Source organism: Balaenoptera acutorostrata, chromosome 2, assembly GCF_949987535.1.
Source record: "Balaenoptera acutorostrata chromosome 2, mBalAcu1.1, whole genome shotgun sequence".
Classification (NCBI taxonomy): domain Eukaryota; kingdom Metazoa; phylum Chordata; class Mammalia; order Artiodactyla; family Balaenopteridae; genus Balaenoptera; species Balaenoptera acutorostrata.
In genome coordinates, this window is record NC_080065.1 from 4948637 (window position 1) to 5019434 (window position 70798).

The 70798-nt window shown below is 49.7% G+C and overlaps 2 protein-coding genes across 6 annotated transcripts; one reads left to right on the forward strand and one right to left on the reverse strand.

Moving 5' to 3' along the window:
• Window positions 1-17704: 17704 nt before the first annotated feature.
• Window positions 17705-54002, reverse strand: IRX2 (iroquois homeobox 2). Of its 5 annotated transcripts, none has more exons than XM_057540863.1 (5): window positions 52213-52511; window positions 50431-50836; window positions 49403-50125; window positions 48510-48585; window positions 17705-18038 (listed from the first exon to the last, which is right to left on the reverse strand). In XM_057540863.1, the coding sequence occupies exons 1-4, from the start codon at window positions 52459-52461 to the stop codon at window positions 48533-48535; spliced, it is 1431 nt and encodes a 476-aa protein (XP_057396846.1). In that variant the 5' UTR covers window positions 52462-52511; the 3' UTR covers window positions 17705-18038; window positions 48510-48532. The 5 variants fall into 5 exon arrangements, with proteins under 5 accessions (XP_057396846.1, XP_057396848.1, XP_057396844.1 ...); XM_057540865.1 differs by lacking the exons at window positions 17705-18038; window positions 52213-52511 and adding exons at window positions 47259-47794; window positions 53960-54002; XM_057540861.1 differs by lacking the exon at window positions 17705-18038 and adding an exon at window positions 47259-47794.
• LOC130707068 (uncharacterized) lies at window positions 52460-56528 on the forward strand. Its single transcript, XM_057539756.1, has 5 exons — window positions 52460-52586; window positions 53076-53541; window positions 53755-53857; window positions 55628-55955; window positions 56122-56528. Exons 1-5 carry the CDS (start codon window positions 52460-52462, stop codon window positions 56508-56510), a joined length of 1413 nt encoding a protein of 470 aa, XP_057395739.1. The 3' UTR covers window positions 56511-56528.
• The last annotated feature ends 14270 nt before the right edge of the window (window positions 56529-70798 follow it).

Here is a 70798-nt window from a genome sequence, read left to right on the forward strand (position 1 = left end):
CTCAGCCAGGCGTGCTTGGGCCCATGATGCTCCCACAAGGTCCTACCTGGGGCCCTGCTTCCAGACGCCCAGAAGGGCTTGGCAGAGACTCTGGCTCGGGTGGAAACAGGTGCCCTCGGGCAGGCCCACGACAGGTCTTTTCACACCTCAGGCCAGAGAGCCCACTAACACTTCCCCTCTCTTGGCCCATCTGTCTGTCAAAATCAACTGTGAGTTGGGAAAAGAAAACGTATGCATATATATGCGGCCATCTGGAAAACTGTCCCCTCTCCGGATGCAGAAGTAGGAGGAGATGTCGGGACCACAGCCGTGGAACCATGGAGGGCGCCTGGTGCCTATTAAGGGCCAGCCCCTGTTCTCACACCATCGCCTGATTGGGCTCATACACCAAACCGGTGTCCTGCATTCCTGGGCCACAGATATGTGGAGGGACTTAGGATACATCCATGGCGAGCGACTGCGAATAAGCTCACGTTCTCTTCCCTTGACATTGACCCAACAGGTTTGAATTCCCACTGGTCTTGCCTCGGCCATGCCGCAGCCACCCTCTGGCTCCCTCCCTCGGAGCCTGACGCCCACTGATCCCGAAATGTCAACCAGTGAACTAAAAAGAACTTCTGTCTCGCACGGGCAGGATGCGGGACAGAACTGGGCTTCACAGCATTGCTGCAAGGATGCTCAGCAACCCCGCTGTCCCCGCCACTCTGGGGCAGACGTCCCCCTCCCGGTGTCTGACATCATGTCTTAACGTTGCTGGGCAGGGAAGCAACATGAACTCCTCCCACCCGGCTCAGGCCCCAACCTGCACGGAAGTGACCACAGTCATCTGAAGAGACAGTTCCTGAAACAATTCAACCAATGCTCACTACTATCCTAGGCGCGGGGCATTGTGCTAGGTGCCAACATCACGATGCTGAGCGAGACACACTAGTCCTGCCCTCCTGGAGTCCAGCTATGGCCACAGACACTGAGACAAGCACAGAGAACCTCTGGATGGGGGCCCGTGGACGCAGCAGCAAGCCAGCCCTGGGCGTCAGGAAAGGCTGGAACGCCGAGAAGGAATTACTTGTCAAAGGGAAAAGCAGAGAAGGCTCCACGCAGAGTTACCAAGGCCAAGGAGAGAGAGAGAAAGGGAGAGACTGAGAGTGAAATAGAGACAGAGCCTTCAAGCGTCCGGGTAGAGCTCTGTGTTTGAGGCTCGAGTCCATCAGGAGAGCAACAAAGGAAGGAGGGGGCTGAGACGCCAAGACTGGACAGAAGGGCGGGCCCAAGTCCCCGGGGCCTCAGATAACACTCCAGGGTACCTGGCTTTGTCATAGAAGCAGCTGGAGCCCCTGAAAGTTGTGAGCAAGAAATAATACAATCCACCTTGCATTGTAGAGAGAACTTTCTAATGGCTGGGGGGGCAGTGGACGAGAGAGGGGCGTGGAGGAGGCAGGGGGCCCTTGGGATGCTTGACAGCCTCCCCCCAGAGTGGGAGGGGTCCTCTGAGACAGAACAGAGCCAGTGAGGGTGGAGAAGGGTGAGCACAGCTCTGCAGAGCCTGTCATGCGAGCTACGTCGTGGGAATATGTGTGTAAACACATGGATGGGTAGATGGATTCCATTAATGAATGAGTAGAAAATCGTTTGCCCTCAGCTACCTGGCAGTTTCATGATTTGGAATCGGTTTAGTTAATTTAGTTTGGCATAATGCATGAGGTGATTTAAGGAAAAAAAAAAAAACAGCCACAAAAGTCTTCCTCGCTCCCCCCACGGAGCCGTGGGCCACAAGCCCCCTCCTCTTCAATCCTCAGTGGCCAGCATCCCTGCAACCCACACAGCACAGCATTGGCGACACATCTCACACATCTGAGGCTAGTTTAAAACACATAACACGGCTTCCATCTTGCTCTTTTGAGCCCTGGAGTTGAAGAGTCCATCGGGTTGAAGAACTTCAGCCACATGGAAGCATTCTGGCTGACAGTTCCAGCACCAGAAAGTTTTGCTGAATTTTTCTTCAAATCATTCCCCCCCCCACCACCGCCCCATCCTATGGGTCAGGACAAACTTGGTGTGTTTCTGTCCAGACGCTGCAAATCAGAGACACACCATCTCCTCAGTGGCCTGTTTAAATCCTTAGCTCCCTGAATATATTAGCAAATTTAAATGGCTGTTTATGCCACTAAGTTCTGGGTGATTTTTCTTGCATCAGTAGGAACGGGGACAGGATCTGACAGCTGGAAGTGAGACGCCGCCATCATGAAAACCTAAAATACACTGGTTTTAGGGTCTTAAGGAGACTGTTGAAAGAAGCCAGAGCTGTGTCATAAGAGGTGTCAGTGAAAACTCAATAAAAAGTGAGGAAAACGTTATCAGAGGAAAGATGACCCTTGCTATTCAGTGGTGGAAATGTTAGCAAAATTATTGCCTGAAATAATGGAGAAAATAGCAAATGCATGCAAGGAAATGATGGACTTGTCTATGGAAATATTTAGGCAGAATGCTGAAAGTGTCAACTATTTTCTTTTTAGATGAACATCATAAGGTAAGGAGAAAGAAGGATGAGTTGCAGAAGGAATTATTCGGTTTTCAAGAAGGATTCGGAGGAAATATAAACAGGCAGGACTTGCTGGCTTTGAAAATAAACTGTTTCACATCTTCAGTTTCTCCAGAGAAAGATTTAAGGCAGTCCTTCACAGACTCTTTCAAACTAACTTATCTTCTAAGAATCTCAAGGCACAAACCTTGCTTATTAAACAATAGGGCTTCTATGAATTTTAAAGGTGTTTCCCACTCTGTGCTCAAAGGGAGCTCAAGTTAGAGAAGGACTTACCTTGAAAATGTTGTGGATGTGACTTTTGACTATATGATTATAAAGTGATACAAACGAAATCCACAACATTTTTAAAGAAATTGTATCAAGTTGAACTGAAACAGTACAAAAACAGTAACAACAAAAAAAAGAGTGTTTTGGAACTAAAACATTTAACATCAGGCAGTAAGCTGAGTAGGCTATTCAGTTACAAACTCAGGTCATTTCTTGTAGAAAACGACAAATGACTCTTTTGCACACAGGTCTTTTTTTTTTTCTTTAATTTTTATTGGAGTATAGTTGCTTTACAATGTTGTGTTAGTCTCTACTGTACAGCGAAGTACAGCTATCTGTATAAATATTTCCCCTCTTTTTTGGATTTTCTTCCCATTTAGGTCACCACGGAGCACTGAGTAGAGTTCCCTGTGCTATAGAGTAGGTTCTCATTAGTTATCTATTTTATACATAGTATCAATAGTGTATATGTGTCAATCCCAATCTCTGATTTCATCCCACCTCCTTCCCCCCTTGGTATCCATATGTTTGTTCTCTACGTCTGTGTCTCTATTTCTGCTTTGTAAATAAGATCATCTATACGATTTTTTTCAGATTCCACATATATGCATTAATATACGACATTTGCTTTTCTCTGTCTGACTTCCTTAACTCTGTATGACAGTCTCCAGGTCCATCCACGTCTCTGCAAATGGCATAAGTCTTTATATTGGGAGGAACTGTGTGCAAGGAACCACACACAGATGCCTCATCCTCACAAGGAGCCAGAGCCTGGTGTCAGAATGGCTGAACATGGTCTTGACCTATTTTGCACAAGAGAAGGATGTAAACAATTTGTGACCAGAGGACAGGCTGTAATATTCTTTTAAAGGAAAATGGCCATGAATTTCTTGGACAGTCCTTCAACTGAGATTCAGGGCTCTGTCCCCTCTTCTTAAATCTGGGAGGGCTTGTGGTTGTTTTAACTAAGAATACAGCAGAAAGGATACTTGTGATTTCTGAAGCTAGTCCCTGGAAATTACCCAGGCTTTCCCTGGCTCACTGGAACCCTCAGTATGGACCCTGTGACATCCCACAAGGAGCTCCACTGCCTTGAGGCTGCCGTGCCACGAGGAAGCCCAAGTAGCACGAGGAGATCATAGCACCTGGTCCATGAGACACATGAGTAACTGAATCTCCAATTTCAGCCATGAACCAAGGAACAAAGGCGGCCACCGGCTGCTGGAAGAGGCAAGGAAGGATCCGCCCCTGGAGCCTCCAGAGGGAGCGAGTGTGGCCTTGCCAGGATCTTCATTTCAGACGTTGGGGCTCCAGAACTGTGAGAGAATGCATTTCTGTTGTTTCAAGATACAACGTTTGTGGCATTTTGTTACAGCAGCCCCGGGGAACGACTACAGGGATCCTTCCTCCAGAATCTGTGTGCGGAGGAAGTGCCCTGTGAAGCAGCCTGCGGCCTGGGCCACGGTGCGGTCTGGTGAGCGTTATTAGCTGCCACTGCAAGTTCACCAGCCCTGGGGACTGGACGTCAGGGACAGAGCGCGGAGAGGTGAGGTGGACACGGGAACACAGGGCACGGTGGTGAACCCGCCGTGCACGCACGATGACGCTGACAGGCGCGAGAATGCCTGGAGTGTGAGCGCCAGGGCGGTAGGGCCCCCGCAGCGGGGGTGAGCTAGGGTTCGAGCCGGCCCTTGTCTGCTCCCCCAGACGCTGACCGTCCTTGGGCAGGATCAAAGCACTGGTCGGTCAGAGATGGTGCAGGTCTGTGTGCACGGCCAGCTCGGCCAGGACGAGGACACTGTCAAAGGCTTAGACGCCGGCCCCTCAGGAGCACTCACTCTCCACGACGACCCTAGGACTCAGGATCCACAGCCCTTCCCAACACTTCAGGTGATTCTGGAAATGAGACGCCATCCTTCCTGTAAACAGACTTGATCTCTACGGCTCCATCATCCAAGGAGACGCTCACTTACTGGGGCTAAATAAACTCTCAACAGTGGAGGACCTCTTAGTGCAAATCCCTGCGCTTCGGGCTTGAACTTTTCTCTGGGATTTCTCCCATCCTTTCCTTCCTTTTTCTCCGCTCCGCCCCCCCCCCATCTTTTCTTCTTTCTCTCCTTTCTGTCTTTCTTAATATTCTTTGGAAGCTCTTGAGACACACAGAAAGAGGTTGGGAAACCCACTTCCCCTGCAGCTGTGGGCAGATGGACTTGCCCTTTCCCTCCGTACTCAGACTCTGTATGGACCACAAGGTCGTGTTGTGTTTTCCTTTGGTTCCTTTGTCTGTCTTGTTCCTCCTGTTTTCAGGTAACTTTATGGAGTCCAGAGGTTTCATGTTACATGAATATGAACAGCAACACTATCTAAATAATTGGATCTGACTCTACAAGATTCACTGGGTGGCATCATTTGAGGACTCACATCTCCAGGAGAAGTGCTGGCCCAGGAATCATGCGTGTTCAGCTGCAGCGGCACTGAGAGAGCTGTGCAAACTGCAGGGAGGACCCGTCCCCGCAAATGCACACGTCACCAAGTGCCTGGCCTGAGCCCTGACTGTCTGCCCACCCAGCAGAACCATGAAGAAGAGTCAATCAAAAACTAATACAGAAAGCTTTTCCGTCTACCCATGAGGCAGAGTACACACAGACTTCCAGACTCTTAGCCACTGAGAGGTTCTAACCACCCCCTCTGTGGGAGTGGAAACCAGCCTGGATCCGTTCCTGCCACCTGGTGGCCCAGGCCCCAGCTGCTACCTTGCCTTCCCAGCGGGGCAGCCTGAGCCATGATGTGGGGACACATGCTGGCCCAGGATGGAGGGCAGGCCCGACACCCCACAGCAAGCACCTTGACCTTGTGGGCTTCCCCGTGGGCTCATCACGGCTGCGGTTGGGAGGTCCCCAGGGGGTCCAGGAGAGAATGAAGTCAATGATGTGAGTCAAAAGGCCTGAGGACCCTGGCCCCATGGAGATGACCTCAGCCTGCCCTGACCCAGGGCAGCCACTGATGGACCAGACCTGGGACAGCCGCTCTAAGGGACGTGGCCGGAACTTCTGCTCTTGGAGGAAACTGTCGAGATGAGGTTTTCTCACCAAACAGTTTTCTGGTTTTGTTTTTATTTTCTTGTTGGTTTTCTGGGAAGAATTGCTTTTTCCTCTCACGAGCTGCTTTCTCTGCTGCCTGCAAGAATACTGGAAACCAAGCGAATCCACCTTTTGGGTTGCCCTGTTATTCACTATCCAGACGCCTCCTGAGCTTGGACAGGTGTGTTAATCACATTCCCAGACTCAGGCTTCCAGAACTGTCTTTCTTAACCTGCTCGGCAGTGGGTGCTGACCAGCGAATAAATGGTGTCACCGCCCCGCGGGCTCGGAGAGGAATGACGTCATGGAGAGAAACTCAGCCGAGCGAGGTGAGGAGAGTGTCCGGGAGGAGGGAGGATGTCCAGACCCCTGGGAAGACAGACGGGGCCATGTGTACAGCCTCAGATGGTACTCCTCTGCAGAGAGTGGGCTGGGCCAGGTCAGCTCAGTGTCAGCCTGGGAGCAGTGCCACTGGGGCTGCCAGGAGCATGGCCTGATATTAATCCAAAATCGTTCCCTCCAATTTCTCATCACAGATTCTATTGCACTGACAAATAAGATGGAAACACGAGAAGGAAGAATAAGACGATAGCAACAGGAAGACTGCTAGTCAGCTCCCCTTCTGTGTGTGAAATCTTTTCTTCGCCCACGTCTGGCGGAGGACCCAGGAGTGTCCAGGGAGGCCAGGCTGGGTGCAGACGTGAGCTCCCCCAGCTCATGCGGCTGGCAGATGTGTGGGGCTTTGATAACCAGGAAACCCCAAAACAGATTGTGGAGGGAAATTATCTGCAGATGTGTCATAGGGAGAAGAGTCAAGCAAGTGCCAATAAATTAGTCAAAATTACATTTTCCCAGATCAGCCTTATCTTCTGAAGTATAAATTATGTGTGATCTAAATTTTCCGAAGTCTTCAAAGGCAAAGCACCCAGAGTCCTGGATGTTCTTGGCAAATTTGTGTTCTTCCCTGAAAGTATTCACAGGAGAATGAAAGTGTGTACCAGCATCTTGCCACTTGATGGTGGAGCTAGTTATGCAAGAGAGCAAGGGGAGGCGCAAGGCTGCCCCAGGAGCTGGGCTGAGGGTTTGCTGCACCAGGTCCAGGAGAGCAGTTCCTCCTCTGCTCCCAGGAGCCCAAGGTTCGCCCACCTGACACTAAACTTGCCACACCTGGGACTCTTCCAGCTCGGCAGGGTTTTCATGTGGTCCTTATGTGAATCTCCCCTTGGGGAGTTCTAATGCTCAGGCACGAACCCTATATCCATCTGATGACCCTGACATCATTATGGTGAACAGAGAGATTCCATTTTTATTAATTCTCATTTTAAAAGAGAGGAAACCTAAACACAAAGAGATTCAGGTCAAATCCCCAGCCCTCCTGAGATATCCAGGAATGAAGCCGGGCCAGTCATCCTCACCCAAGACAGCTGGATTCTGTTGGGCACTAGAATTTTTCAGAGCAGTGGCTCCTCATCTAAAACGTGTCATTATCTCAAGGGATTTTCAGAGAGTCTCAAATTCCTAAGACAAAATGCAAAGCAAGCCCAAAGAAAAAGTTCAAGGAAATATACACACAAGAAGTTTCTTTTTAAAAAATCCCTTTGACATTGGGTTTGAATAGGTGTATTGAATTTCTGTCCTTCCCTTAGAAACCATGTTGACTGGTTTATCATAAAATAGTTAACATGCTGATTTGATAAACATGCAAGAAATAAAACAAACCTCCTTTTTTTCTTGGCTCTCATTTTCTCCCTATGGAGATGCACTTGTCTACCCAGGGGCAAGAGTCTAGACAAGAATACTGAGCGCACCTGGGGGGGTTGCAGAGCACACCTGCCTGGTGTGTCTGGATCGTGCAGGGTGGGTGCCTCTGGTCCTGCCACCTCGAGTGCAAGTCACCATTTAGCTAAACCTCACCGTAGTGGGTTGTACAGCGTCCCTCCAAGAGCTATGTCCACTGGCAACTTCAGAACGTGGCTGTCTCTGTCCGCCTGTGCTGCCGTGACAACATTCCACCGATTGGGCGGCTTATAAACAGCAGAACCATATTGCTCACAGTTCTGGAGGCTGGACGTCCAAGATCAAGGTGCCAGCAGGGTGAGTTCCAGTGAGAGCCCTGCACCGGGCTGTAGACAGTGCCTTCTCACCAGGTCCTCACCTGATAGAACCTCTTTCATAAGGGCACTAATCCCATCCCTGAGGGCTCCATCCTCATGACCTAATCACCTCCCAAAGGCCCCACCTCCTGATACCTTCATCTTGGGCGTTAGGGCTTCAAAGTATGAATTTGGGGGGACACACACATTCAGACCACAGTGGTGAACTTATTTGAACTAAAGGACTTTGCAGAGGATCTTGATATGAGATCATCCTGGGTTTGGGTGAGCCCCAAATCTAGTGGTGGGTGTCCTTGTAAGACAGAAAAGGAGGTGACAGAGAGGAGAAGCCAACGTGAAGTTGGAGGTGGGGGCTGGAGTGAAGAGGCCTCTATAAGCCAAGGAAGGCCACAGCCACCAGGGGCCCAGAGGGGAGCGGGATAGGGTGTCCCCAGACCCTTCAGAGGGAGACAGCTCTGCCCACACCTGGATTTTGGACTTCCGGCCTCTAGAGCTGTGAGACAATAAATGTCTGTTGTCTAAAGCCTCCCAGTTTATAGCAGTTTGTCACAGGACACTGGAATACTTACGCGCCCAGAGCAGGCGGAGGCGGACCTGCCTGGGGGAAGGGACAGCACAGCCCTGGCTGCCCCTCAGGGGCGAGTCTCTGGGAGGGCGATGCCCGAGCCCTTGGCTCCTCCTCTGGGGTTCACAGCAGAGGTCACCTGAGCACAGGAACAGTCACGGAGGGAGCGGAGGCGATGGCCGGGGCTCCTGGCTGCCCTCCCGCACACACACACGCCACAGCCCAGGCTGCTCTCGGTGCCCGGCTGACCTTACCCTTCTCACCCCTAAGGAGGGAATTGATGAAAACATGAGGGACAGAGCTTCTGGGGGAAACAGCACAGACTGGGCAGGGGTGCGGCCTCTAGGGACACTGGCCAGACCCTGAGAGGAATGCGGGCCTGTGCTCGGCTCCCTCGTTCCCCAGATGTGCCGTGGGGTCCAGGCTCTGAGTCCCCTCCCTGAGAGAAGGCCACCCCCCAGGAGGAGGGGACCACCCCTGGGATGACAGCAGCTGGTCACCGTCCACCCCCAGCACCAGGCAGGCCTGCAGCCAACTCGTGTCTGAGACGCGTCTGCTGGGTGTTCGGGATCTCAGGACCTCCTCCTTCTACTTGGGACATGAGTTCCTTGTCTGAGTCGCCCCTGCTGACAGCCTCCTCCTCAAGGACCGGCACCTTATGAGTGTGTCCTGGTGTGTCCTGTGTGTCCTGTGTGTCCTAGGGTATGTTCTGGGTCTCCTAGGTTATGTCCTGGGGTGTCCTGGGGTGTGTCCTGGTGTGTCCTGGGAGTGTTCTGGCATGTCCTGGTGTGTGTCCTCAGGTGTCCTGGGAGTGTCCTGGGAGTGTCCTGGTGTGTCCTGGGCATGATCTAGCACAGATGAGGGCCCTGCCAGAGGAGGGCAGGTGACTGGGAAGCAGCAGGACAGGACAGGACACACAAGGGGACCAGGGGCCAGACCGTCTGGGGTCCAGGGCTACCTGCACACACACAGAGACAGGAACCCGCCTTCACGAAGGAGCAGTGAGGGCTCCGGAGATGCCACTCCCGTGAACTCACCACCTGGGAGCAAGAAAGGCTGGAAGCCCTGGGGAAACCCTCGGGTGGCACCTGGCGAGGACTTCCACATGAAGACAAGGACCCCCACAGCCCACCCATCACGGGAGAGCCATCCGGGTGGTACCTGGGCCTCTCCTCCCACCCCTGCACCCGGGCCTGATGGCTCCGTCTATCCCTATCGCCCCAGCAGTCTGTGTCCTCCGGCTCCACGCGCCAGAGACAAAATCGGAATCGATGGCGCAGACAAGCCTCATCTTACCTGCCTGTTAGCAGCGATGAAACCCAACCCAGAAACTCCTTGAAGCATCTGGCCCAACGGAGGCAGAAGCAGATCAGGCCAAAGCCGGTGGCCCAGGGAACAGGAAGGGCCAGAGAGGATGCCACTCAACAAGGCCTCACTCGGGGCAAAATTGGACCAGTTTCCAGGGACCTCACAGCCAGTGTTCCTGCCTTCCCTGCCCGACCTCCTCTCCATCCACACCTCACCCCCACCCCACACACACGCCTCTCAGCTCTGATTGTTTTTAGATCAGCGGGATCTGGGGTCCGTGCTTGTGCCTGAAATGGAGAGAAGCCATACCCTGCTTCCCCCTCCAACTCTGATTAAACCTCCCGTCCATCTCCAACCCCGCCTAAGATGTCAAGTGCCCGGCCTCCTTGTGAATTTGCTTCAGGAGCCCAGCCCGGCCAGGACTGCCCCCCGCCCTCTCTACTGTGTGCTGAGCGGTGCATGGTGAGCACGGGGCCACGCTGGCAGCCAGGGAGTTCTGCAGAATAGACAACTGTCCTCACAAAGGCTCTGTGCATGCATTTGGGGCAAGAAAGGGGATTCCTAGGATGCCATGTAGCTATCCAAGGCTGGAAGATTGATTTGCAAATGTACACATTTAAACACCTTTCATATTCCATAAAAAAACATTAAGGAATGTTATCTGCTCTTCTCAGATACAAAACAACTGAAAACGTGTGAGACTGTCACGCTCTTGGTGTTTGATTATTTAAAATATTTACGAGACTATGGCCACACCCATCTTCCATGGGATTTCAGCTCCCCTCCTGCCACCAAACTGTTCTGCCCTGTCACCACCCTGGTCATGTGATGCAGAAACCCAAAGACCACTTCTCTCAGTTCCTCTTTCTTGGCATCTTGGGGATGTGGAATCATCTGGAAACCTGCTCTTCCCATATGGTTCCAGGAGGTTGCAGGCTCTGCCTCCACTCCCGACCCCCTTGGGGCTCCTTCTCTGCTTGATCCTCTCCCTCTGGTCCCCCAAGATGCTGGGGTCCTGGGGTTCCACCCTCAGCCCTGTGCTCTTCTCCATTCCCACCCTTCCCTGGGGGCTCCTTGTACTCCCCCGGCTGCCCATCCTACAAACGTGCCAAATCCCCCCACCCAACAGCCTGCTGCCGGTCACCAGAGGGACCACCTGTTGTCACCTGAAGCTCTACTTCTCTGCAACGCTCACCTGCACCCCAGCGGAGCCCCTCCCCCGATCCTGTCCCCTCCACCCACCGTGCCGTCACATCGTCATCTGCTCTCCAGTCCCTGCCTGTCTCCACCTCTACTGTGTCCTTGGGGCCCCTCCAACCCCCCCGGACCAGTGCAGCCCCCTCTGCTCACCCTCACCTGCCCGCCCTCCATGCACACCAAGGGACACTCACAACTGTTGCCTCAGGACTCCCTGCTTTGTCCCCCACACATCAGACTGCTGTCTTGGGGTGAAAATGTTGGGCTGCTGCTCACTGGTCCCACCTGCTGCTTACTATCCTGTCTCTTCCTCCAGGAAGCCTTCCCTGCTTTCCCCATGCCTGGCAGACCTGAGCAACCTTTTCTACCATCCACAGCACCACCACAACTGGATGTATTACAGCCCCTGGAGGTAGCTCTGTTTCCTTATTAGCCTGCGAGCTCCTTGAGAGAAGGAGCACATGGTGTCTGCCTTTGACACTGGACACTCACTCGCTCACTCAACCACTCACTCACTCATTCACTCACTCACTCACTCAACCACTCACTCACTTATTCACTAAACCACTCACTCACTCACTCATTCACTCATTCACTTATTCACTAAACCACTCACTCACTCACTCATTCACTCACTCACTCATTCACTCACTCACTCACTCAACCACTCACTCAATCACTCATTCACTCACTCACTTATTCACTCAACCACTCACTCAACCACTCACTCACTCATTCGACTCCACCACTCATTCACTCACTCATTCACTCTCACTCATTCACTCATACACTCACTCACTCATTTACTCAACCACTCACTCACTCATTCACTCAACCACTCACTCATTCACTCACTCATTCATTCACTCATTCATTCACTCAACTACTCACTCTCTCACTCATTCACTCACTCATTCATTCACTCACTCATTCACTCATTCACTCTCTCACTCACTCACTCACTCACTCACTCATTCCCCTGGTCGGTTCCGGTCACACAGGACCCCTGTGATGGACATAAGAAGGAGCAGTGATGAGACAGGCAAGGTGGCCACCTGGAGCTCACTCAAGACAGGGGAGACCGACACCCAGTCCAAAGTCCAAGGACAAAATATCCCACACAAGTTAAAAGGAAATGCTCCAGCTTTAACTTGAAGATGACCAGACCTTAAAAACATACTTCTGAGAGGGAAAAAAGCAAGTTTCATATACGTTTTGATCTCACAGACATTAAAGTCACAGGAAGTGAGTGTCTTTTCTGTGTCAGTAACATGCATGGCGTCTTTCCAGACACCAGCACATCAGTTGATGTTTGCTGAGAGCCTTTCCACTAGCTTGTGCGTCCTGACAAATGCCCACCTGTACCTCCTCTTTCTGTCACCCTGTGGGGTGGCCCCAAATCCCTGAAAACCTCCCTGTCTCCTTAGGGCCTCGGCCAGGGCTGTCTGGCTCGCAGGAGGACCATCCAGCCCCTCCCAGGTCTCCTGTGAGTCCCAGCGTCTCTGGGTACCAGGCTGGCCTCAGGGCCCCACAGAGCAGGGACTGAGCTGACCACACTGCTGAGCACCCCCCTAACTTAGTATTTTTGTCCCTTGCACAAACAACTGTGCTACGGGATTTTCTGTGTAACACACACGCGGAGCCTCGGAAGTTAAACTGCCCTGGTGTTTGTAAAGAGCCGTCTGCATCCCTGTGACACCATCCGGCAGCTCCAGGGAGCCTGGCCTTGGAAAAACAAGACCCCAAATTGTGTTGAAGCCAAGCCTCACCAGGCCATGCACCGGGACCCAGCCGGGGGGTCTCTCAGACAAGATGTACCGGGGCTCCCCCAGGGATTATACTGGGCACGCGGCCGCCAGGCTGTTCTGCCCCATTACTTCTTGGTGAAATGAAAATAATAATAATTTCTAAGACTTCAGATTCTCCCTCCCAAAGTACTTTTCCAGGAACATACTTTGAAAGAACACCATAGAAAATATGGTCCCAGTGACACAAAGCTTCAGACATTCTCATGATTTAGGGGGCGAGGCCGTGAAGGGGCTCCTGCAAGGATTTTTTGTTTCTGAAATTTCAGAAGCAAGAAAACACACCTTTGAGCTGAGCCTGTACAGTCAGCATTCAAAGTTTCATGTGAGCTTTGCTTGGCTGGTGCTTGTTCTAAGAAAAAAGAACGTGTGTACCATGAGGGTCTGGCTGTCGGCAGGCATTCGCATCCTGGGGTCAGGGGAAGCAGCACTAAAGACAGCGTCTCAAGTACAAAGTCTTGTACAAAAGTCTCTGTATAAAGCACAGAAGGAGAGAAAATATTCTAGAGCAACCCCTGTGAGTGAGTCACAAGGCAATTCTTCAGGGTACGTGAAGGTCCCAGAATGAGCTTGCAGACTTCCAAGTAGGCAGAGCACAGATTTCACCCAAACATGCCTGGATGCACTGGGCACTTAGTGAGCACCTACTGGGTGCTTGGTCCGTACCAGGCTCTGGGGAGAGAGCGGGGACAGGTAGAGGGTTTGTCCTGTGACCGTGACTGCTCGCGCACTTGAGGCCCCCGGGCCGCCACGGGAGGGACGCAGAGCCGGCTCCTTGGGGCTGACTCGCTCTGGACTTGATGACACGCACACCAAGTGCCACTCAGACCAGAAGACCTTTGTCGTTTCTGAATCAAAGCTGGAGTTTCCTTGCACGACACAGAATTCCCAGTTCTGCTCCAGAAATTGACCTTAAACTGCAAAACATAAAAGGAGGAATGAAAACTTCAGCCTGCCTGGAACACAGCAATGGTTTAGCGGATTCAACTCAAAAAAAGTCCTGGGCAGCTGGTGAGGTTTCAGACGGCTGTTGATACAAACTCTCATTTTTACCCACAAATCCTGAAAAGCAACATGTTGAAGGCAATGGATGTCTCTAATATCGTCCTCTTGCCTTCCTTGGGAATTCAACATTAAACAATGAAGAATAATATTTATCTCTTTCAAGAAAATTGTGAAGATAAATACACAGTGGGTCACATTGTTCCAAGACTTACCTGGAACAAGTAAACAGGTTTTCCCCTGTGTCCAAAGAACAAAGTATAAAACTAATCACTTTGGGGGAATCGTGGGCACGCCTCCTCCTCCCCGACATCTGGTCAGACCAGGTAGCCCTTTGGTCCAAACACTCCATGGACCCGTTGCTGGAAGCATCTCGAAGCCCCTTGATGCTTCATTGAATAGCTGCCATGGCCTCGTGACAGTTATACCGTATCTTGCAGGTAAGGACACAGGACAATGCACTAGATTAATACTTTGCCTTTTTAATCTATTAATCTACCACCTTTGGGACATGATTTTAAATCCACTCCAGAGCAAAGTGACTGAAAATCACTCTGGTCTGACAGCTTTAAAAGATCACAAGTGAAACGTGTTAAGAAGGTCTCAACCCATCGATACGGTGCAAGGATGGCTCTCTGGAAGTTTCCCTGGCCTGGTGATTCTACACCCTCCCGCTGGGAGCGTCCAAAACAGACAATCACGCACCAGCAAGAAAATATTTCTATTAGACACAGTTAAAGGGGCGAGTCCGTGTTCTGTCAGATCTGGGCCGAGGATATTTATTACTGCTGAGGTTGAAAATCCTCCGAGTTCCTGGAAAAGATGTGCTTCCTCCTTGCTGGGGTGGGTCCTGGTATCCTCTGAGACAGGGAAAGGGTGGGGGGGATGCAGGCCAGGAACTGAAATAGATGGAGCCTTGCAATGTGACAAAACAGAAAACTTATTTAAAAAAAAAAAAAAAAAGCTTCTATTTTGATGACACTGAAGTAAAGCATTTCTGTATTTTTAAAACCAATGACTGAGCCCCTGCTTCCCTTGTCAGTCTCTGTGCTCAATGGCCAAGGTCACCCCCATGGCCAGGGATGGCCCCCCTAAACAGGCTCTGCAGGCATCTCTCCACGAGCGTGGTCTGGGGAGAATGCCGAGGAGTTCCCCAGGCCACAGGCGTCCCCGGCCAGCCCCCAGCCAGCACGGGGGCCTAACTCACAGCTCTCAGCCTCCCAAGTAGTGGGAAGATTAGATAATACGTACAAAACCTCACTTTTGTAAAGCAACTATAAATAAAAATTAATTTAAAAAAACACCTCACTTTCTCCCGTGGTCAAGGGCCCACACTGCACATTTGGCCATTTGGATGCAAATCACAAAGTGTAGGAACCTCTAGGGATTGGCTACGTATGGAGGAGAAGGAAGAGGAAGCATCACCGCGAGAGATGGGTCACCTGGGAAAGCAGGAGGGGTGGACTCCCATAAAGAAGGAAAGCTGCCTGGGACAGTCTGGGAGCTGTGGACAGCAGCCTGAAGACGCTGCCTCTGGACAGGACGAAACAGCTCAACGGGACCGACTCCAGGCGGCTCAGGTGTCCTGTCGTGGGGACAGAGAGGGAAGCGTGGACGCTCCTTCTAGGGTCTGCCAGAGAATGGAGGGAAACCGGACGGGTGCATGGGGATGGCAGGGGACAGGAGAAGGTCAAGGGTGTGGGCTGGCCATGCTTACAAGGCAGAGACAGCAGGCACGTGGGCCAGCACGGAGGCACGGGGGGCAGGTGACCCCCGGCACAGACGACGTTGTGCCCATGATGAGGCTGGAGCAGAAGCTTGGGGGCCCTGCCCGCTGCAGCCCACCTTGTAGGCCACCTGTGCAGGGGGCTCCGCTCCGGCCAAGGCTTCCTGCTTGACAGCCCTCCTCTGTGCCTGGGAGCCACCTGCAGCCACTGGGCTGGGAATCAGTGGATAAATACCCAGCTTGCCTACCTTCGGTGGCCCCGCCAAGACACCAAGACTCCCACCAAGGAGTCTCCTGACCCAGCCTCCGGAATCACCTCCCAAATAAACTCCTTGTCCTCAAATCCTTTACTCAGAAGCTGCTTTGGGGTCACTGTAAGTGATTATGAGGCATGAATGGGGGAAGTGTTAGCAGAATGCCTCCTGGAAAAAACCAAAAGGACGGTCAGGGCTGTGCAGACGGACAGACAGGGAGACGTGGGGTCCCCTCGGGGGAATTCAGGGGAGGCTCAGGGGGCAGAGTAGAGAGGGATTCAGATCTCAGAAAATGCCCCCTTTTGCCCTTTTAAAAGAATTGATAATGATGCTGAAGAAGAAACGCCATTCAGTCAAGGTTACCAACGTGGGATTCCATGATTAGAAACAGGGAAAGACTGGGTTCAGCCACGTGCAGGACACGCAGCCCACCTGTAACAACAGTGCACTTTTAAAAATTATTATTAATTTTTACTGGAGTACGGTTGCTTTACAATGTTGTGTTAGCCTCCACTGCACAACAAATGAATCAGCCAGACACATACAGATATCCCCTCCCTTTTGGACTTCCCTCCCATTTAGGTCACCACATATACATTATTGATACTATGTATAAAATAGACAACTGATGACAACAACGCACTTCTATCAGCAAGTCTAGGTGGATTTGCACAATCCAGTGAAGCTTCCCTTTTCTTCCATCAAGTTGCCCTGCAGGTTAGAGAGAAACCATCACTGTTCTCTCTCGCCTGGGACATATTCCTAATTAGTTTGCTTTTTTTAATTAGAAGAGACTCTACATATCCGCCTTGTCCCCAACTTTATGGGCTCCTCCAGATGTTGAATAGGAAACAAGAAGCCCCAGAAAAACAGCTGGATGTTAAAGACAGCAAGAATTACCAACAGATCACTTTGGAAATGATGCCTTATCCTCACGTTATCTCTGAGTAACCACTGCTGTGGCATTTTCCTTCTAGAAGGACCGAGTGGTGTGAGCCTGGGGCAGGACGTCCACTCTCGCTGTGCTCTGATGTCTCCTGCGCTTACTTCCCTGGGGTGTGCCCACGCCACCGCCTGCCCCTCCTTACGGTCGCTGCCCAGCAGCTCCCCCGGGCTCACGGGGCCTGGCTTCCCTCCTCTGGCTCTGCAGATGGATTAGCCGAAGGTTGTGGGTGGAGGTGCCCTCTCACCCAAACCTCCCACCTTCAGCCACTAATGCTAACCTCCCCTCCATCAGGCTGAGAGTGATTTGGCATCTTTTCCTTAGAAAACCACATCTCTCAGGTGACTTAGAATTGGTAGAGATGTCTCCCTTCCAGACCAGCGACCTGCCTTCTCTGGAGCGAGAGCCTGGAGTGAGGAAACCTCTGCAGGAAGGCACCCGGCATCCACAGCGGTGACCTCAGCCGCTGTTCAGGGCCGCTGCATGGGTGTCTGTTGAGGGGCTGTGTGAGTGCGGGACCCTCCCTCCTCCCCCGACCCCTTTGGATGGAGGTCAGTTGGGATCCAGAGCACAGGCCAGCACCTCTAAGGCCCTCATCCTTGGCCACATGGAGCTTTCTCTACCAGGACTCACTCATCCAAGACGACGAGGGGAGATGGCAGGGGGCCTGCTGGTGTCAACCCAGCAAATGCTGGTCGGCTCTGCAGCACCTAGTGGGAAGGAATTGCAACTCGTGGACGCCTGGCCAAGCATTCCCGTCTTGATTCTGTGGAGAAGAACGACCTTGGTTCTCGTCTTCCTTGAAGAAAGAATTCAGCAAAGAGACCAAGACTGTGAAATAGAAACAGTGTTTATTTAAAGCAAAGTACATGTGGAAGGGCACACGGGTGAATTTGGAGTGAGTCATGCAGGCAGCAGGGGAGGCTTAGTTTGCTTATGTGGGGACAGTTTTCTGGGTTGTCTCCGGCCTATCATCTCACTTGTGCCCACATTTGGTCTGACTCAGGGTCCTTCCAGGTGTGTGCGCATCTCTCAGCCAAGATGGATTCCAGCTGCCTCTTCTCCCTCCTTTTGTCCTTCCCCTAGACTGAGGGCCTTCTCTGCACACATGTTGGGCTGGGAAATCCACAGGAATGCACCCAATCGGAGCCCATCACGAAGCATCAGCAGGAGACCAGCTGCAGCTGCTTCGCCTGGGGCCTAACTCCTTCCTCAGTCTGAGTTCTCTATCATTCCTGAAATGATTAAAGCAAAATGTATGACAAAAGCAAAACCCAAAGTATCTTTCTGTCATTTTCATGACTGCATTTATATAATTAACATACATAATACATAAATAGATATTCAAGTTTAGTTAAGTTCAGGATAAGTTCATGGTGATAAATACACTCGTTTATTACCAAAAAATTGAAAAATGAAATTAAAACACCTGTGTGATTTGACTAGCCCATAACTGTCATGTTTCGGATATTCTGTTTCAGTGTTTTTCTATATGCAAACTTTTTCATAAAATTCCGTTTATTTACGGTTTCTATGACTTCATGTCCTGTTCCTTTCATTTACTGTCACAAAAAAATTATATGTTTGGTCTCTGCTCATTATTTTTTGTTTAAAATAAATGACTTTGATGTTTCAGTCTTTTGCTGTCTGAATTATGTTTAGTTTACCTTGTCTTTTCTAAGAAACTGCAGGATATATTTCTCCTGCCTTCAATTTTTCACATGATTACTTTAAATTTAGAAATGTGTTAATTCATATTTTATCATTAGAGTCAAAAATTACAATCATCTTAATCTCTTCATACAAGATAAAATTTCAGTCTATTTTTTACCATTTCCCAACATCCTAGATTTTCTTGACCAAGTTTGAGGGTTGAGACACGAGTTACCCTCCTTTGAAGAGCTGGGCTCTTCATTTCATTGTGGTTTGTAAACACCTCTCCAACCTCTTTCTGGATTTACTTGATATGTACTTTCTAAGACCCTCTGCCAAGTCTGGGCCTGTCTGCCCCACTCTGGTTTGCTTCAACCCCCAGCCTCCTTATGCCTCTTCAAGTTGTAGAGCTTTTGTTTTTCGAAGAAGGCAACCACGCGCCCTGCTCTCTGAGCACTGTTGATCTGGGTGGCTTGTCTGTGGGAATGGAAGCTTTCAGCTGCAGTAACAACAGGCCCTACTCCAACAGGCTGGAGCAGCAGGGAACACCCAGCCGTGTGCAGGGGTGAGGGAGGCCACCCGGGTGCTAGATGGAGAAGTTAAATGGGGCCATGGATGTCGCAGGTGTGTTCTGCCTCCCTCTCTGTGACACAGACCACCAGGGTCGTCCTAGGCTGGAAGCCCTCATGGTCACAGCAGGGCTGCCAGTGCCCAGCAGGACTGCACACCTCTTCCCTAGTCATGTCCTCTGGACAGAGAGTGGCTCATGTGTCACCATCAGAGTGTTTTCCCAGCAACCTCCACAAACCTCTCCTGAGCTCTCATCGTCAACTCTCGTTCCTCCCAGGGGTCAGGCTTGGCAGGGATAGGGTTAGTCCTAGAGCAGTCAGGCCTCCTGCTGAGGCTTGCGACCACATAGTGGGAACATGAGGAGCCCCCAACACAATCTGGGAAGAGGGAGTGGAGAACACACACCACCTCCAGGACAGAGTTCTGTTGACTTCCTACATAAACAGCCCATTGTCTGGGCCCACGACGATGCTAGAATAAGTGTATTTCTTTGGCCTCTGTGCAGTTGGGGAGGCCTAACCTCTGTTCCCTTTATAGAACAGGAACTTTTGTTGCAACTCTGTAATTCAAAAAATGATAGAACTGCAAGCAGTATTTCTGCCTGGAATATTCTAAGCATCTAAAATTTCCTTCCTTAATGAAAGAAAATTTTCTTCAATTTTAGTTCTAATTATGCTTCTCTTTTAGTTGCCCTAGCTTTTCCTACAAGGACATTTATAATTCTTAGTCTAGATTCTTTCTCTGCCCTATCTTCATTTACAAAGAATAAAACAATTAGTTTCATTTTTTCTGCATATTAAAAAAAAATGTTTCTTATTGCAGTGAGCCAATACCAGAAGTTAGACATAAGAGTACAAACGCCCATCACCAGGGGGAAAAGCAGTACTAATAGTGAACCATGTATCTTTTGGTTTTTTTTCTATGTGATGTACATCAAGTCACGTGTTAAACAGTCATCAAATACTTCTTGGCAACCTATTACGTTGGCCTTAGAATATATCCCTCTGAAGGTATACAGAGTGCAGTGCTTAAAAATTAATCAAATTGGTTATTTTTCCACTGTACTTATATCAGCGTGATCTACATTTATTCCTATTTTGATGTTGCCGTTTATCTCTTTTAAGATTGGATTGTAGTTTTGCCATGTGCAACATGTCTTGCTGCAAACATCAGCCGGCACTCTGCACAGAGTTCTCCCCCTACACCCTCCCCACTCCCCTCCTGAGTGACCACTTTCACCATCGGTCCCCATGGGCCCTTGCTGTGTTCCATTTTACCAAAGTAAGGAAGATGCTGACCTTATTTCACCTTCTCTCTGATTACACATGTAACATCCTCGCCCCTGAGCATTTGACTTCACAGCGTCACCATATCCTGCTCTGGGGTGGGGGGACAGTCCTCCACACCCTTTCCGCGTGTGGCCACACGAGTTTATGGTCACCTTCTCCCCGACGGGCTCCCTGTGTTTGTTTCCTGTGATTGCTGTGATAAAGCACCGCAAAATGAGTGACTTACAACACCCAAAATGTTTTCTCTCCCAGCTCGGGGGGCCAGAGTCTGAGATCAAAGTGTCAGCAGGGCTATGCTCTCTCCAAATGCTCTAAGGGAGGCTCCTTCCTGCCTCTTCCAGCTTCTGGGGGCCCAACACTCCAACCTCTGCCTCCGTCTTCACGTGGCCTCCTCCTCTGTGTCCCTCTTTTCCCCTGTCGTCTGTCTAATCTCCCTCTTAGAAGGACAACTGTCATTGGATTTAGGGTCCACCCAGGTAACCAGGATAAGCTCCTCGTCTTGAAATCCTTAATTACATCTTCAAAGGCCCTTTTTCTGAATAAGGTGTCATTCTCAGGTCTGAGGTCAGGACGTGGACAGTATCCTGGAGGCCACTGCTCAGCCCACTGCAGTTGGTGGCTTGCCATGTCTTACTGTAGCAAACACCACCTTGTGCACACGCCGCTTTGTGCTGTGTAGATAAATCTCTGGCACAATTTCTAGAGGAGGTGTTGAGACTTGAAGGGTGACTGCCTCCACGGTTTTGTTAGATTTTGTCCAATTCCCTTCCATGGATTGCATTTCTCTTAACACAAGTGACCTTGAGCATCTATCCATGGGTGTAAAGGCAATTTGTATGTGTTTGCATTTTCAGTGAAATATCTTTTCATGTTGTTTGTCCACTTTTCTTTTGAGTGTTTTGGTCTTTTTTTTCCTTGATTGTTTAAAACATCTTAAAATTTAAGGTTTTTAGCCCTCAAGCTAAGATAGGAACTGTTGATATATCCCCCAGTTTGCCATTGCTTTGGATCAAGGCAGTTTGTGGGGGGGAGATTTTTGGGCCATGCAAACATTTATATAGTGTTGAATTTATTCATTTTTTTCTTATTTACTTGAGTCTTTATTTGGATCATAGTTGGAAGGCTTTCACCAGTCAGGTTAAAAAGGAATGTGTGCTCTTCCAGTGTACTTGAAGTCTCATTTTTCATATGAATCTCTGACCCATTGTGGTTTGCTCTGTTGCTTAGAGGGAGATTTGGGTCCAATTTTGCCTTTTTCCAAATGGATGTTCAGTTCCCTTGATGTCATTTACTTTTACCTTGTTGGTATGAGATGCCACCTTTGTCATAAACAAGTCCCCTGGGTTGGTCTCTCTACTCTGCCCCTAGGACCCATTTGTCCAGCTGGGCGCTAGAGCTATTAGTTACAGGATTTATACCATGTTTGCGTGTCCTTCTTCCTCACTCCTCTTTTTGGGATTTTCATATTCTTACATGATTATTTGTCCATACAAACTTTAAGGTCAACTGCATGTCTATAAAAAATACCTGCTGGCATGAGTGTTGGATTTATGCTAAATTCGTATATTAACTCGGTAGAATTAACTCTTCTTATCCAAGATCAAGGTACAAGTCTACCTCGGAGACTTTGAAAAGTATTTGAGAGCTTCCCCATATAGATTTTACAATTTCTTATCAAGGGCATAAAAATTTCATGTTCTTAGTTGTTTTAAACAAGATTTTCTCTTTCTTTACGTTTTCTAAGGGGCCGTTGTGGGTCCATAGGAAGGAGATTGATTTTTGTTGGTTAGGCTTATAGACTCCTAAATGTTCCTAAAGGCAGCTTTTAATTATTTAAATAATTTGCTTAGCTCTCAAAGTCATGTTGATAAAGGGATAAGAGTTGAATCTTCTCTCTAAACACACGGATATGGTAGATAAAGATTATTCAATATTTTAAAACATGCACAGCCACCCATGAAAGCAAGCAAGGAGAATCCCTGTGGCTGGAAATGGGTGGAGTGCATGGTGGGGCCCATGGTCACAGTGGACCCAGAGCAAAACAGGTCCTTGAGATCAGCGCTCACCTTGTGCAGGGCCGGACTTGGTGGGTGAGGACTTTGGGTCTCGGCAGGAAGCTGCCCATCCAGGAAAGGGTTGAAATTACCCACCCCTCACTCCCTCCCACACACTCAGGGTTGAGGTTGGGAATGAGTTTCCTGCCCAGAATGAGCCCAGTCATGCATTCAAATCAAGCCAGGCCCCCAGTGCATCTGTGTGCAGCCCCTGACCTGGGCTGTCGGGGCAGGATGAGGCCGGACCAGGTGCCTGCCCTGGGGACTGCGTTCCAAACAGGTGGGAACAGTTGGCAAAGGGCCCTGCAGGAGAGGCCCTGCTCAGGATGAGCTCTTAAAACATGAGGACTTGAAAAACAGTTAACAGTCCCATAAATGGGAGACGTCAATAATGATCAAAGAAATGTTCACATATTGAGGTGTGGGGAAGTCATTCTAGCTTATACATGAGATAACTTGAATTTTCTTCTAACTAGAACAGCCTGTTTGCGGCCCGTCAAACACACATTGTGTATCTGCTTTAATGATTAAAGAAAAGGGCACATAGACTAGAAGGGAAAGAATGTCCATGTTAAAAATAAAGATTAAATGCCCCTCTTGCTGGACGCTAATGCTGGTCCTCCTTTGACGATAAGACCCCCTTCCTGGGCACCAAGGCCATACTGACTCACTGGATATGTGCAGATCTTTTTTTTTTTTTTAAACCAGGAATGCCTCCCTGACTAGTTTGATGTTCTTGGTTCTGACGAGACATAAAACTGTGCTGAAAACCGTGCTTCTCAGGAGCAGCTCCACAGAGTAATCTGAGAGGCTGTCTCCCAGGCTATAGTCCTCAGTTTGGCTCACATAAAACTCTTTTCCAGTCCTATTATACATTGTTTATTGATTATTTTCATCCGACAGTAAGGAGGATATAGAAATAGCAGAGCGGGAATTCCCTGGAGATCCAGTGGTTAGGACTCCTCACTTTCACTGCTGAGGGCCTGGTCAGGAAACTAAAATCCCTCAAGCCATGTGGTGTGGCCAAAAAAGAGAGAAAATAGCAAAGCAATTTTCAAGAAACACTAAGCTAAGCAAGTGTGCCCTACATTCTCAAGTAAATAAGGTAAAAATCTTATTTGTGGAAAAATAAAACAGAAGGTTATAAAGCACACATAGGCAGATTAGAAAAATGGAAAAGCTGGAGACAAAAAATAGCAGCAATGAAACTTATCCAAATTCTTACATCCAGATCTCAGGAGGAGGGCTGGGCTGTGTAGCAGGCATTGTGGAGCCTGTTGGGAAAGGTGGGTGGTGGGGTTGGAGCCAGTGGGGCCCCCGGCTGTGCAGCCGCTCCTGCACTGAGGTCAGCCCAGCAGCCAGCAGGGCCTGCTCTCCTTTGGGCGTTGAGGAAGGACCACTGGAGGAATGGCAGCGAGTCCCCTGTGGACCCCACTCAGGAGCATGATGTCAAGGTGGGGATTCTACCTCTGGCTTCAGTATTACTCACGAATTTAAAATAACAAAGTGTTAAAAAATATATCAGAACAAGTAACTGCCAACGATAAATGCATCAAGGCGGTGGAAAGGATTACATTTAAGGTATTAAAATTGAAGTTGATGGTGATCCCACATTATTCATTACTTCAAATGGAGATGCCTTTAAATTTATATTAAATTCAATTTAAATGCCATCAAAACCATGGTTGACAAAGTACTGACGGATGAATATTTTAGTCTGATTCAATAGCAGTAAACTTTATTTTCTTACCTTGAGGCAAGGTGATGGAGTTTTTATATGCAGTAGGTTGAACTGGGTTTGTAGTAACATGGCTTCTGATTTCCATAAAATAAAATTCTATCTTTAAAAAATGATTTTCAAGGGTTTAAGTCTTGAACTCTGAAAACATTTCTTCAGGGTTCTTTCTGCTTCACTCATTAATTTATACTCTGAAATCCAAAAGCTTTCTTATGCTTCTGTTCAAAATATCTTCTGGTTTAGAATTAACAATTAGTCATCTTAAAGGTTTTATGTTTGATGTTGATATTCAGTAATATTTCAACTTGATTTTTCCACTTATAGCTCTTGGTTATAGGGGAAAGGGGCCTTATACAGAAATTCACTTGGAGTTGGCGTTGAATGCATGTGCATTAGGTGAATGAATGAAATGATTCAATAATTGATTTATTATAATTAACTAGTCTCTGTAACTTGTTCTAAGAAAGAATAGGCAGCCTTTTGTCTGTCTGCTAGAATAACCCTTGGCTTAAGAGTTTACAGGCCTCATCACAAAAAGATACAGGCAGTCCCTCTGAAGAGATTATTAGTGATGTAAATATTGATTATTACCGATGCAGGGAAATAGATAGTCATCTCTGGGCTGAGTCCTTCAGCCTCTGGCTCTGTGTGCTTCCGTCTAAGCTCCTAGAATTCAGGGAAGGTTTTTCTCTCCGTATCTCGTTCCCAGTGTGCTGTCTTTCCCGGAGATGTACAGGAGCTCCTGTGGTGGGATCACACTCTGTCAACTCTTCCTCATGTATCATTATTTTCTTTAGCCCAGTGTATTTTTAATTCCTGTCGATTCTTTCCTAGCTAATGGCTCATTTCGCCCCTAAACCAAGGCAGCCACAGCTTCTGGGGAAGGACAGATGCAACTGAAGGTCAGGAAGCCATGGCTTGGCTGTGACTTTCAAAATAGCCTTTACAAAAGGGCGGGGGGGGGGGCGGTCCATGAGATTTGGGAGCCAGAACCTCAACTTCAAAAGCCAAGTCCTTGATAAATAAAAAAGGCCCACAGACATTTTCCATTTTGCCTCGTTGAATAGAGTGGGTCCTGTAGCCAAGGCTGGGTTGCAGGGACCTCTGAGGAGTAAACACACAGCTTTTCCAGGCTCTACTGGGGGAAGGGGGAGGGGGAAGGGGCTGGGCATGAGGGACAGCCCGCAGTGTGGACCACAGCCCTCTAGCAAGCTGTGCCCAGCCCTGTAAACATGCGGGGCCGGGATGTGGGCACAGGCGTCTGCCTCAGAGTCCGTCCCAGGCTCTCCAGGCTGCTGTGCTGCGTTCCTCCCTGTGTCTCAGGTACGGCCACTCTGGTGATGAAGGCTGACAGCTCACAGAGACACTGTGCACAGAGGTTTACATTTTAACCATCCCTCTCCAGACTACTGAGCGATGCCTTCGGGGGAGACATTGTCACAATCTTAGTACAATTAGCATCATCGATTCTTTCATCTCCAGGATGGAAGGGCTGCATCCTGGGGGCCAAAAAGTAGGTTTGGGTCCTCAGGTTCCACGTGCCATAGCCACCTTCTCAGGGCTCCCTGAAGGGCCACCCAGTCAAAAGAGTGGCCATCAATCCAACCTTGTTTTAGGTGGTGACCACTTCAAGTGCTTAATTTTGATTGCCCCATTATTTTTATAAATGTTTAGAAATTTTTTTCCAAATGTATTTTTTAATTAATCCAAAATGAATCATTTAGAAAAATCTGTAGTAGGAGGGAAGAATCAGTGCGGAAAGGTGATTCATTTCGGCATAAAATCAGTCACTTCTGGCTGAAAAGCAAAGATCTGTGATTGACATATAGAGTATCGGGAAAATAATCTCAGAATGGGTTTTGTCTGCTTCTTGGCTTTGCAGTACCGAAACACAGATTCAGAAATAAAAAATAACTTCATAACATAATGACATGTCTAAAGTACTGCATTTTACTAACCTTTCACATGAGTAATTTAGAATAAAGTCGCTATGTGATTATATAGATTTACATGTTATTTGTCAATTAGAAATATTATATTTTAAAGGAATATGGATTTGTTTTACTTATCAGAATCCCAATATACACATTCATGAAATTACTTACAAACTTCACTTTATACTTTTGAATTATCCCAGGCTCTGGAGGCTCTAGGGAGTCACTAAAACTTAGTAACTCTGAGTAGAGTATCCCTGCCTCACATTTAAAAATAGAAGCCATAATACTCTCTAGCTTTTGCCAAATTGCAAATAAGTGAGCAGAGTGGAGAGTGATGTGATGAGTCAGAGCTGAATATTCTCAAACCCAACAAGTGTCAAAGTGTGATTACACAGCCTTACCCTGGGGTTCCGCACCCTCAGCTCTGGCCCGGAGCCCATCTCAGGTAGGCAGGCACCAAAGTCAGGTCCATCTGTGCACCCTGGAGCATCTTTGAGGAAAGCCAGCAGATCCCAGCTTTGTAAATAACTTCATAACTGTGTCTCTTGGGATTCTGATAAGCAGAACAAATGCATACTCCTTTAGGAATACGTTAGGACACATTGTTTTAGTTACTGTGGATATCATTATGATTAATTTGGAAAATACAAAACATATAAAAGACAAGCCAGAGGATCACGGCCTCCTCCTCTTTCACTCTCAGCCAGAAGAACCCTCACTGCCCACCTGGCCTTCACTAGAGCCCTGTGAGTCCTGGGAGCGCCTCGTTCACTGAACATTGAGCCCCCAAATCAAGAAGAATGGCCAGGTTGAAGGGGAGTGGTCCTCACCCCAGTGGCATGTCCTGGCTGCACTAACATGTTGCTGGGACATCACATAGGAGACGGTTTATTCCCCATCAGAACAGAAACAGAGCCGAGGTCACGTGTGCCAAGGTCCTTCCATCTTGTCATAGTGCATAGTGACCACTGACCTGTCTGCACAGGAGAGAAGGGAATTTACCAATGGAAATGAAGGTGGGCGTCTGCAGACAGGACATCCCAGCGTCCCATCGCTCTGGGCTAGGGGGACCCTCCTACACCCTGGTCACCTCAGGGTCCACAGTGCACCAGGACACCAGGCTCCAGCACTCAGCAGTGGTCCATTTATTGGTTTAAACAAACCAGAACTTCCAATTCACCATGTTGGCGCTGTAGCCGGAGAATGTGAGGTTTCAGGACAACTGCAAAGAGAGCATAGCGCACTGGAGCAATATTTTGGAGGAAAAGCGTCCTTCGTATTCTAAAGTAGAGTCACAGAAAAGACGCAGCATCTCGCAGGCACCGGGCACGTGAACAGACCACCAGTTAGTTATACTTGTGCCTGGCATGCTGACTACGGTTTCTTTCCCCAACCATTTTGGGACTTCAAGCTCAATGAATTTTAAGGGGTAATTGTACTTGGCAAAACAAAGACTTAGCTGGAAACGATTTTGACAATCTCCAGAACTTTCAGGGTGTGTAATATGTATTAAAGCATGTCAAAAGTTAAGCCCATAAGTCACAGAACCTCTCCTGGATTTGGATTCCAGCTCAGGAATGAGATGATGAAAGTATAAATACGCAGCCAACTGCGCTGAGCACCTCGGAGAGTTCCCAAGCTCGCCCTCAGCCAAGTGGCAGGAAACAGCTGGCCAGAATTTCTGAGTGCCTTTAATGAAGAGGATTCTTCGTTGTTCGGATTTGGTGATTAAATGGAATAAGACTAATAGTCCTTAGTGGGTTTCCTGAGAGAAGATTGTCCTGGAAGACAACTGGGTCTATGAATCCATCCTGGGGCCCGACATGGCAAGGGCAGGGGTGGGGGGACCACACTTGGAAATCAAGCTTTTGGTCACATGGGTTCTTGTCAGTGTGCTTTTTGTCTTTCCACACATTTCAAGAATCTTTCTTAGACCCAACTAAGAAGTCTGGGCTACTTTATTTGTTGGGATTTCCTTCCTCAGAATACAGTGCCAAGGATTTGTAAAACAGTCTCTGTGTGGGTCCGTGGATGCGTCATGGCTGGTGGAATTATGGAGTGAAACTACGCCGCACTCAGGGCAGAAGCAGGAAGACTGGGAGCCTCCAGAGGCCAGAACGCCCACAAGGGCACTGCGGAGACGTTTACAGGCCTTGGGAAGTTTCTCTCCATGACGGAAGAAGCTGTGATCATCACCAGTCATCGCTAGCAGCTCAAGGATGAAGTTTGTACCGATGAACTGTTCACTGAAACTAGGAACAGTCCCCATGGTCCCCGCGTTTCCACTTAATCAGCTTCTGTTTCACTCACCTTTTAGGGTTATTTATTCTTTCTTGACAGACAGAAATGGAGGCCTGGGGTGGCGGGTGGTGGAGTGTCCGGCTGGGCTGCCTCACCCCACACTAGGAATAACACAGGCCAAGCTCCGTGCTGGTTCGCTGACCCTGCAGCCCGGCACCCTGGCTTTGCTGCGCGAATCCCCATGGAAATGAAGGGTCCCAAGTAGAACACAATTGAAATCCTGATCACCTATCCGAAAAGCATAAGTCATCAGTTACTTGCTCAAGCAGCGGCCTTCAGACTGTTGACCGAAATCCTCAGAAATAAATATGTTGTGTTACCTACACACACACACGCACACGTGTGTGCACACACACACACCCCTGAAATACAAGTTCACAAAACACTCCTTATATTCCCGGTGATACTTTCTCTTCTATCCTATTTCATTTAAGGAAAACTGGACACACAGTGGATAGAAACCCGCAGTTTGAAAATAAGCCTGAATTGCTTAGACCGTCTTGCATAGTCACGGCTGCATCCCTACAGATCCACGGCCGCAAGCATCTGTCCACTAGGCTGTTTCCACGTAGGGTGAGACATTTCTGTTTCTGTAGCCACAAGAAATGTGTATTCAAGAGACACCGAGCTAGATTCTCAGTGCGGTTTCTAACCACCACTGCTGACTGAGCCCTTGTGTAGTTGAATCTATGACTTGAGCTTTCATCCAAGGTAGTTTAAACAACTTCATGAAACAGATGGGTGTTATCAGCAAACTTCATACGGGACGTCCTTTGTTTAAGGAGCTCTGACTAACTCCAAAAAGATCACATGTCAATCCAGAGACTCTTGGGATTATAAACTCTTAGGTCTAGAAGAAATCGAATTGGTCCTCCTTCCCAATTCTTGTTTTATTAATTAAAAGGAAAGCATCTGTGGACTAAATTGCCCCACCCAGCATCTGGTACACAACGGCAGTGCAGTTATACGAATTGAATTAATGAACTTGCCAACGTGGGCAGGGTCAAGGCCACACAACAGGCACCAGGCTGGGGATGCAGACTTTGGATCCACGGTGGTGTGTGTGGGAAGTTCTGGGTTTGCACCACACTGTCCGTGGTCTGAGCTCACCTTCACACTGGGAGAGGAGCCGCTTGCCCACAGCTAAAGGCGCTCCCAGCAGAGTGAGCAGAATTATGGCAACTCTGTACCATCTGCACATTCCTGCGTGGCCTCCCGCACCTCTGAGTTGAGAGATAAGATGGGGTCCTGCTTCCCCAAAAGGCTTCATCTCTCCTAAGCTCGTCTAGAAGGCAAACCCACAACCCTAGCCTCAGGAGCTCCATGTTTTGATGAGGTTGGAAAACATGGTGGGTGGGGGGGAACATGGAACAGGAAGTTTTGTTTAATCTATATTCACACCCCTGAGATGGCATTCCCAAGGGCAGTTAAAATAAGACTTTGAAATGGAAATTGCTTAAGAAGGGCCACGCAAATGATAGGGAGGGGCAGGAACGCACAGGGCCCTTCTGCCTCCTTCTCACCCCTGGATGTGGTTGGGAAGGTATTTAATTTGTAAAATCCAAGGTCATTTTAGTCACTAGTGAGGTGCTTGTGAGAAATTATTAATAGAAATTGTGAACAATTCCACTCAGACAGAACCCTGATCTATCTGCCTGTGACAAGCAGAGTGTTAGGGGTTCTGAGAGCTTTGCATAACAACAGCTGGTTCTTCTCATAAAAACGGGGCACCTGTCAGCTTTTCCAATGAGGAACTTTCACGCGAAGCATACTAAACTCTCCTCACCTGGCTGCCAGCGCTCTGCCATCGGGCAAAGGTATTTTTAAATGTCTTCCGATATATTTTATTACCTGCAAGGGCAGCAGAAATAGTTTGTCAATGTGTGACGCCCTCCTTTCCCAGCACGACCCGAAGCGAGCCAGCAGCTTAGAGATGGCAAGCCATCACCCTAATCGCTTTTGACTTTTTTCTCCAAAACCACATCATGAAAATGCTGCACTATGAAAAAAGGGGATTGTTCGCAAGGAAAAAAAAAAAGCCAGGGTTTCCGTTCAGAGTGCACAGAATCTCCTGCCGCTCAGTGTGCCACCCTGGGCCGTGGTCAGGGTGACACCTGAACCGTTAAGGGTGATGGGCTCCTCCCCTGTCCTGGGACAGCCAGGTGACCTCAGAAAAGGCACATGGTCTCTGGGACGCAGCCCCAGGTGATGCTGATTCCGCCTTCCTGCCCCCCCAGCTGTTGGTGCATTGATGAATTAATATTTGTAAAGTGCTGAGAACTATTTGCAGAGGGTCTCCGGGATCAGGAATCACACGCCTCCTCTCAGAGTGAGAACGCATGAGGCAGAGACGTGCAAATACAAATCAGGCTAAATGCCCGTTGTAAGTTACGAGTCCGCCCTAATTCTTAGTTTCCCGTGAGCCTGCGACTCCATGAATTCAGATGTCCTCCCTAAAACCGGAACACAGAAGCTCCGGGGCCCACTTTCGATCTAGACAAACAATTAGCCAGGACATTCTTCTGTTTTACCAACAAAGGTCCTAAATCAGTGGAGCTCCCCCTGGCTTTCTTTTCAATGTTATAAAGTCTCTGTCAGTTTCCCCCCTTCTACTGGAATGTTACATCACTTTCTTTTTCTTCTCTATTTCCTTTTAGGTTTGGAATCACATTCATGGACAGTAGACACAACATCTATTTGCCGTCTATAAGGTTTAGGAACCTTTCTGAGTTATCCCTCCAACAAAGAATTCTATAATTAGCAGAGCAGAGTTAATAATAGTCAATGAATTGAATAATACATTACATAATCCTTAACAGTATCAGAAAATCTTCTGATTGTCTGGTGTTTCACATGGGCTCCATGTTACTTATTTTTGTTTCTGTTGTTGAAGTATAGTTGATTTACAATGTTGTGTTAATTTCTGCTGTACAGCAAAGTGATTCAGGTATGCATATATATGTATATATATATGCACACACACATTCTTTTTTATATTCACATGGGCTCCATTTTAAACACAGCCTTTTCATGAGAAAATAATCTTGAATTTGTTACCACAATGTACACTTTGCAGCTAAGGAATTCTAGAATGAAAACAGACATTCCTTCCAGATAACACATTAATGACTATGTCATCTGATATTCTTTCAATTTTGTAGAATTGCAGGGCTGCCTGATCCGGGAAGGCCCCGAGTCCCAGTGCCTCTGTGTGGATATGGCTTTAGGGATGGTTTCCTATGACCTGCTTCTGGCACGGGTGAGACGGAGAAGGCCGGGGAGTTGAGGGAGGCCGCGTCTGACCCCTCACTCGACGAGCCCTTCCCACGCCTTCTCAGATCACAAGATACTCAATAAAGGCACATTTAAAATGTGGCTTTCAAACTACTCCCTCTTACAATGATTCCTTGGGACACAGGAGTCAGACACGGGGCCAAGAGTGGAGCCAACAGCAGGTAAGGGAGAGTTTCTCCCAGGACGTTCCCTGCCCCCCACAGGGAAGGGACGCTGCATCCCCGCTGCCCCCAGGGGCGCTGTCAGGGGGACCAGGCCGTGCCCCGAGGGGCGAGGGCGAGGACAGCCCCCATGGAGAGGCCTGGGAGCAGGATGCCCAGGTCACACAGCAGGAGGGGGACCCAGGTCACCAGGAGGCTGTGCTGGGGGAAGACGACCTCAGGCCCCTGTCCCAACCCTCGCCCATCACTCCCCAGAAGCACCCCGCTTGTTGAGCCCCTAGTGGTGTCTTTACCCGTCATCCTGAACTTGAAATATTTACTTGTGTTCAGAATCTGGAGATGCGTGTCCACTGAAATTAGGCACATGGACCCTCCTCACTCAGCTCCTGATGTATCTGAAAGAGACAGAGTAACGCAAGGAAAGAGTGAACTCCACTCGGGCCTGTCTTTCCCCAGGCAGCTGGTGCAAGACAAACGGTGCTGAGTTGCTGACGGGTGATGAGTGACAGTCCCCAAATATTCCTGAAATACTCGGTCAACTTGCTACATCTTGCTTAAGGGCTGTTACTCCACATGATGTAAGGTAGACATACCTCCTGCTCCAAATTTGTGCAGGTGAGGCAGGAATCTGAGGGGCCCAGCTTCAGTGTGCAATTAGGGGAGAATCACGGTCTGCCCTGGGAACTTAACAAGGTGTGTGTTTGTGTGTGTGTGAAACCAAAAGGCAAAGATATTGTGCCTGATTCCTAAGGTTTGAGCAATTTCAACTACTGTTTATGTCAAGAACACGCCATGAAAAAAAAAAAAAAAAGGAAAGGAATTTACTGGAAAGGGCAAGAGATGGGGCCTGCCTATGTAAGTTGAGGGAGACTGGGGGTCGTCCTGTGGAACTCGGGTCAACTGGAAGCTAACAGTTTACTCTTTAGAAGAGAGTAAATTCAAGCAATGTTTGCATAAGCCACGGCTCTAGACTTCATCTCTCTTTCACATTTTGATTTATTCTTGGAAATTTAAACTCCATGGGTGAGTGTGTGTGTATGTGTGGTGTGTGTAGAAAGACAGACAGACAGACAGAAACAGAGAGAGAGAGACAGACACAGACAGAGACACAGAGAAAGGTATACCATATCAAAAAACTGTAAGGTCTCAGGAAAGAAACCAAGGGCTAAAATTTTAGTTTCCAGTTCCAGAAGATAAAAGGCCAGAGGCCCTCTTAGTCCTCATTCGCTGAGCCCGGGCAGAGAGCAGGTGAGCACCCCTGGAGGATGGCAGAGGGTGGTCCCCCCCCCAGGTGAGCCCCCGAGGTTTGAGGGCTGAGACCACCATCATCCCTGCCTTTTTGCAGGGCAGTGGTTTGGATGCTACAGTGTGTCTGTTTGTTTCTGCAAATCCTGAAGCCCTCTTTTGTGAACTTGCTATAGAAAAATTTAAGGAGAAAATGATGCTGGCAGCTGTGCTACTGAAACCAAGAAGGACTTTCCGCCATTCCCCATCTGCAGAGGAAATTGCAGGCTGCACGCAGGATTTCATGTTGCTGTGTTTGCGCCTGTCTACAGGTCCAGTGGGCATTTATTGGGCCACTCCCTCTGGCAAAGCTGAGACACGAGGATGCATCACCCCCGCCACCCTTGGTTGGCCCCAGCCCATTGTCCTCACTTCATCCATGACCTTCGTTTGCTCAAAGGCCCGCAGCAGGGGAGGCCGGGGACAGCGCTGAGGGCCTGCGTTGCAGGGAGGGGAAATAGTCTGGAAAAGCAGGTCTCGGCTGGACCACTCGAGGAGTGTGGGGTTGGCGCCTGGCCCACGGTGGAATCCACAGCACAGCCCTCGCCCCGGGTTAATCTGGGCAACTCACAGATCTCAGGTGTCTCACCTGTGAAGCCAAGACGACAATCATGACTCTTTTGTAGTGTTGTAGGGAAGATTAGGTGAGATAACCCACAGCAAGTGCACAGAGTAAGCGCTAACTAAACACCGGCAGCTACTTCCTTTACTTATTAACTGCGTGTCCTCAAACAAAATGTTCAGAACTGCCGGTGCCCCCTGTGTACCACGTGAAGAAAGTAGCATCAACTCAGAGAGGGCTGAGGGATGTCGTTTAAATGAGATACTGGACGTGGTCTGCCAGGTGAAGGAGATACAGCTAATCCACAAGGATGTGGGTCAACTCCAGCTCTGCTTGTAAAGCATCTCCAGCCAAAAGACCCCCGCCCCATGCAAGTTCCATGAGATTCCCCAGTTTCTCTTCCAAACTACTGAACCTTCCAACTTCTTAACTTCACCCAGATCACTGGAGTGAACTGAGGTTTAGACATTAGCCATAAAAGGTACGTGTGTTTTAATGAGTGGGTCTATTTTGGGTCACAGAAACTGACACGTAAGGATGGAATGGCTGTGCCTAGCAGTGGCTGAATGAAAACTCTCCCGGTCACTGGCAGCTCTCAGTCCGTCCAACCTCTGTCCTCTGAGACTCCCCCCACTACACCTGCTCCATTCCAGAAGCCCAGGGCTAAGTCAGCTGAAGCACGACACAATGATGCCTCCCTCCACACGTTCCATGTGGGATAACCGTGCCGCCACCACCATCACCCCAAAACAAAATTTCCTCAGAAGCCAAAGAGTAAACACACCTCTGATCTATTCCTTTCCCAGCCCAACGTTGTCTGAGTTATGATGCAAATTAGTAGCCACTGATTAAATAACTAAACTACTGGGTTGAGAGGAAAGTTTTCAAATGCACTTACCTATTTAACTTTTCTTTCAAGGCCACTCATTAAAATTAATAGCAGTTAACATTAATAAAAGTCTCTTTTTCATCATTGAGTTGCCCACCCGATCAACATGTGTGTGTGCTGAGGCTTGTGAGGTGGAAAAAGGTCCCGGAAGTAAAGCCGTGCGTCAGGGAAAGCTTCCCCGCCCCTCAATCCGGTGCCTGTGTGGACAGACGCAAGCACACACATGCACACGCACACACACACACGCATGCACGCGCACACACACACACATGCATACACCCCCACACGCGTGCGCACACCCCCCCACACGCACACCGACACCCACACGCAGGCACACACACGCACGTGCACACACACGCACGCGCGCACACCCCCACACATGTGCACACCCGCACGCGCATGTGCACTCACACCCACACACACGCGTGTACACCCACACACACGTGTGCTCGTGCACGCACACACACACACACACACACACACACACACTGTGTTCCCTGTAGTTTTAAGTTTTTGGCTATAACATATACAAGCAGAGTATTTATAAGCAGAGTTGCCAAATTAACTGATGTAATTGCTAAAAAGCCATTGCTTCTTCCATGGCAGTTAAAAGCCCATAACTTCAGTAATGTAGTAAACGAACTTGTTTTATCCACGTAAGCCCCCTTTGAATTTTTACCTAACAGGGATCCAGCACGTACCCCAGAGAATTTTACTAGAAGATGTCTCAGGTGAGAAGACATGTTTTTGCTCACTTCCTGCATGAAGAAAGCTGGAGGCGTGCAGGAGATGGCCTGTCATCACCCGCAAGGAGCCGCCAGCAGGCGGCTGGACGGGAACGGAACCCCAGCTGCTCCCTCTTCGGCTTCTCACCTTGCAGACACTTCACCTGCACGTGGCATTTCAAGACTCCAGGATCATTTCACAAGTGTTTCACAGGACACATGTTTAAAATAGATGCTAATCGTCTGCATCTAACAAATTGCGCTAAAGAGCAGTTGAGGCAGCACCGCGTGGAGAGGGTCCAGACAAGGTCAGAGGTCAGAGAGGAGAGAGAACACAGGGTGCTGGCGGAGACCACGGCTTTGTGGTCCTGGCCTCCAGGACCTGTCCTCACTGCCTCTTGCACCCAACTGTCTACACTACTTCCTGCACCGGACTGTTCACACTGCCGCCTGCACCCAACTTTCTGCACTGCCTCCCTCACCTGACTGTCTACACAGCCTTCCCCTGCAGCTAGCAGTATGCGCAACTTCCCAGCACAAAGATGTGCTTTCAAACAAGAGCAGGCAAGGAAATGAGGAGGATTATGCAGGAAGCTGGTGGTCTGGGTTCTGCTGGGGGGTGAGAGTTTCGGGTCTGATTCTGCACGCAGCTGGGTCCCCCCTCAGCCCCTCCACCAAGAGACTGTTAGGTCTGCGATATTTTGGAGGTCAGTGTAGAACAGCTTGGTGCAAGGAGGCCTCCGAAGCAGGATTCCAGTGCTTGGATGTTGCAGGGGGCAGACAGAGAGGTGAGGGTCACAGGGAAGGCCAAAGACAAGGATGGAGAGGCAGCAGAAGGGGACAGAGGAGGCAGACCTCAGGCATCACTTTTCCACTATCACGTGTCTTCCCATCAGAACAGTTTTGGGACTTCCCTGGTGGTCCAGTGGTTAAGACTTCGTCTTCTAATGCAGGAGGTGCTGGTTCAATCCCTGGTTGGGTAGCTAAGATCCCATATGCCTCGCAGCCAAAAACACAACAAAGATTAAACAGAAGCAATATTGTAACAAATTCAGTAAAGACTTAAAAAACCTGTTGAAAGGACAATGTTCAATTTCATTTGAGTCTGTGGCTTAGTGCATCTCTCGTTCTTCCTTCTCAATAAGTTCTCTCTGCTTAGAGCATAAATTACTACTTGAAAGTCACGGTCTCTTTGAACAAACCCCGATGTCTTTCCACAGACATGCAAAGTAGCCACCATGAACGAGAAATGGACAGGCCCGGGCTCTGGGCGTAGGATTACTCTGCTCTGTGCTGGTGGACGAAGACCATGGACTGAAGACCAAAGATCACTGTGTTCCAAATACATACTTCGATGGTTGCACAGTGACTGAAATTCTCAGATGCCAATAGGAAGCTCCTAAGAAACCCACATCCCCTAGAGGTTTACGGTGGATTCTAAGGGGCTCATTGATAACACACTTGGATTCACTGGTGGGACTGTGAATCAACCACACAATGAAATCCAACAAGAAATTATTCAAAACTCATCCTGCTTCTCCTGCTTTTAATTCTTGTTGAACTGAAAAGTAAGTACTTTAAAGAAACCCAAGTCCACTACCAAGAGCCCAGGATTCCAACATGAACCAATTTGAAAGCAGCTTACGCAGGTGACTACACGTCCCAAGATTCCAGACCTCAGGAAAAGCCTCACGACCAAACCTATCACTTTGATTCTATCATATTGTTCCTTACCTTTTCTATCTGTAAACACTTGAGTCGACAAATATTCACTGTGTTGAGTTCACAACAAGGCAAACCTAGGAAGGCTCCCTACCTATCGTGTTCCTGGATCTCAGAGCTGGCTGAAGCTGGAACACACAGACTTGTAAATCAAACTGTCTGCACAAAAGGGGTCAGGGCCCAAGTTTGAACACCAGCATCCTTCCTTTCTGCTGAGTGTGGTGAAGGGTGATCTGTGTGCCCGCAGGGCTAAAGCCTCTTCCTACCCTGGGTATCACTACCTATAATGCAGACACTTCCCTGCCTCTGATGGAAACCAAAGGGCTTTCTGATCACCCTGTGGTGGCCATGCTAAGCCACTGTCTCTGCACAGCTGTTTGCAGGACGTCAGTGGCCTCTGGAAACGTCTGACACTTTCAAGAGCCTGTGGGATCATCACATCCCCAATCTGCCCTGAAGGAAATACACCCATGTTACAGAGGCCCCAGCTCTGTCTCACAGGGCTCCACCACTCGAATGCTGCCTGAATTTCCACTGCAGGCATTTTCTTTTTTCTTGTTTTCTCACCTCAGTCCTGCACCCATGGCCCTGCCAGACCAACGGACCCCCAATCTCTCTCCAGATGACTCCAGTGCCATCCTGGCTTAAGGTCCATTGGATTAATGCATGAAGTCACTTAATGTGGAACATAAAAGCCCTGAATGTGGGTGACTGTCAACAAATCCATGCCAAGGTAAAGTGACCGTTTTAAAAAAGCAGCATTTACTTATGAGAGGAGCATGTGATTTGGGAACGGGTTTTCACGAGAGAAAGGCGAGATGGAGGGTTTGGAGGGCCAACCTTTGGTGGGAAGGACTGTTGAGGTCTCTGTGTATAAAGACAAGGTCTGCCTGCTTTCTACCACAGGGTGATGGGAGTCTGGCTTGAACCCGAGCCACCTTACACCTCTAATTCTATCCACTCACAGTCACTAAATTCAGTTCTGTCAATTCTGCCTCAATTTCTCCCTTCCATACACCTCTCCTCCAAGCCATGTACGAAAAAATCTCACTAGACAAATATTTTTAATGTATCTCATCAGTAATAGGCTTGCCAGACTTAGCAAATAAGAATAAAGAACATCCAGTTAAGTTTATTCTTACTTTTTGCATGTGGTTTACTCTACAGTTTCTGTTGAAAATATACTTAAATGTACACTTTGAATACAATTACTTTTTAATTTTTGAATCATTATTGTCAGTGGAACACAAATTATATGAAAATCTTGATTACTACAAGGGAAGGAGTGATCCTGCTGCAAAGAAGACAAGGAAAAAAATGAATAAATATATAATTTATGAATTACACAGTCTTTATTACTAATCCAAGCTTTGCCACCCCTCAGAATGAAACACTCAGACGTGCACAGTAATCGTTAAATTCAATCCTCTTTGATATGGTGATGACTCCTGTGCAAGTTATGCTTTGCACATATTTTGTGACTGTTGTCAGTTGAAGGTGTATTTTCCCAGGTAGAAAAGCTAAAACATATTGCATGGAACAGTTTATAAGCCTGATTTACAAATGTTCAGGATTCAAACACTGAAGGGGACTCATTTATCCTCTTGGCCTGACCCCTGCATGGCCGTCACTGGGCCTCGGGCTGGGATGAGGTCTGTGAGTGGACCGACCGGGGCAGGTGGATAGTGATTCCAGGGCCAGCCTAGCCCAGCAGGGAGTACCCTGGCAGAGCCTCCAGGGCAGGAGGAGCTGGGCTTTGGGAGGAGAGCCACTTGGGGCACACAAAGGGCCACGGCAGAATCGCTGAGTGCTACTCCCTCCCCTGCCTAGGTTGTGGAGGTCACCGGCCTCCATTGCCTTGTCGGGGTTCTCTGCCCAGCAGAGTGCAGGCACTACGCCTCCTGCAGGACCGCTGTCCAGAGCCAGCACTGGGGCCCTGCTAAGCAGGCGCCTGCCCGCCCTGCTCAGAGCTTGCACCCCATCCTCTCATGCGGGACACCCTCCAGGCGAGGACCCCATCACAGTCGTCAGCACCTGCCTCTAAGCACCCAGCCTGAGGCTGCCAGTACTCCTGTGCATAAGCCCCTACCAGAAAATAAGTGCCTCCTGGGCCTCCTAACACCGCGGTGAGTTAGGAACACGACTGGTCCCTTTCCCACAGATGTGCTCTCAGCGGCTTCTCCTTACCTCGAGGTAAGAGGCCAGGAGTGCACCCAGCCTGGGACAGCCCGCCGCACTCCTGCAGCCCACAGCCCACCGGCAGCGAAGCCTCTCGCTGCGCACTCTGCCGAGCTTGCAGGGGGAAGGCAGGGAGAGGAGGGGCTTCGAGCACCTGAGCACATCATTTGCTTCTACTTAAAGATCTAACGTCAGTCGAAAAGTTTACATTATAACTCATTTGTGTGCTGACTCCTGGCAAGACGGCTTTATCTTCTTTCAAAGCACAGCCTTGACTCAGCGCCTGCTTCGTAAGAGGTCCAGCCCCACGGAGAGGTTAAACCAACTGTGTTTCCCATCAGGGCTTGGGCTCATCCCACCCACCGCAGACAGGCCCTCCCGGAGGAAGCGGGCCCTTTCAGTAACTCCTGTTTACATCTGGGCCCATTACCACCTAACTCACTATTATTTGAGGGGCTGAGTATCACTAATCATTTTAAACGGATTGTTTTTCCACTGCTTGAGAGCCAGAAAGAATAAACCTGGAACTGGCCTGGGCCTCCTATTTAAATAAACTAGCGTCCTGGCGCCCGATCTGCCCCGCACTTGGGCCCAGGGGTCCCCAAGGCCCCGCCTCCTGCCTCCCGCCCCACCCCCTTTCCGCCTCCAGGCCTTGGCGGGCTGGTCCAGGCTCCCGTCCACCATCTCCGCTCCGGTCCACCATCTCCCCATCTCGGCTGTACGGACCTCCAGGGTCGAGTTACCCCCGGGAGTCGGATGGCGGGAGGGACGGGGCCGAGGTCGGGTCGGGGGCACAACTTACCCAGATCAACAACAGGGCCCGACTCCCAAAGGTTACAAAGCACACCGCCTCCCCGGACCCAAACTTCACTGCCCCAGCCCCACCCCAGAGCCTCCCCCGCGGCCGCTGGGGCCTCCTGCAGGTCCTGCTCTCGGGGACGCACTCCCCACCGGTGGGAGGATGGGGGCGCTGCTCCCATGGTCCCGCCCCGGCACTACCAGCTCTGAGCGTCCAAGTCAAAGTCGCCAGTGGCCACCCGAGAACGAGGGCCACAGTGTGGTCTGGCAGCCAGGAGTCCCAGAAATGAAGTGTTGGCAGTGAGGCTGGGTTCCAGGACGCCCCCCCCCCCACCGCCTTTGACTCTAGAGCTTGTCCTCAGGAGCTGTAGCTGGACGAAACCCAGGCGACCTGGCCGCTCGCGGGCGCCCCCATCCAGGCCGTGAACTCCGCTGCGTCCACGTAGGCTTGTCACCACCTCCAGGCAGCCCTCCAGCTTGTTCTTAAAGAGAAGTTCGGGGCGGGAGTGGGGGGAAGGGAGAGTGTGTCGAGGTAACTAAACTTGCTTGATCGGGCCTATAAAACCCTGACTTCTCCTGGTAAATTCCCTGAAAAGGAGAAGAGATGTCTCAGGCCACTGGCCTGCGGGGAGCCGCACCCAGACGCCAGCGGCTCAGTCGAGCGCCCTCCGGCCCCTGGCTAGGTTTATCCAGGTCGTCCCAGAGGGGCGGCCCCGCCAGGCGAGCTGTGCAGTCAGGCTCCTCCGCGCGGGTCCTGGGAAGGCGGCTGGGGGCGCGCGGGGTCCCCGCCCCGGTCACTGCCCGGCGGGACCTTCCGGGCGCGCGCCACAAAGGCGGCCACCGGTGCCGGGCAAGTGCTCTCAGCTGCCGAGCGAATATCACCTCGAGCTCTGCTCCCAGCACCGCGCAGTTGCCTTGTGCGTGCCGTAAAGACCCGCAAAAGAACCGAGGGAAGGGGGCGGACAGCAAGGCTGGCGGCGGCTCCTCCCTCCTGGGCGTGGGGAGGGCGCCCAGCCGACCCTCCCTCATCCTAAACTTGGAGGCAGTGCTTTCGATTTGCGGCAGCTGGGGTGTGGACTCGTCGCCCCTTCCCCGCGCACGCCCGCGCTCCCGAGGGGCAGGGGTGCGGCACCCAGAGCCGCCCGCGAGGGTGTCCGGAGCAGGGCTGGAGGACAGGGGGCCCGCGAGAGGGGCCGGCAGGAGGAGGGGAGACTTGTCGAGGGGAGGGAGCAGGCGTAGGGCCAGGATGGGGGCTAGCGGAGTGCAGCCGGGGGCGGGAGTCGTCGGAGGAGCCCGGGAGGGGGCCTCCGCTGGGAGCTGGCAGGCGTCGCGCGTCCCTGCGGGCTGGTGGACGGGCCCCGGGCGCCTGGCTGCGGCCTTCCCTAAGGAGGCTGCGAAGGGCCAGACCGTCTCCCTCGAGGGGACGGGGCCTGGAAGTGGCGGGAGGACATCAGCAGGCCACTGGACCCGGGCCTCCCGGAGCGAGATCTGGGCGGGGGCTCTGCCCTCTCCTCAGCGGCCCCCGCGCCCCCCGCACTTCCCAGTGCCCCGGGCGAGGGCTCCCAGCCGGGCCCTGCGGTCCCTCCCGCGCTCTCCGCGGTCCCTGGACCTGCTGCTGCTCTGCTAGCCCGCCTCGGTCCCGGCCGCTGCCTTTGGGGGCCTCGATGTGACCACTGAGCGCACACGTGGCGGCGCAGCCCTGGAGGCTGGTAGAACAGAAATGGGTCTAGGGGTGTCAGCTGAAAGATGTCCTCTGCCCTGACAGCCCAGGGGGCTGGAGACCGTGGAGGAAAGACAGTTCCTTGAAGAAATGATTGTAGTAGTTGTGCAGGGGCCAAACGTGGGCTCAGAACCGACCCTGGGTTAAAGGCCCTTAATGAACTTCGGGCCCCCGGGGGTCCCTGTGGAGAGCGCGGCCGGGAGCGGGGCGCCTCCAGGTCACGCACCTCACCCGGGGCCGCCGGCGCCCACCGCCCCCCCCTCCGCGCGCTGCGGAGCGGGCTCCTGGGCTGACACTGCCTCTCCCCACCCAGCACGTCGGGGCACCGATCGGCCTCCCCTGTCTTCCTGGGCCACCTACTTGTCCCCACCTGACCTGCTAACTCACCTCCCAACTTTTCAGGGCTCGTGATGCCCCCGGGTCACGCGGGACCCGCACCTGCTCAGGACGAACGCCCGGTACCCTTCCCATCCCTAGGCCAGGGTGGTCCCACTGTGCTGGTAGGAGCAGGGTCTGAAAACAGGGGTCCTCCCCCAGCCCACCTTCCCCTGTTAGAAAATGTGAGGGGTTAAAATGTTCGCTCTGCGCTTTCTCTTGATCTTGGAGGGGTAAGGCTGGAAATGCTGGTACCTTTACCGGCCTTGCTTAGACCTGCGGCTGCGAGTCCCAGCCCCACTAACTCTGGTCAGCCTTACTAATTCCAGCTGCACTCTATTTGTCTGTCATGTTCCCCTTTTTCTCCCGAATCATTATTTATGGCAGAGGGGGGACATAAAGGTGCCCGTTAGTATAATGGAGGCTGGGAGGGAATTTCTGACAAGGAGAGCATGAATGTGTGTTTTCCCTAAAGGTCGCCAACAGAAGGGGCCTGGTCTGATCATCTCTTAAAATGGTTACTCAAGGACATTAACTAATTACCCAATCAGAGAAATGAAAATATATATATATATTCTTTAAAATAACCAAAGGTAATTATAACCCGGTTGTTGACACTAATGGTGAATAATTGATCAGGACTTACACACAATCAATTGTCAATTCCCCCCGCCCCCCCCTAAAAAAACGTGAGTGCTTGTGTAGTGTTATTTTGTTTCTCCCCTCTGGGCATTGCCTATGAAGATCCACTCAGTTCCCCTTTGGAGGCAGCCCCAAACCTCACAGCTGCTTCTTACATTTAATTTGTTTTCAGTTTCATCTAGAACCAAGTAACACCGGGACACCTTTTTAAAAGATACTTCCTTATTATCTTGGAGCCACACTTAAACAAACAAACAAAAATCATTCTTCCTCTTTCCTTTTACCTGGGGTTGCAAAAGAACAGACGGCAGATTTCCTGACTCATCCCATTTGCATTATATTACCAGTAGAGTCCTCCTTCCTAACAGCTTCAATTGTTATCTTTCTTAGAAAGAGCAAGAACACTCTGCCCTCAGTAGAGGGAATACAAGCCTATTTTCTCTGCCTGGAGGGTGGAGGGTGTAGGTGCCAGCTGAGACTATATCCCTCTGTTTGCAGGAGATGCAGGTGAAAAAGCAGAGGAGAGCATGAAAATGGGGGTATTTGCTCCCCAAACTGGGGGTAGAAGTGGTGTCTCCCTCGCCTACCAATGCCTGGCATCCAAGTGCATAGCATCAAACACCGGTTTCCTAACATTCTAGCCCAAGCAAAGGGAAGGGCTGGCGTGTGGTTTCATCATGGCCAATAGAAAGTAATTTCCAGCAACTGGAAAATTATATTGTCATAGATTACTTCTCCTTATAATAAGCCTTTAAAATATCTGCAGGGATTTGTCACTTACATAAAGGTTTGCAAATACATCAAAGGGATATGTCCCCTTTGCGATTTGTAGAAATTCAAATGATGTTAATCATAATATCCACATATCACAGACTGTTGTGTATTGTTCCCAAGATTGTCTCTTGGGTTAACACATTTTTTTTAATGTTTAAAATGTTATTTTTGTAAAAGGCAGTGTAAAAACACATATTTAATGGGTCTATTTATATCCTTAGTTTGGGGTTAAAATGAATGTTTTCCTTGGGATTTTCAATGCACTGGGAAACTAAAGAAAAAGTATATGGTGGATAATCAGTGTAGACTGTTACTTGGAGGAACTTTCTAATAATCCAGCGTATTGTTTACATCTGAAAAGGGATGCCTCCGACTGAAAAGATAAATGGCTTTGTAATGATTTTTGCAAACTGATTGTCTCTTTACTGCGACTCGAGCAGAGAAAGTTTAGGGCACATTTATTCCGTCACGTTAAGAAACAAAAGGGTCGACTTGACTCTTAGCCTCTTTGATAATATTTCAGTGCGATTTTAAATGACCCTAAAACGCACGCGGCCAGTGGAGGGCGGCTGCTCCGTCCGCGCTTTCCGCAGCGGTGCGCACGGGCCAGGTCCAAAGATGCCGGATAAACACGCGCGGAGGACAGCCTCACGGGCACCCGGCCGCTTCCCCGCTTCCTGGACCTGCTCGTTGGCTGCGGCGGCGGCGGGGGCGGCGGCAGCGAGGGATGCGGGGTGCGCGGAGCCGCGGCCCGGGCGCCCGGCCCCTTCCTCTCCGCCGCCCCCGCGGCCTCGCCGCAGACAAAGGTGGATGAAGTTCTTTTCAAGTTTCAAAGGCAGTTGCCCGGCAGCTTTGCAGAAACAATAACTCTTTTATTGGGAACAAATGTTGACATTTGACGGGAGCGGAGCCTGCGGCCGCCGGGCAAGTGCTACCCTTGCTCTCGGCAGCGCCCGACCCCGGGGCCCACCTGAGATTAAAGCGCGAATTCCGATAAATCTGCTCTAAAGCACCCGGGGCCGCGCGGGGTAGAGGCCAGCCGGCCGGATCGCGGGCTGCATCCCAGCCGAGGGGCGGGAGGCCGGGCCAGGCCCGCGTCCCCAAGGCCCCGCGTGCTCGCCACTGCGCGCCTCCCTCGCCTCCGCTAACATCTGCTAAAGTCTTCGTGGGCCAGGACGTAATGTTTGATTAGCTAGATTTTAAAGCAAAAGATAAAAATCAGACGCAGCAACTTCCTTCCCTAAGAAGGGTCTCTCTGTCTCTGTGTCTGTGTCTCTATCTCTGTCTCTGTTTCTCCCTCATCTTCCCTAAGGATCTGCGTGGAGAAACCATAACTCACTCTGCATTTCCTTAAAAAGATCCCGCTAAACACCTGCAGCTTTTATGTGCTTAGAGCACATTTCAAAATCAAGTTTTCCAGAAAGAAATTCAGGTCAGGAGGCAGGGTGGGTAAGTTATGGAAATCTTTGATAATTTGTTGGACTTATAAACATCAAAGAAGATTCGTTAGCCTGGGCTAATCTCCTGCGCTGCTTTGAGTTTTCACCCATTGAAAGGTATGCGTTGTCCCTGAGCGAGGGCTGGTGTGTGTGTGTGTGTGTGTGTGTGTGTGTGTGTGTGTGTGTGTGTGTGTGTGTGTGTGTGTGTGTGTGTGTGTGTGTGTGTGTGTGTGTGTGTGTGTGTGGAAGGGATCACATGTCCAGGTAAAACAATCTTCAGTTCCAAAGGGAGACAGCTTTTATCCAGGCTTCAATTTCTGAACATGTGCAAGGGAGATCAATTTTTGCCTGGGTTTCCTACTTCTCCACTCCACACTTCTTTAAGAGATGGAGTGCCCTCGCTGTGTATCCTCACTGGGGGCATGGTCTTTCAGTGCTTAATTTGTTAAATATTGCTAACTTTCATACTTTTCACTGAAGTCTTCAAATATTCAAATTATAATATTGCATATAGCAGATATTGCTGCCATGTGCATTGTATTCCCTGCTGACTTAGGAAATATAGCTAATATTAGTAAAAGCAAAACTACTTAACGCCTTCGTATGGCAATGTCAAATGCTATCTGGAGGGAAAATCATTATCTTCACAGTAATTCTACAAAGGTTTCATCTAAGACAAAAACAGGCAAAGGAGCTCCCGCCTCACTTTTATGTCCACAGACTCGAATTTGTTTTCTTCCAGACGTGCTGCCACAGAGTAACCAGGCTGCCCACGTGAAAAATCTTCCCTGTTGCCAAGAGATAGCTCAGATCCAAACATGTCAAGGTCTCTTACTAGGAGAGGCAGGAAGGAGAAAAAAATAGTTGTGTACCCCAGAGATTCGCTTTCTGCTAACCTCCAAATGCTTATCTACTCAAAGCCAACAAAATGCCTGAGAACTAATAGAAAACCGAAACCTTGGCCTGCGTCTCTGTTGGCAGTCAGACCCCACCGTTCCTCCCCATAGGCATGGCTCTGTGACCAGTTCACAGCCCCCTGGATTTGCCTCAAGTATCTAAGATTACTTTCAAATACCCTTTCTAACAAGACCCCAGCAAGAGGCCACTAATTTCTAAGGCACAAAAAGCCACTGGAGAGAGATCCGTTTGTCAATATCAACTGGTCCAGCAATTTCCCATCCTCAGACACATCGGCCTATCGGAGCTGGCAGATGTTTAGACAAGATTTTATAAATTGTTCAATATCAGCCCATAATGAACCCCAACTGACCATTCCAAAGCAGCTAAAAGCATCCGGGACGACCCCCGCTGGGATCCAATAATGCTCTCAGGCTGCAACATTATTAATCATGGAATAAAATAGATGAACCTCTTGAAAAATAAGTGTATGATTGATTAAAGGGCAATCTAAGAAGCTATTATTCTTGTTTTATAACTGTAAGTTATATTCACTCAATTTATCTTTGGAGAGGAAATAAATGATTGTTCATTTCTTTTCTGAAATTATATTATATGGATATCCATATAATTTTGCTGAAAATTAAAGTGACAGTTTTGCTGCTTTTATGATACTAATCAAAGGGAATATGTTCCCTGACTACAAATTCTAGGCTTGTCCTATAATTAGATAGTAACACAATAACGAGGCAATAGGCTAAGGTTCTTTAAACTTTTCTTTCCCCCCAGGGTAAGAGTAAGAGTCACTGCAAGGAAAATAAATCTCTCCTCCCAGATTTTCACCGTGTGTTTAATGTGAGTTATATGAAAACGAGAGTTAAGAAGTCATCCAATAAATCTGAATAATCTGTTCCAATCTGGATAATTCAAGGTTATAATAAACAATTATTTCCCTCAATAATTTATGGTGAGGGTGTAACTATTACCCATGTTATCACAATTCTCTAGTTACTGAGAAGGTTCAATAAGCCTATACCAGAAATAAATATAAAATGGATCCTAATGCATAGGCATATCAGATCATTTTATCTTGCCATGCTTTTAAAATGTACACTAACAAGCCGTTTTCATATTCAGAACACAAAATCTGAATTTTCTTGCAATGCATGTGTATATAAATAACCTAAAACCATACATATCTCCCTACTGTGTACTTCTCTTCCATCTGCCTTTTTGTAGGAGCAGGAGAAGGGAGAGATTATTTTACACATTTTCATTAAAAAGTCTGAGGTCAGATCACCTGGGCAGAGGGGCTACTATCACCAGGACTCCCTACCCAAATCACTCTTCCAGGACAAATGAGCCCCAGACACCACATTGTTGTAGACTAGTTTGTTTTTATTTACAATTTAAGATATAAATTAGTAAAGAATTCTTGTTAAACAACCAACAAAGATTATATAACCAGCAATGTTCAAATAAAAACCAGGCAGAATTTATTTACAAAAGGTTTAGATTCCATTGCAATACAACTTGCATAAATTACTAGAAGCTTTATATCATTATAAAAATAAATATCAAATTTGTTTCCACTTCTTAAGTACTCAAGTTCTATAATCACGTTTTATTTCTACTGTGTACATCTTTTACAAATAAACTTTACAGTAAATCCTATCACACCTATAGAATATATACCGTGGCAATGAAGTGATCAATTCAAGATATCCTGAGAAAAAAGATTGTTTTCAAAAGTCACACATACATTGGGGAAGCTATACTATGCCAACAAATTCACATATGTCCAACAAAAGTCTGTTCCAATAGAGTCTGTGGGTTGGCAGTGCCCTGTGGATCCTTCTCTTTTACAGTGGCACAAGATGTGGTCCAGATTTAGAGATCATTTTTTGTTTTATATATCTGTATATTTATGAACTTGGGAAGAGAGAATGGCCTGCTGACTTTTTTTTCCAAAGCAATTGTGACACCTACCTGTGGACCAAGGAAAAAACCAAATCATCCCAAAGTCTTCAGTCCCATGCCAACATCATCATATTCTAAAAAAGACTCCATCTGAAATGGTTTTGCATCTTTCCCATCTTCAAGATCTGTGATTAGCAATTGTGCCTACTTGTAAAGTAGGTATTTTGTGAGTTACTGCTGTCAGCCAGGCGAACTGCACGGCCCTATCTAGTCCATCTGGACATAGGGACAAGCCTGATAAAAGACTAGACTAGTCCTTCTATGTCTCTACAGTCTGACTCTGCAAAGATCATCTATAAAGGGGTTTGATACCCCAAGTTTCAGGAGCACTCGCTCATCAAAGCAAGTGTCTATTAAGGGTCTAGCATAGTTAAAAAACAAAAAAAGTTCCAAGTTGCATACAAATACCCAGATTTTAAGAATCTATTTTTTCCAAAGAGAAAACAACAGCAGTAGTGCAATAAATACATTCCAGTTAAAGGAGTGATTCTGTAAAGCAGAACTTGAGCAGAAAAAGAGGGACTCTCTAAAAGAGAATGGATCCTCTCCCACTTAAAGGGAAAAACAAAACAAAACAAAACAAAAAAAACCGGGGAAGATTGCAGTGCTCTGTCCTCAAACCCCCTGACAAAAAGCAAGAAATACACATTAAGCAAGTTTACAGGGCAACTGGTTTGGGGAGGCTCCCCAAGGGGTAGGGGGGAACCCCAGGGAGCCCACTTACTTGCATTGCTGTGTGCGGCCCTTCTATAGGTAGGGCTGGAGGCCTCCACCAACCACGGTGCAGCCCTCACTGGCATCTGTCAGGGGAGGGGGCAGTTAGTCAGAACCCACCCCCAGAGCCATCAGTCTCCCAGACAGCAGCACAGCCACCAGCCCGCACACCCACGCTCGCCATGCCCTTGCCCCCTGCGCCCAGCGAGCAGTTTGGGGGAGCCCGCTGTCTCCACCACCACTGCCTGAGACAGACTTCGGTCACGTTTCCGCGTCCTCATTTTCTCTCCCCCTCGACTCCTTTTACAGGTCTTATCAGCTCAAGCCTGAATTATGAGCAACATAGACGATATAAAGAAAAGGAGAGAAAGAAAATAGGTTCTCATTTTCTATTTTGAAGATTTAAAAACTAAGGCCTCTGGCAAGAACTAGAACGTTTTGTTTCCTTCCAGCCAAAGGCAGAAGAGGAGATTCAGCTGAGACTCTATAAAGGGACAGAAAATACAGAAGCTTAGGCTCAGTCAGCAGGGGGAAAGCTGGCAGCTGCATCTTGTGGCAATTTGTGTTTGCCCAAATGAAAACAGTCACGAGAATACTAATAACGGTAATAATGATAAATCAAATGAAAAGTCAGTTATAAGGGGGCAAGTCCCGTTGCGAGGCAGGATCGCCTGGCCCTCCGCCCCCTTTCTGCCCTCACCACCCCTTCACTGCTAACTTGTAGTCCAAGAACCACCGTCCAAAGACGTCCTGTCTTTTTCCTGTTCTCGTGTAAGCGACAAAGCTTCCCTGGACAGACCTACAGGTCCCCCGGCCCCTTCCCCGGCTCCTCGAGGGTGCTCACCAACCGGGGACCCGCCGGCGCCCCCTCCCCCAGGGCCCCGCGGGCCGCAGGCCGCCTACCTTTCTTGGGCTCGTAGCCGCCGCCGGGGGGCCGGTAGTGGGGCTCCAGCGGGTGCGCGCCCGCCTTGCCCGCGTCGCTGGCAGCCTTGGGCGCCGCGTGCAGCGCCTCTCCGGGGGCCGCGGCCGCCGAGTTGTACCGCAGGAGCCCCTGGCCCTGCAGCGCCGCGTTCAAGTTCCCGTAGTTTGTGTAGTTGCCGTAGAAAGGCGACGTGTAGTAGAGGTGGCGGCCGAGCAGCGGCGACGCGGGGTAGGGCGAGCCGCCCGGCGGCGCCCCGGACGAGGCGGGCGCGGCGGCCGCTGGCAGCCCCGGCGGCGCGCAACCCGGGCCCAGGCTCGGCTGCTTGAGGTCCGACGTGGCGATCTCGGCCAGAGACCACAGCTTGGGCTTGCTGGCGGGCGGCGGCGCGCCCGGCGACGTCCGGCTGCCCAGGGGCGTCTTGCCGCCGCCGCCGCCGCCGCCCCCGCGGGGCGCGGCCTCGGATGGGGGGCTCAGCAGCGGCGCCTCCACGCCGGTGAGCGGCGACGAGGTCACGGGCTTGGGCGGCGCCAGGTCCCGCTCGCCCTCCTCGTCGTCGTCCTCGTCGTCCTCTAGGTCGTCGTACTTCTCCTTGCACTCCGAGCCCGACTCGCACAGGGGGTCCCCGGCCCGGCACGGCAGCTTCTCTCCGTCCGACTCGGCGGAGCACGAGTGATCCGTGAGCGAGTCGACGTGCAGGCTGATCCCTGCAGGGGCGCGGGCACGGTCTGTGGCACCCGGGGGCTCTCTGCCCCACCTGCTCCCTCACTTCGACCCAACCCGAGCCGCGTCCTCGAGAGAGCGTGACCTCCCAGGACGCGCTCACCGAGGAGTTTCTCGGTCCCGGAGCTGCCAGGCGGGCGAGACTCCAAGCCCGAACCTGGAGCGTCGGGCGGGCAGCACCCGCCCCCCCCCCACCCCAACCCCGGACCTCATCCTCCCTGACCTCAGCTTGACGCCCTGCCTGGGAAGAAAGCTCCTGCGACCCTGCGGCCGCCTCGGCCCCTCTCACCTTCGTCCTCCGCCGAAGTCTCGGTGCCCTCCTGCGCCTTGTCCGGACTCTCCTCCTTGCTCCTTGCCGAGTCGCCCTCGTCCTCGTCTTCGTCCTCGCTTTTGTTCCTGGGGGCCCACGTCATCTTGTTCTCCTTCTTGAGCCGCCGGCGCGCGTTGGCGAACCAGGTGGAGACCTGCGTGAGGGTCATCTTGGTGATGATGGCCAGCATGATCTTCTCGCCCTTGGTGGGGTAAGGGTTCTTGCGGTGCTCGTTGAGCCAGGCCTTGAGCGTGGCCGTGGCATCCCGCGTGGCGTTCTTGCGGTAGGCCGGGTCATTGAGCTGGTACGGGTAGGCCGCGCTCCCGTAAGGGTGGTAGCTGATGGCGCCCGTCATCCCGGTCGTGTGTGCGTCGTAGGGCGCACCCTGCAACCGACAAGAGCCTGGTGAGCGGGTCCCTTGGGGACCTGCCGGGCGTCAGCGCCAAGGCCACCCCTCCACCCGCCCGTGGCCGCCTTTCCCACGATGCCTCCGGCGCTAGAGCTGCGCTTCCCGCAGCAACAGAGCAAAAGGACGCAGCGGGTAATTTAAGGCCAGCTGTTGATCAAGAAAAGCGATATGGTTTTATTCTCAAAATTTCCAACTATTTCACTTTCCTAAAATGACGCATCTTCCCCCAAATGCCCCTGGGCCGCCAGTACAGACGTACACAAATACGAACGCACATGCAGGCCCACAGGTAATTTCTTGATATCTAAATTTCTCTGGATGTTAAGTGCGGTTGCCTCCCCTACTCCTCCTCCCCCGCCCTTATATGGTTAAAAAACTACCCCAGAGCCCCCGCTCCGCTATTCACCATCCTAAAGCTCAGCAAATCCAATTTGCAACTCAGAAGCCAGTCACCGTTTCGAATTCTTCAAATACGTGGTAATTAGCATGTTAATTCAGCCTTTAACGTTTAAATTCGAGACTTTTACAGCCTTCGCCGAGGCCCCAGCTACTCCATCGCTGCCCTGGAATTCCGCCGAGGGCGGGAGGTGGCCACCAGCCCCGGTTACGGCCTCCACCATCTAAAACGCGCTTTGCCACACCCGGCCGGGCCCAGCTGCAGACCCCGAGGAGCGCGGGCCGACCCCGGGTCGGGGAAGCAGGAGCTGCTCTCGGTGCGCAGGGGACCGAGGCGGCACTTAGCTGGCCAAACGCCGGCCGACACGTTTTTCCGAAGCATGGCCTGTGGGACAGATTAAGGCTGAGATCTTGGCGGCCGGGCCGGGCCCCAGAGCCTCTGCCGATGCTCCCTCCCTTCCCCAGCCCGGTGACCCCCAAGCCCCTACAAGTAGATGCTAAACACTCGGTAATCGCCCCGGAGGCCCCAGTGGCGCCGACCCTAGCGCCCCGCGCCGAAAGAAGCGAGCCCCGGCCCGCTCCGGACTCCTGGCCGAGCTTCGGCGCCTGAAAGAAGGACCACCCAGGACAGATCCCATCCCGACCCCAGCGGAGTCGCACTTCACAGGCTCTTGGGGAAAATGACTCCTGCAGCCGAGGGAAAGGGCGTGGAGCGCGAGGCTCGGCCCGCGCTCAGGACGTCGCCGGCCGACCGCCCTGCCTCTTGCCCTGGACTCTCGTCCCGCCAGCAGCACGGCGACCTCAGTCGGCGACTGCGGAGACACCTCCCACGGCACGTTCCCCGCCGCCCAGCTCGCGGATCCCCGGCCCCGCTCCGCCAGCGCCGCGATCAGTGTCTCCGCGCCCGGCGTCCCGCGTCCCGCGTCCCGCTCGCCCGCCCGCCCGCGCGCGGTTACCATGTAGGATGGGAAGCCGGCGGCGGCGGCGGCTGCGTCGGCCGAGTACTGCAGCGGGCTGCCGAAGCCCGTGGCCGCCTGCGCGGTGAAGGCCGCAGAGCCCGGGTAAGGGCTGAACGCCGAGCCCGACGCCGAGCGCGCCAGCTCCTCGCTGCGCGGCGCCGCCAGTGCCGACGCGCCGTACGCCGGGCACGAGTATAGCGCCAGCGAGCCGGGCGCCTGGTACAGGTAGCCCTGCGGGTAGGACATGGTGGGCGCGGGGCGCCGGGCCCGCGTCACGCCGAGCAGCGGGCAGGGCGCGCGGCGCCCTCCATCCACGCCCGGCCGGGGCGCGGCGCGGCGGAGGCGGGCGCGGGGACCGCCGGCCGAGGCAGGCCGGCCTGCGCACTAGCCCGGGCGGCGCGTGGGCCGGGGGAGCGGCTGGGCGGCGGCGGCGGCGGCGGCGGCGGCAGCGCGGAGCCGGTGGGCGCAGCCGCGCGCCAGGCCGGCGGTCGGGGTTTGGGGGAGTCTGGACTCGGGAGTGAGGAGTTGAGGAAGGAGCGCTCGAGTTTCCGAGGGACATTGGAACGCGGAGCTGTCCGTCACGAGCTCATCTGCATATTCGGGCGCCCGCCCCCTCCCCTGCCCCGCCCGCTTCGCCCGCTCCAGCCGCCAGGCCGCGGCCGGGGGAGGGGCGGAGACGGGCCGGGGAGGGGGGCGGAGGAGCGGGCGGCGGGAGGGAGGAGGAGGAGGAGGAAGAGGAGGAGGAGGAGGAGGAGGAGGAGGAGGAGGGAGGGAGGGAGGAGGAGGCGGTGGCGACGCGCAGGCTTTTGTGGCGCAGTCGACTCTCGCGCAGACCCAGCCCGCGGCTCGCGGCCCCGCAGCCTGGCGGGGCCGAGCAGTGCGCACCCCCTCCCACTCGCGCGGACTCCCGGCACCCGCCCTCCCACCTTCCGCTGCCAGCCCCCCAGACCCCGCCGCGCTGGCCCCCTTCCCTTGCCCCGCCCCCAGCTTGGCCCGCGAGAACCCGGCAGAGGCCGACGGGCTGCCACTTGGGGGGACGAACGGCCCGTGCCCCCTCTCCGCCCGGGTGACTGAGCGCAGGACCCTAGTGCCAGGGCCGAGAGCCGCGGGTGATGGGGCGGGAGTGTGGCACCCGAGGCCCGGGTCCTCCTGGGGGTGCCGTGCGTGGCTCTCACTTCCACCTTCCTGCGTCCACCCTGCCTGCCGCACGGTGCGAAGCTCCCCGCGTGGCCTCGCGTCTGGTCTCCAGCCCCGCGCCGCCCGGCGTGTCCCCGCGGGACCCGGATCCGGGGCACTTTCGTTGCGAACTGCCAGGAGGGCCCTGAGGTGAGCTTTCTGCCCCGAAATCCGTAGTGGCAAGCCGGTCCCGGGGTGTTAGGACTTTCTGCTCTAGGAAGCGTTTTAGCCCACGCCTCCAGTGCTTCGTCCGGGAAGACGCAGCCCCCCCCAAAGGGTTTTATTTTATTTTGTTTTAATAAGTTGACTTCTCTTTCGGATTTGTGTTGTAAAACACTCGGGGGAATGGTTGTCACCGGACAGACCGCCTCTGGCGCGACGTGAAGCCTCGCTGTCACTCGGGAAGGGACGAGAAAACGACAGGCTGGTGGCAAGGGCGGCGCAGTCGGCAGCACAGGTAGCTCAGGTAACAGGCGACTCGGGAGGTGCTTCGCAGGGCCCAGCGGCGAGATGCTTAGCAAAGGGCCCTGGGACCCCCAGTCCCTCGAAAACACCCTTCTCCCCATACCTTCTCCAGGGGCCGGGCCAGCGGAAGCGGGCGTCTGGCGACTGGGCTGGGGGGGCCGGGGGGTGGGGAGGTCACCGGTGGCGTTCAGGAGGTCCACGGGGGGTCGGGTGTGTGCGGATACGGCGGGGTGGCCCACACAACAGGTGTCACTTCTTCGGCGGCCGTCTCGGGTGGGTGACCTGTAGGGGGAGAACGCGGTAGCTGGGAGCTCCGGCCCGCAGACCCCCCCCCCTTCCCGCAGCCCCCTGTTGGTTGGGCAGCTCTCAGAGTGACCAGATTTATCGCTTTCGGGTCGCGGTCGCGCGGGCGCCGCGCGCGCGTCCTGCGGCCGCTCTGCTGGCTGCGGCTGCAGCGCGGGGACCATGAGGCCCCAGTCTGCGGCCTGGTCGCCTGCGGCACCTTCGAGGCAGTCAGGGTGCGTCTGTCTTTCCCTAGGTCCAGGGGACCAGTTGTAAACGGCAGTGCCGGGCTTGAGCAGAACCCACCGTCCTTGGCCTGCGGGTGGGTGGCTCCCGGTAGGTGCGGTCCAGGCCCTTTAACGAGCCGCCTCTCCCCCGAGCCCCCAAACCACTCGCCCCCACCTGTCCCCCCACGCTGCCTACAAACCCCAGCCCGCTCCCGCCGCACTTCACTGGCCACCTCCCCCCCAACACACCCTCCTCCGCCCCGCCCCTCCCCCACTACTTCCCACACACTCTGGGCCACTGTGAGGACCCAGCAGGGGAGTTTCAACAATGCTGTGACCCCAAGCAGGACGTCCTAATTCAGTTCAGGGCAGATATTTTAAATCAATTATCCTAGCGTTAAAAAGGAAAGAGAAGGAGAGAGAGCCAGAGGCCCCAGCAGCCCTGTGGAGCATGCCTTTGACAGGACCCACGGCATTTGTGGTCTTCCTGGGAGGGAATTCGGCCGGGAAGAGGCCATAAATGAGACAGACACACGTTGGATGACCAACATAAACAGCAACAGATCAGGTTACAGGCCTTCGGTTCGCTTCCAATTACATAGTTTAAGTGAAAAAATCAGGTCTAATTTTTATCTCCAAGGAAGACTGGCTTGAGTATTTCCATTTCTAAAGACCAGTTCCTGCTGTTGTCTCATTAGCATTTGGGCCTGCCCCCCCTCGCCCTCCCTCCCCCTCCCCCGATCTCTCTCCTGGGCCTGATCTCTGCCAGGGGCAGAAAAGAAAACAGCGAATTATTACAAAAACATCCCCGGTTTGGAGCAGAAGCATAAGCTCCGATACACTCGATTTTGACATCAATTAAGTGTATAACCAGACATGTGCACGTGGCTTTGGAGGGTCTCGACTCGCCCAGGGTGCATCTCCAGAAAGGGCTGCCGGGTTCTTCCGTCTGCCTCTAGCTCGGCGCTGCTGATTCTGAAGACAGCCTCTTCTCCGAGTGTATTTATCCCCCAGCAATTACACTCCGCCACTGAAATCTGAATTTTCCGTACTGCTGCCTGCTACTAATAAAACCCGTCTACCTTGCACTATTAAACAGTCGAATCGCCCTACATGCCGTTTTTATTAGTAGTGACTGTAGCAAATTAAAATGCCTACGCAGAGACATTAAAACTTAACGCTCTGCATTGTTATTGGGATATATAAACTCCGTTTCGCTTTAAAGCTCTCTGATTTTTTAAAATCACTTTCCCTTTTCGTAGATTAAAGTTGGCTGGGTCTTCTTTTTAAAAACTCAATCGAAAGAACAGGCTGCATGTGTCGAGGCTCGACGCGGTGGCTGGGAGCACGGCCGCCTGCGACGGTGGCCTGGATTCGCTGGAACTGCGTCTCGGGTCACCGCGGGGAGCGCTCGGCTGCGTCCCGGGCCGCCACTCTCCGAGAGCAGGGACCTAGATGCTTCGCTCACGGGCGTGGAGGGCGTTCAGGCCTGTGGAGCGTCTGCGTCCGGACGTACACTTGGCTTCTGTGGCTTTCAGTTGCCCTCCGAGCTGGATTTAAAGAGAAGGGCCGGCACGCAGGGCCAACCGGGTAAGTGCCGGGAAAGCGCGCTCACACGGAACCTGGGCAGTGAGCGTTCAGGTTTACGGTGGATCCCCTCGCCCCTTTGCCCCAGGTATGCATTCAAAAAAAAAAAAAAAAAAAGCGGGGGTGGTGATGGTTAGCAGTGTCACATTTCTGTTTCTTGTCCCAACAGTGGCCGATGCCTTTGGAACAAGTCGGCGTGGACATGCACGTTTCAAGAAGCTGTGGTTTCCTGGAGGCCAAGCTCTGGGAAACGGCAGAAATGCTCGCGGGCTTGGGCTCCGGGCCCTTCCCGGAAAGCGGCGGCGGCGCAGACCGTGGCGCCCTCCACCTCCGTCCTGGGGCTCCCGGGAGCCGGGCAGGCTGAGCGGCGACGCGGCCCGAAGTCGTGCGCGCGGGCGGCGAGGGGGCGCTGTGGCCCGCGGCTGCCGCCTCGTCCCCGCCGCGGTGGCCCCGGCGCTGTCCCCGGCCACCGACGGGCGGCGGGAGTCCCGGACCTGCCTCCTCCCACGTCGGTTTGATTCGGGGAAGAAGGACAATAACACTGGAGCATTTCAATAAAACCTGAGCCTCACTCGACCTTTCTCTCGTTCCGCTTTCTGCCCTGTCTTCCGGGGAGTTTGTAAGAGTTTGGTGGGAAAATAGGTGCCATTGTGGAGCGTGTAAATTTGGAGGGGGGTCAGTTAAGATTAAAGAGACACATTTTACGTGGTTCCCCCGAATAAAGTCACGTGTGAAATGTAAGTCGTTTCAGTGTATAAGGCACATTTCCAGTGTGTTCCTAATCGAGTTCTCTTCCTGTGCCCGCACTTCCTGGCGGGACTGCGGAGCGAGTGACAGCAAGAACCAGGAGAAAGAGCACGAGAGTTCGGTTGTGCGTTTTCCTTTGTTTTTCTTTTATTTTTTGGAAAACCGAAATACGTCGCTATAAATTGTACAAAATTTAAGTCAAACTGAAACGTAAATGCCTTCCAAGCGGGGTTGAGCCCGCTCACGGTTCTGTGGACACTTTGGATTTCCGAGGTTCTCAAACTCTCTTCTGATGCGGCCACGTGTGTCTGGAAAACAAAGTCGTAGGCGAACCCGCGCGAGGCCCAGGGGTCCCTGACGCTCCTGTCCAGGAACCCCGAGCTGGGACGCGGCCCGGGGTTTGCAAACGGGCCCGAAAGCCAGGGCCCTGCGGGCAGCGCCGTGGGTGGGCACCCGGGCTGGGGCCCCAGGACGCAGGGAGCTCTCTTCTGCACCTTCTGGGCTCAGCCGGCGACCCGGCTCTCCCACCAGCGGCTCGACCTCGGAGCTCGGACGACTGCGAGGTCTCCTGGCCGCTAACGTGTCCCTCCCGGTTTCCTTTAGTGGCAGCACAGATGCCCCGCCTCCGACGCGCTTCCTGAAGTTTCTCCCGCGCTGCGCCCCGAGAATCCTCCCCTCGCCATTTCTCAGCATACCGCAGGCTTGGCCTGCGTGCTCCCCTGGCTCTCGGCTCATCACTCCTCCCCGCCCGCCCGCCCGGAACCGCAGACCCTAGAGGCGAGGCGTGCGCGCGGTCCCGCGCCCAGGTCCCCGCCGGCGTCCGAGTCCCGGGCCTGGAGCGCCGAGCGGGAACTGGATGGCGGGTGCGGGGGGCGGGGCAGGGGCGCGGGCCGCGTACGGGATGAGGGATCCGAGTTACCGGAGACCCGTTTCCGGAGCAGCGAAGACCCGAGCGCCCTCGTCCTGCAATCGGCGGCTGACTGGAAGGAGAAGTGTTCGGGAGTCCTCAGCCCTCCACGTTCACGGCGTGGACTCGCACACACGTGCGCGCGCACACGCGCGCTGCCCGGGGAGGTCCGCGCGCCGCGGGAGCTGCTCTGGGCAAGTGGAAAGAGATAAGAGTTGTCAGTTTTTTCTTTTCACTTTTCTTTAAGTGTTTCTGCAAGACAGTCGTTGGAAGAACTTAGTTCACCTCCATCCCCCACCTCTCCCCACCCCACCCTCAGTCCCTCCGGCAGCTACTCCGTCACTCGCTTCGCATTCTCCGTTTTACACTTCGGAGCGCACCGTGGGACATGAGTGAGGGTGTGAGCGCGCCCAGGGGGCTGCAGAGACCGCGCGAGTCGCTCCGACCGGCCGTAGCAGGTAGGATCCTCGCTCGCAAGAAAACATGGGAGGAGAAGGAAGTGTATTTTGACAATTGCTTTCATCAGAGAATAGAGGCTGTGTAGGGCGTTTGTCTGGGGCCACGCTTCATATCCTTTTGCTAACTCTCGGTTTGTGCACCCAAATGGCTCGCCCAGACCACGATTCGGCGGCGCGTAGTCAGGCGCACACACCAGCCCTCCCCAAGCTCTCCCACACACTCTGACACAGCTGGGTTGCAGAGCCAGGGGTAAGGGAGGATTTTTTTTTTTTTTAATTCTGGAGGGAATGCAGAAAGAAAAGTTTGATACTTTTGATTGCATTAAAAGTAAAAACTTCAGTTGGATAGAAAATAAATTGCTGACACCAACCGGGGAGAAGATATTTGCAGCCCACCTAAACGGCAAAGACTGCTCTGCAGAATCAGGAAGGGTTCCCAAGGTCAATGGGTGAAGGCAAGCCACCCAGTGGAGAAATGGGTCAGGGATGCGGGCAGAGACCCTCCACACAGAGGAGACCTAAGAGCCAAGTTCGTAGAGGCTCACAGTCACTCTTGACAGGGAAATCATACAGTGTATAAGATGCCACTTTACGCCCACTGGATGACACCAAACGAGGCCCAGGGTGTGCAGAGACAGGGCACTCACACTCCCTGCCATGCTAGTTGAAATGGCTACAAAGGAATTAGGGAGACATTTGGCCACATCTGAAAGAGCAGGAGATGCCCACTCCCTCTCGCCCTTGGATGCCTTGCCTTATCGTCCACCACAAGAAAAATGCCAGGCAGGGGCACGGAGGGCCCAGCACAGCCCTTGCAGCATTGTTTGCAAAGTGCAGGGCTGGAAACATCCTAAATGGCAGGAGAGGCCTGGATACAGAGTCTGTGGCATATTCCATGGAACAGAATGTTCCCCAGGGATGAAAGTGAGTAAGACAGCTCTGCTGGTATCAACATGACTGAGTCCTGAGAATATAGAGTTGAGCGGGGAAAATAATAATAATTTTTTTTAAAAGGTTACAGACAACTTGATGCCGATGACAGAATTTGACAAAACCCAGCAATATGTGTGCTATTTACACATGGGGGTGGGGAGTGCAGTAATGCTGTGGGGAGGAAGGTCTCCCCTCCGCTGCAGGCCCACTGAGTGCCTGGGAAGAGGGGTGAGGGGCCTCCACTGTGTTAGTCATGTTTTATTTCTGAAAAATACATCTGCTGCAAATGTCATAAAAGATTATTAACTTGGAATGATGGTTACGTGGGATTCTATTACTCTGTACATTCCTACCATGTGAAATATTTTACGCTTTGAAAATTAAAAGAAAAATATGTGTTATCATTTAAAAAGAAGAGTCATAGCACAGAAGTATAGTGAACTAATTTAGGAGAGCTTTCTTTAAAAAAACACAAAAAAACAGGTTCTCAAAAATTTGCATTTTTGTCTCTTTCTTCCTCTCTTCATCCCCCTACCCTTCAAAATATAAAGGTAAACAAAGTCTTGGATTTGCAGTTTAGGCCTTTGAACGGACAGTCACCCATGTGTCTTTGGGCCATCGTCCAGAGCATGGCAGGTAGAGAGGGGCTTCCTGGGCAGGGCGCTCCCTACAGGACCCTGGGCCCCTCTTCTGGGACCTGTAGGTTAGCGGCTCACCCCATGGCCACTTGCTCTGCTCAGGGCCGAGGCACCGTCACAGAGGGCTCTGGAGGGGAAGGACAGTGTTGCTGCCACCGGCCACCTGCACGCGTCTATGGGGAGAGAGATGCCTTTGCCCTGGATGGAATTCTGCATCTTCTCTCTACACACAGTACATGTATTTTAGAAAATTAAAGTTACGATTAGAGAGAAGGGCTGTGGAAGACAGAAAGATGGGGGGATGGCCAAGGGGGAGGGCAGAGTGTAGCCTAGAAAGGAAAGCAGAAGAGAGGCTGGGGCAGGGTAGGAAGACTCCAGGCCCCGGCAGGCCCTCACCCCCCACACACCCCTCACTCCCAGAATACAACTCTGTGCCTTTCTGGCACTTAAGCTGCTTCTAGAAACAATTCTCTCTGCTCTCATTCTCTCCATTTCAGCTAGACGGATTGGATCTTGCACACACATCTGCCGAGAGGCCTTGCTCAGGCAGAGAGGCCGGCAGCTTGGCCCCGGCAGTGATTACAGAGGCCTCCACGTTCCATTCTATTCCCCAACCTGCTCAGAGCCAGGCTAGGAAAGGGTGCTGCTTCCTGGGAATCCCCACAATTCCACAGGCTCCCCTGCGTCCACCAGCGGGTGGAAGGCCCTTGCGGCTTACTTCCACTGGCAGGCGGCCATCGGGCTGGTTGCCCCCTTGCTCTCTGCTCGGGCCCCCTGGCCTGCTGACCCTTCTTCCTGCAGCCACACCCCCTCGCACATCAGCCTCTACACGTTGCTTCCCCCGAGAGCATCCTGCCCACGGGGCTCCTTCATCCCTCTGCCTCGGGGCTCTGTGGCAGCCGCAGCCAGAGCTGCTGCTGGTGTCCGGGTGTGAAGGTTCTCTGACCTCAGTGCTGCCTCTGCCTTCAGGCCTGGCAAATCGTGGGAGCTAGACAAGTATTGATTGAATGAATGGAAGAATGAGTGGATGGCTTGCTCTTGGTTATTCACCTTTACTTCTAAAAGGTACAGCAGGGTGTTGAGGGAAAGAAACAAAAAAATCACAGGGACACTTGCTTACGTTTTACCCCCGCTTCCCTCCTTGGAGATTCCTCTGCACCTGAGTGTCATGGACACTCGTAATCCAGGCAGATCCAATCACGCCTCAGGAGCCCTGCTCTCCAGTGTAAAGCACGGTTGATTTGGGATGTTAAATTTTAGAGCCCAATGGAAATACGCACTTAAAATAACATTTAGTTTTAAAAATAAATTCCTGAGTTAGCAATCAGCCCCAAACCTTGCATTCCTTGAGGAAAGTGAGCGTGCACTTTTATTTTTGCATCTCAAATGACCTGTTCCCAGCACACAGACATTTGGGAAAAAGGAAATTTGACCAAAAGCAAACTGGACTTTTATGATATTTTTAGTGAAAAATTCAGTGAGAACAAGTGTTTAAAGCACTACTTAGATCCGAGCAAGGGTTTTGTAGATACAGACAACCTTATTGTAAAACTTATTTTTAATGGCACAAACCTTACGATAGCTAAAACAATTTTGACAAAGAAGAATAAAGTGGGACGAATCAGTCTACCGGATATCAAGACATGACATCATTGGAACAGAAAAGGCAATCCAGAAACAAACCCAGATGAATATTCCTGACTTATTTTGACAAAGGTGCAAAGCATTTCAGCAAATGGTGTCGGAGCAATTGGACATCCATAAATCACACACACACACACACACACACACACACACACACACACAAACTCCAACCCAGTCTCATATCTTATACAAAAATTAACTAAACATGGATCACAGACTTAACTGTCAAATTATGAAACTTTTAGAAAAATAGAGGAGAAAATCTTCAAGATTTAGAGCAAGGCAAAGAATTTGTAGACTGGACACCAAAAGCACAATCCATAAAAGGAAAATTTGATACATTGGGCTTCATCCAATTTAAAACTTTTGTTCTCTGAAAGAATGAAAAGGTAAGTTGCAGACAGAAAATATTGGGTTGGCCAAAAAGTTTGTTCGGTTGTAAGTAAAAATAAAAGACACATTATTCATTTTCAACAGAAATTTTATTCAACAATGTACTCACTAACTGAACAAACTTTTTGGCCAAACCATATATCTGAAAAAGGACTAGTATCTAGAATATATAAAGAATACTCAAAGCAAAATAGTAAACTAAAACAATAAAAAACAGTCGAATTAAAATTTAGTCAAAAGAAATTTCACCGAAGAGGACATATAGATGGCAAATAAGCATATGAAGGATGTTCAGCGTCATTAGCCATCAAGGAAATGCAAACTAAAACCACAGTGAAATATATGCACCTATCAGAATGGCTAAAATAAAAAAAATAACACAGAGATAACATCAAAGTCTGGTGAGAATGCAGAGAAACAAGATCATTCATCCAGTGCTGGGGGAATATAACATGGTAAATCCACTCTGGAAACTAGTTTGACCGTTTCTTATAAAACTAAACTTGCAGCTACCATGAAGTCTAGAGATTGCATTCTTGGGCATCATTCCCAGAGAAACAGAAACTTATGTTCACACAAACCCTGTACACGGATGTTCATAGCAGCTTTATGTATAATAGACAGAAACTGGAATCGGCCCAGATGTCCTTCAGTAGGTAGAACGAACTAATGCTCAGCCATATGCAGGAGTGAGTTATTGGTCCACACAAGAACTCTCGTGAATCTCCAGAGAATTAGGCCGAAGGACAAAAGCCAATGCCAAAGGTTATACACTGCGTGATTCCACCAGGAGAACATTTTGAAATTACAAAAGTTGAGAAAGGGAGAACAGTTTGGTGGTTGCCAGGTAGGAGAGACAAAGTGAGGGAGTTAGGAAGTAAGAGGGAGGGGGCGTGTTTACAAAAGGGAACAAGAAGGAACCTTGTGGTGATAAGGGTCAGTACCTTGACTGTTTGTGTCTTCAGAGACATTCAGGGCATGAGGGCTGGAGAAGATGTGGGACCCACATTATATGATGCCCCCTCTGAGCACAGGAAGGCAGGGCACGTGACAAGGGGATGGTAGAAGCAGCATTCTCCTGGAGGTGCAAAGCCAGGAACTGCCTTCTATATTCTTTGACTTTTATAAATATTTGGTGATTTTTTAAAGTTATATACGGTCGGGGGAGGGATAAATTGGAAGTTTAGGATTAACAAATCTATTATATATGTATAATAGATAAACAACAAGGACATACTGTATACCACAGGGAACTATATACAATACCTTATAATAACCTATAATGGAAAAGAATCTGAAAAAGAATACATATATATGTGTGTATATATATATATATATATACACAATAGAATCACTGTGGTGTACACCTGAAACCAACACAACATTGTATATCAACTATACCTGAATTTTTAAAAATTATATACAAATATGATGAATTGGGTGTATACTGTAATGGGATGAGAAGAAGAGCATGTTTTTATATTTATCTTTTGAAATCTCTGACTTTTCTAGATTTTTACATTAGTCTGAGAAAAAATATATATTATATATAGAGATCCTGAATTATGGTAGATACTAAATTATATCTGAAATAAGCACACATATATTTCAACTCATATTTAATGTTAATGTTTCTTTATATCTCTCCTCATATATTGAAAGTCTTGTTTCTTTCACCAATGTATATTTATTGATTTATTCTGAAATATACATAAAGTTTCAAAACCATAAATATCAACATTACTACTAACAATAAATCACTCAGTACAGTTTTTTTTTTCTTTGTAAATCATTTGGCATATAGAACATATCACAATTGGGATCCACAAAACAGTATTCAAAATTACTTGAAGATAGTATTTTATCTTTTATCAATTTTACACAAAGATTTATTGTTTTCCTACCTAAATTAATTTTAGGACTTTTCCTCTTTTTGACTGAATTTTTGTAATTCAATAACTTCCATGGTTAAGAGTCACGGGAAGTGTGCTCAACAGTCTTGGCCCCTTTGTCTCCCCCGTTTTCCATCTCTCCTGCCCTCCAGCTGTCCGTCTCTGCCCTCATTTACTTCTACAAGTCTTCCCAGCATTTCTTTTTGCAAATGTGAGCAAATACATGCACACGTTCATGACCATAAGTCAATAAACCCTCTCCCTTTCTTTCTCAGGTTACATACCTACTTCCCAAACTTGCTATGTTTTCTTAACAATAACTCAAGGAGATCACTACGAATTACTTTCTAGAGAATTTTCCCTTTTTTCCCAAAAGTACCTGAGTAGTATTGCCTTCAAGGGTGCATCATAGTTATTCAACCAGACCCTGAGTGAAGGGCCTTTGTGCTGGTTATAAGCTTGTACTTTATTAATAGTGCTGCGGTCGGCAGCTTTCTTACAGGCTCTTGCTGGGGAAGGCGCAGCTTCAGCCTGGAACCTAAAAAAAGGGATGTCTGGGCCGTAGGGTGACTAAATGTGTGGTTTTAGCTGGAATTGCCAAATTTCTGTTCTGTTTTGTACTCCAAATATCAGCATAAGAGACTGCACGTTTCTTCACATCCCAACCAGTGTAGACTGTTTAAAGAAACTCGGAATGTTGCCTGATCTGATATGTGAAAAGTGAGTAATAAATTCTTCTTTCGATGGCATTAACCTCTCAATATTGGAACTCAGTCACCTCCCTGAGGTAAAATCCCACACATATGTTTCAGAACAAAGTGGCATTTCATTATGGTTTAATGTGAATTTTCCAAATAACTAATGATGCTGATCATCCTTGCATGTGCTTGTTGGCCATCCATATACCTTATTTTCTGAAGTGGCTGTACAATTCTTGTGGTCATTTTTAAAATGCATTGTTTTTCTTCTAATTTTTGCATTATAAGAGTTCTTTATATATTCTGGTCACAAGTCCTTTTTCAGATATAGGTTTTGCAGATATTTTCTCCCAAACTGTGGCTTGCATTTTCATTTTTTTTATTCTATTAATGGAGTTTTTCAACAAGCAAAACTTCCCATTTTGATAAAATTCAATTTTCAAAAATTATTCTTTTTGCCTTGTGGGATGTGTATGTGTGTTGTGTGTCCTTTTAAAGAAATATATGCCTGATCCAAGGTCATGAAGATTTTCTCCTATGTAATTTTTGCAACTGTTATGATTTTAGCTCTTACATTTACCTATTATGATTCATTTTGGAGTAATTTTGTGTGTGGTATGTAGTAAGAGTCAACATTATTTTTTTCCCCATCTAGTACATAGTTGTTTCAGTGCCACTTATTGAAGACTATACTTAACCCAGTGAATTATCTTGTCACTTTTGCCAAAAAATACAGTTGCCCATTTGAGTGTGGGTGTATTTCTGGCTTCTCAACAATGTCCCATTGAGATCTGTCTATCCTTAGCTCAATACCATATTGTTTTGTTTTTATCTCTTTACAGAAAGTCTTAAATTTGAAGTTAAAAGCATAAGTCCTTTAACTTTAATTTTCTTTCATAAAATTGTTTTGGAACTTCTAAGTCCTTTATATTACCATGTAAATTTTGAATTAGTTCCTCAATTTCTACAAAAAGGCCCCTGGGGTTTGATTGGGATTTAATTGATAATATAGATCAAGTCGTGGAAAACCGCTCTCTTAAAAAATATTGACTCATTCAATCCGTAAATATACTCTACCGTTCCTTTTATTTAGGCCTTTAAAAATTTTCTCAGGAATGTTGTATAATTTTTAGGGTAGAAATTTTGAACAACATTTATTAAAGTTATTACTAAGCATTTTATTTATTTATTTAAGCCATTGGGAATGCCTTTGTGCGACATATTTTGACATTGTTTATATAGAAGTACAAGTAATTTTTGTATATTGACCAGGTGTTCTGCAATCTTGCTAACTTTGGCTATTGGTTATATTAGCTTTCTGTAGATTTGTAAAATTTTCTGTATAAATGATTATGTCTTTTGTGAATAAAGTTTTATTCCAACCTTTCCAGCTTGCTTGCTGTCTCCTTCATTGTCTACCTTTCTTGCACTAGCCAGAATCCCTGGTGTGATGCAACAGAAGTGTGAGGGAGGCATCCTTGCCGTCACCCGAGTTGGGAAGGTCAGTCTGTCTTCACTAAGCATGGTGCTGCTGTAAGTTTTGAAGATGTCCTTAAGTTTGGAAGATTTCCCTTTTTTCCTAGGTTGCTATGAGTTTTTAATCCTGGATGGGGGCTGTACTTTCTTGAAACTTATTTTTCTGTATCTATTGAATAAACACATTTTTTTAATTTAATTCTATTAATATAGTATGTTACATTAATTGACTTTCAAATGTCAAACCAACCTTGCTTTAGTGAGATGAACTTCACTTGGTCATGGGTACGTTATCATTTTACAGGCCTGTGCGTCTCATGATATAGAAACAAAAATCTTCAAATATGTTAATGAATCGAGTCCAGCAACTTATCAGAGGATGACAGATCATGCACAAATGGGGTTTATCTCAGGAATTTAAGATTGACTCAACTTGGCAAAATCAACCAATGTAATTCATCATATTAACAAGATAAAGGAGAAAGATGATATGATTATTTCAATAAATGCAGAAACAACTTTTGACAAAACTTACAATTCCTTTATTAACAACACTCAGAAAACTATGGGTAGAATGAAAAATTTTCAAACTGACAAAGGACATCAGCATACACCTAAAGCTGACACCACTGTTAATCATGAAAGATTGCATGCTCTCCACGACTGGGAGCAAGACGAAGGTGTCCACTTCTATTCAACGTCATATTCACAGTCTTAACCATGGTAATAAGACAATACGTAAATAACAAACAAACAAGAAATAAGACAGAATTTGGAAAGGTTTCCTAGACAACACAATTGCCTATGCAAAACAAAATACCTATTAGAATTACTATGTGAATTTAACAAGGTTACAAAACACAAAGTCCACATTAATGTCAATCAGTTGTATTTCCACACAGTGGTGACAAATAATAAGAAAATTTAATTTTTAAAATTCCATTTATAGTATTGTTGAAATATTAAACAAATAGAAATAAACTAAATCAAATGTAAAACATAAAAATTCTACATGGAAAACTACAACGTAGTACTGAGAGCAATTAAAGGAAATATAAATAAAATGAGAGATATAACATAGTCATGGATTGAAAAACTCCATGTCGTGAAGACATTCATTCTGCCCAAATTGATATATAAATTGAGTACAGTGCCAATCAAAACCTCAATAGGAATTTTTGTAAAAACTGATGATTGATTCTAAAGCTTATTTAGAATTTCAAAGGACAATAGTCAAGCAATTTTGAAGAAGAAGAACCAGACTGGAGAGCTTCTGCTACTTGATTTCAAGCCTTATTATAAAGTTACAGTAATTAAGACAGCTTGCTATTGGTGAAAAGATGGACACATAGATCAACAGAACAGAATAGAGAACTGAGAAATAGATGTACACATTTGTGATTACTTAATATTGACAAAAATGCCCTGGTGTTAGAACAACTCAACATCCATATGAGAAAAAAAAATAATTGCTACCTAACACCATATACAAAATTATTTTGAAATGGATCATAGACCTAAATGCAAAGGCTAAAACATAGAAGTAAACTTTTACAATTTGGAGGTATTCCTTAGAGAGGACACACATAAGAATACCCTTAAAAGAGAAGGGGCGAGGGGCTTCCCTGGTGGCGCAGTGGTTGAGAATCTGCCTGCCAATGCAGGGGACACGGGTTCGAACCCTGGTCTGGGAAGATCCCGCATGCCGCGGAGCAGCTAGGCCCGTGAGCCACAGCTACTGAGCCTGTGCGTCTGGAGCCTGTGCTCCGCAACAGGAGAGGCCGCGGTAGTGAGAGGCCCGTGCACCGCGATGAAGAGTGGCCCCCGCTTGCCACAACTGGAGAGAGTCCTAGCACAGAAACGAAGACCCAACACAGCCATAAATAAATAAATAAAATTAAAAAAAAAAAAGAGAGAAGGGGAGAGGGGCTTCCCTGGTGGCACAGTGGTTGAGAATCCTCCTGCCAATGCAGGGGACACAGGTTCGAGCCCTGGTCCGGGAAGATTCCACATGCCGCAGAGCAACTAAGTCCGTGAGCCACAACTGCTTAGCCTGCGCTCTAGAGCCCACGAGCCACAACTACTGAAGCCTGTGTGCCTAGAGCCCATGCTCCACAGCAAGAGAAGCCACCGCAATGAGAAGCCTGTGCACCACAACAAAGAATAACCCCTGCTCACCACAATTAGAGAAAGCCTGCACACAGCAACGAAGACCCAACGCAGACTAAAATAAAATAAAGAAATTTTAAAAAATGAGAGCGAAAAGGGATAAATTGGACTTCATAAAATTCTCTTTAAGTGACCAAGACGATAAAATAAAAAGGCAAGCCACAGTGTATAATTTGTTGTCTGTGACATATTATATATAGCATATTTTTTGACAAAACACTTGCATATGCAAACACATCTTATATTTCAATAAGATGAGGAGTCTAATAAAAAGTGGGCAAAGTCTTGAAAAGACACTTGTCAAAAAAGATATAATTTCAAAAATGGTCAACACCAGCAGTCGTAAGAGAAATGCAAACAAATCCCAGTGAGGTTCCACTACTCACCTTCTAGAATGAGGCTAAAATTAAGGAGACTGACAATATCAGGTGTTGTTGATGAGGGAGAGCAGCTGAGATTCTAAATCATTCCTGGTGGAAATGTAAAACTGGGCTAGCACTTCAGAAAACTATCTGGGCCGTCTGATATGAGCCTCAACATACTCTTATCACGTGCCCAAGAAATTCTACTCTTAGGTCTGCCCAAGAGAAAAGAGAATGAGTGTCCTGCCAATCATTTGACCCCCATGTTTATTGTAGCATCATTTATCATAGCCCCAAACTGGGAACAACCCAAATAGTCATCATCAGGAGAGTTAGACTGTGGTCCACAGTGCACAGGTGACCTGTCTCATCACCATCAACCCTGGGCGACTCTGCAACATGTATTCTTGAGGTGTTCAAGCTCCCCATCTTCTGCTTCGCCCTCCACACCTGACCAGACACTGTAACTACCCAGGGACCTTCTGTCCTCATGCCTGAGGGTGTAAGAGAATCTGAAGTCACATTTGACTTATCTTCCTTTTTCTCTTAATTAGTTAGTTAGTTAAATATGCCAACAAATACTTTTGGAAAACGGTTATGGGAGGAACTGAGGACCCACCAAATTCATATGTGGAAGTCCTAACCCCCAGTGCCTCCAAATGTGACCGTGTGTGGAGATTGTCTTTAAAGAGGTGATTAAGGTGAAGTGAGGTCATTGGAGCGAGCCCGGCTGCCGTATGAGTGGTGTCCTCGGAAGAAGAAGAGATTAGGACACAGACACACACACAGAGACGACCATGTGAGGACACAGGGAGGAGATGGCCTTCTACACGCCCAGGAGAGAGGCCTCAGAGGGAAGCAGCCCTGTGGACACCCTGATCTTGGACTTCTGACCTCCAGAAAGGTGCAAAAATAAATTCCGGTTATTTAAGCCGCTCAGTCTTGGTACTTTGTTAGGGCAGCCGGAGCAGATGAGACAAACACCTGTGAAGTAAGAGCCACTAGGTCCACCTTCGTGAATGCCATTATGAGTATGGAAAAAAAAGAGGTGTGGTCGCATGGGGTTTATTCTCAGCTGGGGGTGAGAACGGAAATTCACTCATTCCCCAGGGCCATGCCCACGTGAGCCTCCTACTGCCTTTCCTGACTGTGACCCCTCTCTTCCACCTGGCTTGCAGCAATCTCCCTCTTGCTACCCTCGACCCTACCATCAAGTTAAGGGAGCATGTGATTTGCCACTTACACTTCCCAGATGACTTGTCCCTGGAGATGGGGCTCAATAGAATAGAAGTCACGGTGTCCAACTGGCAGACTACTAGCAGACTGGGAGGTGAGGCAAGCAGCCCCTACACTCCCCAGGCACCACCACTTGCCAGGGGCTGATGCAGACACCGAAGGCCACAGCGGCCCCCCCCAAACTTTGTGCAGATTGGGTGAGAAGGGGCTGTCAGTGAGATCTAACGCTATTCCCTTTGGGAATTCGTTCCTGTGTTCACAGAAGAGGGAACCAAAGCTGGAATGAACAGTGGCACCGGAGTGTTCTATTCACTTACGTACACCTTTATTGTGTGCTGACTTTGTACAGAAGAACCCCGCACTGTGGGGCAGAGAGAGATTACAGCAGAGTTTCTTCTTGTACCCATTAGAAGACAGGGAGAGACATGCACGCCAACCTTAACCAGGTTATGTAATATATAAAATGATGCAGAACAGAGAGTGCTGGAATTTCAAAACAGGAGTCTCCTGCCAACATCCGAAGAGACTCCAGCCACCTCACGCAGAATCCCGTGTGGTGACCACCTTTCCCCAATTCATCCCACGTGCTCCAGGGCACAGGCCAGCGTTCAGACTCCGATACCCCCTCATCACTGATGCTCTTCTGGTTTCTCTCATTCTCTCTCAAGTTTGCTGAAGGATACGTTCATCTTTCCAGGGCGTAAAGTGTGCTTTCATTTTCATTTTTAAAAGTATTACAGTTTCGGGAATTTCCTGGCGGTTCAGTGGTTAAGACTCCGAGTTTTCACTGCAGGGGACCCGGGTTCGATCTCTGGTCAGGGAACTAAGATCCTGCGTGCCACAGTGTGGCCAAAAAAAAAGTATTACAGTTTTGTTTCCAATGAGCTTCCCCTTCACCTGTATCCATTTCCAACATGTTTTTTGTTTGTTTGTTTTGTTTTTGTTTTTCCATCTTCATTCCAATCTTTATTTCTTAATATATCATGATAATCTAAAAAAAAAGATAAACATTTTTATCTTGTGCTTTTAGTTCATATTCAGACAAAATTAGTGCTGTTTTAGCAATGCAAATTTCACATTAATATGATACATTCCATTGGCTGAGGCTTCCATGTATTTTGTTGGTTTGATAAAAGCCCTTTTCAAAAGGCATAAGAAGTTATAAAGAAAAAGACAAAAAAGGTAGTTGAGTTTTAGGAATTAGTGTGATTATTGGTAATGCAAAAACGTCCAAAAACCTGAAACAAATACTGAATCTTCAGTTCTAAACTGGAGCTTAAGCAAGCAAGCAAG

Excerpts from the sequence above, each read along its gene's own strand:
- IRX2 (XM_057540863.1), bottom strand. The coding sequence starts at position 52,461 with ATGTCCTACCCGCAGGGCTACCTGTACCAGGCGCCCGGCTCGCTGGCG. Across the intron at positions 50,126-50,430 it reads GACTTCGGCGGAGGACGAAG|GGATCAGCCTGCACGTCGAC; the intron begins GTGAGAGGGGCC and ends GCGCCCCTGCAG. Across the intron at positions 48,586-49,402 it reads CGGCTACGAGCCCAAGAAAG|ATGCCAGTGAGGGCTGCACC; the intron begins GTAGGCGGCCTG and ends CTCCCCTGACAG.
- LOC130707068 (XM_057539756.1), top strand. The coding sequence starts at position 52,460 with ATGGTGGGCGCGGGGCGCCGGGCCCGCGTCACGCCGAGCAGCGGGCAG. Across the intron at positions 53,542-53,754 it reads ACTGCCAGGAGGGCCCTGAG|ACCGCCTCTGGCGCGACGTG; the intron begins GTGAGCTTTCTG and ends GTCACCGGACAG. Across the intron at positions 53,858-55,627 it reads CGGCAGCACAGGTAGCTCAG|ATTAAAGTTGGCTGGGTCTT; the intron begins GTAACAGGCGAC and ends CCCTTTTCGTAG.